Source organism: Molossus molossus, unplaced genomic scaffold, assembly GCF_014108415.1.
Source record: "Molossus molossus isolate mMolMol1 unplaced genomic scaffold, mMolMol1.p scaffold_m16_p_6, whole genome shotgun sequence".
NCBI lineage: Eukaryota > Metazoa > Chordata > Mammalia > Chiroptera > Molossidae > Molossus > Molossus molossus.
Window position 1 is genome coordinate 83164881 of NW_023425399.1, and position 72089 is coordinate 83236969.

At 38.3% G+C, this 72089-nt stretch overlaps 1 protein-coding gene across 2 annotated transcripts; it reads right to left on the bottom strand.

The window, feature by feature from the left end:
• Positions 1 to 4409: 4409 nt before the first annotated feature.
• DSC3 (desmocollin 3) lies at positions 4410 to 49904 on the bottom strand. 2 transcript variants are annotated; one of them, XM_036244977.1, is made up of 16 exons: positions 49779 to 49904; positions 39203 to 39287; positions 36710 to 36909; positions 35159 to 35278; positions 30858 to 31013; positions 29454 to 29598; positions 25407 to 25573; positions 22057 to 22191; positions 21256 to 21441; positions 17568 to 17824; positions 17313 to 17455; positions 15939 to 16163; positions 15324 to 15548; positions 12519 to 12640; positions 7382 to 7636; positions 4410 to 4712 (listed from the first exon to the last, which is right to left on the bottom strand). In XM_036244977.1, exons 1-16 carry the CDS (start codon positions 49842 to 49844, stop codon positions 4515 to 4517), a joined length of 2685 nt encoding a protein of 894 aa, XP_036100870.1. In that variant the 5' UTR covers positions 49845 to 49904; the 3' UTR covers positions 4410 to 4514. The 2 variants fall into 2 exon arrangements, with proteins under 2 accessions (XP_036100870.1, XP_036100871.1); XM_036244978.1 differs by lacking the exon at positions 4410 to 4712 and adding an exon at positions 4801 to 4843.
• Positions 49905 to 72089: the final 22185 nt, after the last annotated feature.

Below are 72089 nucleotides of genomic sequence, written 5' to 3' on the forward strand. Positions count from 1 at the left end.
TTGTAGGATTTCTTTCCAAAGTAAAAGGATGCACAAAGTTTTTTGTTTTGTTTTGTTTTGTTTTAATTTTGTTTCTTTATTGATTTTAGAGAGAGGAGGGGAGAGGGAGAGATAGAAACATTGATGAGAGAGAACATCAACTGGCTGCCTCCTGCACACCCCCCACTGGGGATTTGTCCCACAACCTGGGCATAGGATGCATGAAGTTTTTAATTTCAACAAACGAAGCCAGACACACGAGGACGCACATTGTGTGATTTCAATTATATGAAGTGTCCAGAATAGGCAATCCATAGAGACCGAAAACAGATGAGTGGTTGAGCGAATGGAGACACGGGGAGTGACTGATTAAAAGATTTTTTTTTTTGGAGATGAAAATGTTCTGGAACTAGACAATGGTGATGGTGCACAACATTCTGAATGTACTGATCACCACTGCATTATACACTTTAAAATGTTAAAATAGTGAACTTTAAGTGAATTAAAAGAAACTTTAAGTAAATGGAAAATGAAAGATCTGAGGCTCAAATCCACAGAATCAAGATGACCTACCAGAAAAGAGAGAGCTGCAAACCTAATCTGGATCTTTTTTTTTTTTAAGTCACAGCCATCTTGGTTTTCTGTCCATGCAGTCAACCCTAATTTTAACTAACACAAGAGTCATCAAGACACTGTCTAGGGCTCAGATTAATCCTTTTAAAAATTTAAATGTTGACAATGTTCATTGTAGAAAATGAATACAAACTATAAATCAACCATAATTCCACTGTCTGGAAATAATCTGTTCAGGTCTTTTTTTCCCCTATATAAGCATAAACTTTTCCTTAAAATGAGATTAGATATTGTTTTGTAGTATATTCAACTACATCATTTTATTAGCTATATACCTACCATTTCTAAACCTTTTACTATGTACAGGAAACATTCTATGTGCTTTAAATATATTAACTCATTTAATCATCCGAAAATCCCATGGAGTCGGTATTGCTATTTTGATTTTAAAGATGAAAAAACTGGAAAAGAGGGCAAGTAGCCTTTCCAAAGTCCACAGAGAGAAAGTGGCAGAGTCAGGAGGCAAATTCAAACACTCTGTCTCCAGAGTCCCTGCTGCTCACCCACGAAGACCTAATATTTGACCAAATCAATTCTGCTGGACACTTGGAATTTATCTAGTTTTACTATTACAAAAAAAAAAAAAAAAAAAAATCAACATTACTGAGGCCAAATATTTACACACAAAAATAATAAAATCGCAATAAAAGTTCCGGAAATTGAAGTTGTGGTTCAAATTATATTAGAATTTAAAGCTATTAATGCACCTGATAACTTTTTGACACGGTCAGCCTTATATTTGTCAGAAAGCATGTACGTGCACGCATACGAACACACACACACACACCTGGGGAAAGATTCACTGTGAAGCTCACAGCACTATAATCTGGTTGTAATTAAAGCTCAGAAGTTATATATCCTGTAAACGGCAGAAGCAAGGTTGGAATATTGCTGGATTTTCTTTTTAACTCCTGATGTTTCTCCTTGACTACACTGCTCCTCCAAGTAAGAACCCTGTATCGGCATTTTACTTCTGGTGCACTCTGTAATTACAATTCTAATTCTTCTTTACTCAAACAAAATCAAATGATAGATAGATAGATAGATAGATAGATAGATAGATAGATAGATAGACTGATATAGATGGATATAGATACATAATCATTTGCCCCAAATAGCAATCTCTCGCAAATAGTATAATATATATTAATAATGTTGACAATTTGATAATTACCCATTCTCTAAAATATTCTCCAGTAATACAATAAAAGCATTACTGAGAATCTCTCTTTTCATGCCAATCTTAACCACAATTTTGTAACATATTTACCATGCAATAACTTAAACTCTGAAAACAACAAAGACAAGAAATCAAATTAACAGTGTTTTATTAAATCCTGTGTCTGTAAATATTACTTTACACATCCAATGTTTGCTAGTTTAACCTATTTTAAAGTAACTTTTTTAATAGCAAACAAACCTCACTACATTTTATACAGACAGTTAACTGCTTCTTTATAAAAATAAGAAAAAACAATCTGTACATTTACATTAAAAATTCAAGAACCGGAGAAATGAAAGCTTTAAAAAGATATTTTCTTTCATACTAAAACATGGTAATTATCACCTTACACATAAAAAGAAAGAATACTACATGTTGCAGATGTTTACATTAAAAATAAGAAAACTTTGCAAGTACAATTACCCTTTCAACAGTCTAAGTCTAAAAATCTAGATTCCAGGGGCAAATAAGGAAACCAAAAATATAACATCAAGTAAAAAAAACTGTAGACCACACGTAACAAAAGACCTCTCTTAGGGCACAGAGGGCTGCGTAGGAATAAAGCATTTCCCACAAATGCCTGTTTGTTCTGCACAACTAGTCCAGGCCCATTCTGTAACTGCTTTCAGACTCATCACGCCGTCAGCTCTCTTCTCCTGGCCTCCACACTCCAAATAAGGTGAGATGCAGAGAAGGGTTAGCAGTACTCACCAAAATCAAGACAGCTGCCACTGGCCAGAGAAAAGAAGGAAAAGGAAGGGCCTGGTCTAGAAAAAACTACCAAGCAAACAATGTTGCCTTTGCTACCACTCACATCCCTTTGTTGGCCTCTGTCCTTGCCCTTGAAGGCCTGGGTTTTCATGATGCTCTTGTCTGTCCAAATGCTCCCTTAGGTTTGTCCTCTCCCAAACTTCCCAGAGTCCCCATATATATATATATACACACACACACATACATACAGTTAGTTCAAACTATATTCCTATAGAACACTGTCACTAATTGGCTAGCTCAACAAATTCTGTCCCTATAGTCAAATAAAGAATTTCTTTGGGTGGGGAAAAATAGGTCCCAAATCCGTAGCTGCAAAATTTTAAAGTTAATTTTAATTCTTTTTCTTCCAAAATTTCCTTCAGTTAGTGATACCGAATACAGGGATGGGCAAAAGTGGGTTCATAGTTGTGAGTACGCAAAATGCAAAGTTTATTCTTGTGTTATTATTTATTAATTATTCGATTGCTTATTTGTATTACAACTGCAAACCTACTTGTGCCTCTAAATTTCTAGTTTTCAAACTATCACTTCAAGCACATATACAACAATGTGATTAGATTTACCATTAATTTCAGTAATCACTACTTTAAGTTTGTAACATCATTGCCTTGAAGTATCCTGCAGGCCTCCCTGAGACTCTGTCACTGTAAACAAATTTAAGCAACATCTTAGAAGATACTAAATTACACCTAGGGGTTAAGTTTCCCTACATTCTTTTCATTCTTTACAACATTTTGTAGTATCTGCCTTAATAAGGAGTAATGCATTTTTTTTAAAAAATGGAAGTGAATGAAAATGCATGTTTATCCCTCATTGCTACTTATAACTGAGATAGGAGACTGTTTTGAGGTGGTTTTCTTTTTTCAGATTATAAGGCATAACCACAATCTGTCTAAGGATAACATATTCTAACTTCAAATGACTACTATTGAGAAGAAATAAGAGTCACACGCACTAAAGTCGAAAACAAAAATACGAAAGTACAATACTCAAGAGATAAAAGGCTACTTTTTTTCCAGCATAATTTTCATTGCTGGCAAGTTTTTGATAGCAGTTCTGAATCTCAGGGAAAAAGGTATTAAAATCTGGGATTATGTTCTCAATAAAAGATTTTTAGTATTTTTCATTAAAATAGGGGCATTAACTCTCTGTATGGTGAGTATAGTTTTGCTTCTTGAGATTAAGGAAACTTACATTCCTCTTATAAACCATAAAACACATTTTCAAAAGCATAAAAATAACAATTCTTGGTTTACATGTCCTAGGGTCGTTCAAAGTTGTGGTTACGAGAACTTTATTAGGGTGATCAAGCAGGTAAGACTGTTCTTTATTAGCCTGGTGCTAACCAGAAGGAAAACAAAGTTCTAAAAATTGTAGGAGCTACTCACTAGGTACTACTGATTTTTTTAGAGCTAAAAAAATCCAACAAAATGTGTCATCATGTTTGAAAAATCCTACTCCACTTCAATCTAAATCTCAAACAAAAACTGCATTTCAGCCCAGATAGATGTTTTGCTATATTCAATCAAATACAGTTTAGCTATTATTGGACTAATGTTTACCCAATATATTTACCGGGAAAATATCTGTAAAGGAGAACAGATCCTTTATAAACTTTAATTCCAATGCTACAGCATGAGATCTGTTAATTGTCTATTTACTCGCTTTAAAGAAGGCAAAAATCTGTCTTAAGATTTAAACTTGATAGAAAAGAAAATCAATAAATTGCTTGAAAAATGCAAATTTGTAATGAGCATAGTTCAAAATTTAGACAAATGCATATGCATTCATATTCATATGTATTCATATAGATGTATTTAGAAATTGAAATTGAAATTGAATTTTAAAGTATCCCTTTCAGAAAGCTCCAGAATGCCTGACACCATGTCTAACTGAAGCTCTGCAACAGTTATCTCACTGTGCATGTTTCTGCTAAGGCAGCAAATTTAGCTTCCAAATTATTTAAAAAGTCAAGACCCTCTTCTTCCTGTTTTTCACTGCAGCAACCTATCGAACCAACTGGAGATCCTCTTCCTTCGTAGTTATATGTAAGAACATAATCTTGAGATGAGAGGTTGTTTTCATTCTGATTATATAGGTGCAATTTCTGTAAAACAAACAAATAAAAAAAAAAGGACTGCATTATTGTTTTAAACACACAAACATATAAACATAAAATTTATTTTTTTATTTACCTTTTATGTTTAATTTTTAACCAGTGTGTCCTCTAATGGAGTCCTACATACAAAAAATGCACATGATTGGTCTATATCACAACCATACCATCAAGTCAGTATATCTTACATTTCTACCAATCCATACAAATAAAAAATTATGTATATAAATGTTATATTTAAGTACATTAAATTATAATTAAATGCTCATCTCTAAATTTTATATCTAGAAGCCAGGCTAGTCCACAGGATGGTGACAATATGCATAATGATTAGAAATTTGAGCTTAAATGGTCAACCGGTCCTGATTTTGATTCATACCTCCAGCTTCACCAACTAGCTATATGACTATGAGCAAGTTAGGAAATATTTTGTGTCCCTCTTCTGACATCTAAAAAGGGAATATAGACAGTGACTACCTCACAGGATCAGTTTTAAATGACATAGTAGTGCATGAAAATAGATGGAGAGCAGGCAGACAGCTCTGGAGGGGGGCAGGTAAGGGAGGGGGAAGGACTGAGAAAAAAACAAAACGAGAAAGGACTCATGGACATGGACAGGTGTGGTGACTGTAGAGGGGTGGAGGTAAAAGAAGGTATATGGTGGATAAATGGTGAGGGGAAAAAGTAAGTAAAATAAAGAAAAAAATATTATTCTTCTGCCCAGCACATAGTAAACAGGTAACAGACATTCATTAAAATTGTTACATGTTACGTGCAGTTAGAACCTGGGAAGTATCATCCTAAGTGAAACAAGCCAAACAGAGAAAGACAAGTATCATATGATCTCACTTATTTGTGGAATATAATGAACAAAGCAGTCTGAGGAATGGGGTAGTCCCATAGACATGGAAGTGGGGTACAGACTGACAATCCCCAGAAGAGGGGGTGGTGGGGGAGAGATAAACCACAGAACTTATATGCATGTATGCATGAACAATGGACATGGACAACAAAGCTGGGGACAGGGCGGGGGGGGGGGGAAGGGGGAATCAGTGGGGGGAAAAGGAGAAACATCTGTAACAAAAATTAATTAATAAAAAAAAAAGAAAGTAGGTAACAATTACCTCACTGGCTTCAGAAACAAGTTGAAAAGAGCTAAAACATGACTAAGTAGAGAGGCACAAAAAATTTCAATAGAATCTAAAATAACATAACTCACATGGCAAAAACCTGGCCTTTGGAATGGAGGGGCCAAGTATTCAGTCCCAACTACCCCCACTGTCTGTACCCAGCCTGCCTGCTGAGTTGTCAAACTCCTGTGCCTGTTCCTGCCCTCACCTGTGTGCATTCCTTCTCTAACCCGAGCTCATTTTGTCTTGTGTTATCAAGTGTCTTCCTTTATGACCATTTCAGCCTCACATCCCGTTACCTGATGTGCACATTGGAGAACACTCCTAAGAATGCATCATAAGCTTTGCTCCTTCCCAACCTGATATTACATGAAACTGACTGTCTAGAAACAGAAAAAGGATTAACACTTGAATTCCTTGAAAAAAATATGCTGCAGACCTATGATAAGCTACAGCCACATCACAATATTGCCCATTTGCAGTCCATCAAAGGATTAAGGGCTTCCGGTCCAGGGCTTGCACTGTAAAGGCACCGGTACCCTTTGATCAAAGAAATGAAAACTTGCCCTGGCTGGTGTGGTTCAGTTGGTTGAGCATCATCCCATGCACCAAAAGGTTGCTGGTTCAATTCCTGGTCAGGGCACCTGCCAGGGTTAAGGGCTCCATCCCTTGTTGGGGGCATGCAGAAGGCAGCCTATCTATGTATTGATCTCACATCAATGTTTCTCTCTCTCTCTCTCTCTTTCCCTCTCCTTTTAAAATTAATGAAAAAAATTTTTTTTAAAAAAAGGAAGTGAAAACTTAGTACCAAAAAGAAATGTAATCCAGTGGTTCTCTAGCTGGGCTGCTCATTTGAACCACCAGAGGAGCTTTAGCACACACACACAAAAAAAACAAAACAAAAACAGTTAAATCAGAACCTTTCAAGGTGGTGTTCAGGTATTAGTATTTTTTAAAAGCTCCCCAAGGGGTCTTGATGTACCATCAGGACTGCAAATCCCTTCTTTAATCTCTCCTTTCTTTCACATCCTAGCTTTCCTCTGAATTAAGCACATATTGCGTGGCATTTTTTGCATTAAAAACAGTTCAGCCAGATGATATTATTCAATGTTAATCCTAGGATTGTGTGCAGATGCTTTGTTTTCACAGAGAAATAGAGATTTGATGTAGGGAGTCTTGTGATGGGGAGTGATGAGGATTTTTCATATTCTTCCATATTGAAAGAGCTGCTGAGCTAAAAACACACCTGAAACTAAAATGTGACTTAAATGAAGGATATTAAAAGACTGCCATTTTCATGAGATTTCATCAATTAAAGGAATATGGCAGATGAAATAAAATCCCTTTTATATTAGATAATGTGCCACAATCAAAGAGCAAGAGGAAAAAATAACCAGAGAGTGAGAAAGAAAGAGGAAACCATGAAGAATAGGGAAAAGCAGTTTCTCAAAAAATGTGTTAATTTCAATTTCCTATTGTTCTCCATTTGGACATTATAACTGTAGAGTGAAATCATTTGGGGAAACTCACTTCACGAAGACGAGGCTGAGTGAAATTATGCCACTCTGAGTTAGTGTATCTGGAGCTGTCCACGCACACGTGTCCGGTCCTGCTGGAATCCAGGGTGTGATGATGACCCCGGCACGACTCCAAGGTATGGTGCCCTCCTCCCTTCATCATTTCAATCGTTTCCAGCCCTCCATTTTTCACTCCTGATCCCATAGTGCCATTAAAGCCTTGACTAGTGTTGTTGACGGTCTGGGTCGTAAACCCATTGGCAGAACACTGAAATACAATAAAATAAGACCATTCATATTGGGAGAAAATGGATTCCAAGGAAAGTCATGAGGAGGCAAGGGAGAAAGAACAATGATTCAACCTTTTATTCATCCATTCCTTCATCTACTCATTCATTCCACAGACATTTATTACTTTCCAAGTATGTGCTCAGTCTAGGGATGGATGCAAAGACGGACAAGGTCATTCAGTGACTCCAAGAAGTTATTATTCCAATAAGGCAGAACACAGACAGTTACTTTAAGAATGGGATTATTTGATATACAGGTGAACACAGGATGTTATAGAAGCACAGAGAAAGAACATCAAAATTCAAATCCAGAGAGGTTCACTGTAGCAGACTTGGAAAACTGAGCTAAAGGTCTCCTACTGAGAAATGGAAATAAAAATACACTACTGCAGGGGGAGTCTACGGCAAAGGATGCTTTAGGGGTTCAGCCAGTTGAGAATGGCTACCACATAGAATTCAGAGGGAGAACGGAAGCTGGGAAGGTTGTGAAAGGCCAGAGGACATAAAGACCTGCCTGCCATGCTTAAAAATGTAGACTATCCTGAGATTATGAGGACTCAAAGAAGGGTTTTCATAACAGGGGAGAAATATTTTTTAAATCATTCTAGGCAATGTGAAAGACAAATAGGAAAGAGACAAGTGTAGTGTCATGGAGATCAGAAAGGTCACTGAATTATTCTAAGTGAAAAATGATACAGACCTAAGCCAAAGTAGAAGCAATAATGATTTAAAGAAGTCAATGAACACCTTGGAGAGCTTACTCGTTGTTAGACAGATGAGACAGCAAAGGGAAAGGTCAGGAATAATTCCTATGTGTTCCGCTGTACAATTAGATTAATGATATATTCACGTTGAAATAGGGAAGAAGGAAGTGCTTGTGGGTGAGATGGGCATAGAAATTCAATTTTGGACATGGTAAACTTGTGGGACGTCCAAGATAAGTACATGAATATGGGGATCTGGAGCTCAGGTGTGAGATCGGAGCTGAAGATAGAATTCAGAGTCCTACCATCCAGGTGGTAGTTGAAGCCTCAGGAATAAATGACATCACCCAGATAAAACTATAAACTAAAAGAAAGGAGGGCTGAGATAAAACCACAAGCAAAAGCCCATTTGACCTGGAGGAGAAAGGAATTTGAGCTGTGACAATTGATCTGAAATAGCCAACGAGGGAACCAAGAGGCATGAGTCTGAAGCTATGCAAAGAGGGAGTGTGGTAAGGGGGTCAATGACCAAAGTAGAAAAAATAAAAGTCGTTTAAAAACTGGTTCAACTATGCCCAGCAGGTGTGGCTCAGTTGGTTGAGCGTGGTCCCATGCACCAAGAGGTCACAGGTCTGATTTCCAGTCAGGGCATATGCCCAGGTTTCAGGCTGGATCCCCAGTAGGGTTCATGCAGAAGGCAGTCCATCGATGTTTCTGTCATGGATGTTTCTATCTCTCCCTCTCCCTTCCTCTCTTTCTAAAGTCAATAAAATCAAATTTGAAAAAATAAACTGGTTCAAATAAAGTTAGCATCCACTGGATTCAAGTAAAAGTGACCACTGGTGATATCTGTCCAAAGAATTTCCAAGGAGTGCTGCATGAACGGAAAGTAATAACATAGTGATATCGAGTAGAAATCTTTCTTTCCAAAAGTTCAGTTTCAAAGAAAAAGAGCTATAGAGGGAAATTCAACACAGGTGAGAAGTTTAGTTATAGTGGTAACCTCGGTGTGTCAGTTCTAATCATAAACGGTTACGGCCGTGTCAATCTGGCGTTCCATCTCCTCAGCAATTTAATTTTTTAAAATTAATCTGCAGAGACTCTAACTAAACTGGAAGATTTTCAAGTTCAGGTGATTTACTGAACCTGAAGTGCATCTATAAAAGTCACACATACTATCTCACTGCCTTAGAAAAAAATATTGGGAAAGGAGAAATGAAAAGTAGCCATTTGGTGGCACTGCTATCCTATATCTTTTGCTTAGGTTGCTGCCAAATTTCTATTACAAATAAAAAATCCTGAATTTTAAATCCTGATAGTATAATTTTGTCATTGTAAATACATGTTCAGAGATCATCTCTCTAAGATAATGAGAAAAAAATGTAAAATAAACTAAAATGGAGACTCAGCCCACAGGGCCAGTTCACATCCTCTCTACTCTCCGTTCCTTCCAGCCACCTCTGAGTGCATTCCCCAGAGTCTATTCTCACAGATCAATAGTTCCTTCTATATGCCAGTGATTTCCAGATTCATTTTTCCAGTCCTGATTTTTCACCCAACGCCTAACCCCATCTGAATTCCTGTAACTTAAACTCAGACCCAAAACTAAAGCCATCACCTTTATTCATTGTACTAAAATGAGTTTATATATTCACTATGAAAGTTGGTTCCGTTTTTTAAAAAGTGGCCCTGAAATTATGTTCTGGTACAAACTGGTAATTCCAAGTCCTTTTAAGAAGTGTTCCTGACAGAGAACAGGTACCCAGGTGTGAGTATGATATGGTGAAGTACCTGATCAATACTATCAGCTCCGGCATCAAATGTAAAAGAACAAATATTAATTAAAGCTCACTCATTTCATGCTCAGATATAAAATAAGAACTTACTATTTATATGAGGACTAGCAAAAGAATGAACCACCGGGCCAGTGTGGCTCAGTGGTTGAGCATCACCCCATGCACCAAGAGGTTGTTGGCTCGATTCCCAGTCAGGGCACATGCCCAGGTTGTGGGCCAAATCCCCAGTGGGGGGCATGCAGGAGGCAGCCAATCAATGTTCTCCCTCATCGATGTTTCTATCCCTCTCTCCCTTCCTCTCTCTTTTAAATCAACAAATTTTAAAAAAAGAGAGAAAGAACCTATTTTCTGAATGGAGAGATAATTACATGGTTCCACATGTAGACATGTCAAATCTGGATGGGCCGTGCTTTTGTATGAGGGTGGGAGGATATGAAAGAGAGAAATAGTTGATGAAAAAGTGATCTTCACCTTGAGATATAAAAAATGCTTGATATGTAGTCATTGTTCCTGGCTATAGCATCTATCCTTTTGACTCCACATTTTATTTTGTTATTCAAAGGTAAACAATCTCATTATTTATACATTGAAAATATTTCTTATCCATCCCTGGTTTAATATCTCAATTACCATTATCCTAGCAATCTCACCCTTAGACTATCAAAAAATCCCAATCCCGCCCTGGCCGGTTTGGCTCAGCGGTTAGAGCATCGCCTATGGTCCAGAGAGACCCGGGTTCAGTTCCCACTAAGGGCATGTACCTCGGTTTGTTTGTCCCCGGCCCTGGTTGGGTTGTGTGAGTGGCAACCACTCGATGTGTCATGTTTCTCTCCCTCTCTCTCTCTCTCTCTCTGAACAAAATATGGAAAAATGTCCTCGAGTGAGGATAAAAAAAAAAAAAAATCCCAATCCCTTATCTTCCCCATCCCAGACACCTTCCTATTCTCAGTGCTCACCCTGCGGATTCAGCACCACACTGCTCACATTAGGCTACTTTCCTGAGGAAACCTTGACGGGCTCTACCTCACCAAAGAATAAATCTGAAACCTTCAGGGTGGGGTCTGTGAAAGTCCCGTATCCCACTCCTCTCATATCCTCTCAAAAAGCCTAACAAGTTTTAAGCCTCTATTCCAAAACATCATTTCTTCTATTTGAAATCAATTTATTCACTATTTGTTGAATAATCTCCAAACTTTGTCATCTCCTTTTGTGTTCTTTAGGCTGTCTTCCTCCTCTTTAGCTATTCCCAACATCTCTCCACTTTCAAACGCTTCTTATTCTTTAGATCCCAGAGTAATGAGTAACATGAACCTCTCTCACCAGTCTTCCTGATTGGTCCAGATGACATGAGTACATTTATGTATCATAAGTATCTTTGAATTCAGATGATGCTCTATCATACTGGGGCTAATGGTTTAATGGTATGTACCTGTTTATCTTCCTTATAAAAGTAGATTCTATTTCTCATAAATAAATTGAAATCTTTTTGAGGAAAGAATATGCCTTGTAAAATGTTTTTAATATACTTTACAAAAAACAAGCAGCATAGTGCCAAGGACTTCAAAGGTCCCAAAAATATATAAGAAAACACATGGGGCCTAGCTGGTGTGGCTCAGCGGACTGAGTATCATCCCATGGACTGAGAGGTCCTGGTTCCATTCCAGATCAGGGCACATGCCCAGGTTGTGGGCTCGATCCCCAGTAGGGGCGTGTTAGAGGCAGCCTATAGGTGTTTCTCTCTCGCATCAATATTCCTATCTCTTTCTAACAAATCAATAAAGGCATATTAAAAGAAAAAGACATTGGCAGTAATTTTCCAATCTCTTCCCACACACACACACACGCACTTTTTAAAAACATACACCTCTGATATTTTCTTCATTTATCTTCAGAACTTTTAACAAGTCATTTTTCCAAGGGGGGAATCAGTGGGGGAAAAAAAGGAGAATCAACTGTAACAAAAATTAATCAATAAAAAAAAAAAAAAAGTCATTTTTCCTATTATAAACAATCAGAGAAAAATAATATCTTGAAGTATACATTGTAGAAATATACATTGTAATGTTATAATAAATAACATTATAACAAATAGAACGTTGCTATAATAAATTTACAGCCTCAAAAAAAAATTTAAATTATAACGCTATAATATAATGGAAAAAGATAACTGAAACAATGCATCTAGTTTAAAAATTTAAATAAATGCCAGCACATAAATATTTGAATCTTGACAGATAAAAAATACTTATCCTTAAAAAAATATAAATAAACTCCTAAATTTCAAAATAACTTCATGAGAATGAGTTAAGAAAGTATGGAAGATACTCAGAGATAAATAATCATTTAAGAAAATTACTTACCACCTTATCATCTCCAGGTGCTTCTGTGTTTGATATAATTAAATTTTGCTGTGCCAAATCTTCAGGAAAACCTTTTTTTTTCCTGGCACCAACAACTCCACATACTAAAGTGAACAACACAGCTGAGTTGGAAAAAAAAAAAAAAAAGTAAATATATAAAGTTTAACATACATAGAATAAAATATCCATCTTTTGTATCTTAATTTTTAAAATTTATCTTTATTTTTGAAAATATTACAGATGTCTCCCATGGACCCCCTCACCCCATTCCCACACCCAACCCCAGGCCTTCACCACACTATTGTCTGTGTACACGGTTTATGCATATGTTCATATAAATTGTTTGGTTAATCTCTTCCTGTACCCCACTACCCCCTTCCCTGCACAGGAGGCAAATAAAGCCAAGCAAGGTGATCCTATGAATCACCTTGACCTTCTAAATGAACATACCATGATTTAGCTCAGATTTTACAATTTGGCATGACTATATGTATATTTTGATGACAGTGGTCTTTAAGAGAGAATTCTACCCATCACACTAAAGCATTTAGAATCATGAGTTAAATAGTACATTTTTAAAGTCACTGACATTTATTTTAGACAAAGACTTTAAAGAGATTTATTGATTCCCCAAAGAATGGTTTGCCTACCAGAAAGCATGAGAAAATGTTTTTCCCAGAACAGATTTATCTCCAAGTATCTTAATTAAACTTATTTTGTATTTTGTCTATTCGGAATTTTCATTCTATGTAATAACTGTGGGAGGTTGAAGTATGTGATAAATACTAATAGTAACAGCAGTTCTTTACAATGTTCTACAAGCTCTATACCACGGACTGCCAAACTACAGCTAAATCCAGCTCACCACATGTTTCTGCATGGCCTATGAGTATGCTTTTAATATTGTTAAGTGGTTTAAAACATCACAAGAATTATAGTTTATTAGACGTAAAATTTATATAAAATTCAAATGTTGGTGTCCACAAATACAGTGTATTGGAACACAGCATGCCCATTATTTAAATGTTTTCTATGGCTGCTTTCTTGCTCCAAGGGCAGATTTGATTGGTTATAACCGAGACCACATGGCCTGCAAAGTGTAAGATACATTATCTAGCCCTAGAAAAGGCGTGCCAACCCCTGCCTACTCTTGTGGCCCCTGTGACCTGTCTGCTTCCATTTCCTCACCCACTTCCCCTCACCCACTACTCTCTGGCTACAGTGGTCTCCCTGCCATTGTTGATTTCCCCTGGCATACTCTCACTGACCTTCCCCTCTGCCTGAAAGCTATTTCCCCAGGTATTCCACTGGACCGACTTCTCTTTTCCAAAAATCATCAACAACCACCTTCAGTTAGGCCTGATCTAACCATTTCCTGAAAACTGCAATCACTACCACCAATCTCTCACCCTCACCCCACATCTATTCCACCGTACTACAGATCCTAATTATTTTGCTCTATTCTTTTTCCTCCACAGCATTTAATTCATTTATTAGTTTACTATCTCAAAACAGACCGTGTGTGTGTGTGTGTGTGTGTGTGTGTGTTGTTTTTTGATGAATCTCATGCATCTAGACACAGTTTTTGGTATATCATTGGTGTTCAATATACATCTATTTTGTTGAGTTGGTAAAAATAATGTACACTTATTGGAAATATACCATGCACTGCTATAAGCTCTTCACATGCATTAATTAATCCTCAGTGCTATCCCATAAAGTAGTCTACTACAATCATCTCCCGTTACAGATGAGGAAACTGTGGCACAGTTAAGTAACTTGCCCTGGGTCACATGACTTGCAGATGACAGAGCTGGGGCACAAACCCAGATAGTCCGATTGTAGAGTCTTCTGCTTAATCACTACTCCTATCACAGAACAAAGGAACAACAGCTAATCTAAGCTGGAGGGTTGGATGGATATAAGAGAAGAGCCTGGCCGGTGTGGCTTAGTGGTTGAGTGTCAAACCATGCACCAAAGCTCGTCAGTTTGATTCCCGGTCAGTGCACTTCCCAGGTTGTGAGCCTGATCCCCAGTGGGGGGCCATGCTGAAGGTGACCAATCGATGTTTCTGTCTCTCTCTCCCTCCCTCTCCATCCCCCCCTCTAAAAATCAATCAATAAATTTAAAAAATATATTAAATAAAATAAAAAGAGAGGAAACGATATGGTGTCATAGGAAACTACACAACTGGTGACAGAAGAGGCCAATAGAATTCAAAACTGGCCAGATAACATCGAAGAAAAGATACTGCTGAACATCCATAAACCTGTGGTAAATGGTGAGAAGGCAAGAAATGAAAACAGCTTTTAGTGAACGTTCATGTAGCAGAAGTTTTAGATTGCTTTATAGCACTAAATGAGTAGTACTTTGACCAAGAAATAAAATTATACATTGACAGATTTAGCACAACCTTAGGCATTTTTGAGAGTCCTGTCCAAAAATAAAATATTTTATCTCAGAAAGGATCATGCTCCTCTCATACAAAATAATCAATCAGAACTCAGATAATAACACCAAAGAAATTTGTAAAGTGGACTCACACCTGACAGACAGTTGGACAAGATTACTATTTTTTTAACATATTTCATTGATTTTTTTTGGAGAGAGAGAAACATCAATCAGCTGTTTCCTGCACACCCCATGCCTGTGCCCTGATCAAGAATCGAACCGGGACCTCTCAGTCCATGGGACAACCCTCAATCCACTTAGCCACCCTGGCCAGGCAGGACAGGATTACTTTTTAAAGACCTTTTCCTACACTCAGATATTATATTTTAATTGTAGGTAAGCGAAAGGACTTACAACAAAGTAATGCTATTCCCAGTAGTATTGCCAGGATCGCCCACTTTCCAAGTGACACGGACACACTCCTGGAAGCCGCCAGGCACTGGCTGGGGTGCGTGCAGTCACACAGATTCACTCTCACGGTTTTCGTGGCAGATTGACCTGCTCTGTCTTTTACAGTAACCGGGATATTATATTCTTTCATTTCCGCGTTTTTCTGATAGGAAAGACGGGCAGCTGTATCTGAAATAAAAGAATTTGAAGTTAATGAAAATGCAATTCTCCCTTAGCATTTGTTTACCACACCTGTTTGTGAACAACCAGCTGCCACATTCTCTCTTCAATTGCTGGAGTTGCTTGAAAAGCAGCAAAAACAATTTAATGATAAGCTGCCTACTCTTTTCACAAAGCATTTTTGACTTTGTTGTAAAAGTAAAATGTGCCATTATAAAAATTAGGATTTCTTTCATTTTGTGTACAATGTATAACACAGGCCCCTGCGATATTTCTAAAAGTTTGTTAGGCTTTAAAAGATGTTGATGAGAATCAATTTTACAGGTTTCATGTGAGTAACCGAGTAAATCCATTCTCAGTTGTTTCGGAGCATCTAAATCATTATTTTTGATTGAATACCATTAACTTTGGAGAGGGTCCATATCTTGTTGATTTCTGAAGAAGGGTTTGCCAAGCTGAAATAAAATGGAGCGCCATGGATAGGTTCATCGGCATCAAAGGCTGAAATGTCAGTGTACCCCATCTTTGGTTTGCAGACTATTATCTGATCTTGAAGAATATGTGGTGCATTATCATTCACATCCTCGATGTTAATTGCAAGTGTTCCAGTACACGATCTACCGTCTAGGAAGAAAGGCAAAAGCTTTAGTGCAATTTGTAGAGTCTTCTAGAGTTTCTTAAAAAAAAAACAAAAAAAATCAAATAGATTATAAATATGATTGTTTGGGCTTTTTAAATAAACTCCTGGTTATTAGATAAATAAGAACATATATGGATAACTGAAACCTGCGGATTATCTAAAATGAGTACTGCTGTTGATAGTATCAGATATAATTGCCAATAAACTTTTACCTAAGTTATTACCAAACAGTGATATTAAATGTCTGAATTTTAAACCCTACTTCCTTGGGTTCCTCCTGGTGCATATGTTCATGTGCAATAATGTGACTACAGAACAATTATTCTAATCCTGGGACACACTGAAACCACCTAGGGAGAAATTTTTAAATGTATGATGTCCAGGCTCCCAAACCAGGGATTCTGATTCAGTCCATCTGAGGTAGTGTCTAGATCTTGATGTTTTTTTTAAGTGTTACAAATTATTTTAAGATAAAACCAGGGTTGAGAAGTTCTGGGTTCCTTTAAGAAAGAGAATTCAAAGAAAGAATCATTTTGCCCTAAAAGTCAGCTGAGCTATTCAAAGGCTCAATTTAAAGTGACATGAAGAGTTCTAGAAGAGTCTAGCAAGTCCACTTCATTAGCCCTAGAGGTCAGTTCCACCTTTCTCCTCTGACAGAGAGTCTATAAGCATTTAAGGTCCACCATTCTGGATCTATAAAGGTAAATAAAACCTGCCCCAGCCAGTTTGGCTCAGAGGCTAGAGCATCAGCCTGCAGACCAGAGTCCCGGGTTTGTACCTGGTGCTAAAGGCACGTGCCTCGGTTGTAGTTTGTCCCCGGCCCCAGTTGGGGTTTTGTGGGTGGCAGCCACTCGATGTGTCTTTCTCATGTCGATGTTTCTCTCTCTCTTTCTCCCTCCTGCTCTATCTGAATATAATTGCAATGTCCTCGGGTGAGGATAAAAAAAAAAAAACCTGGCTTTTCATTTCCAAGTAGTTTCACCTTGTTAGATGATTAAGAGAAGTAGGAACAGAGCCTTTAAAGGAATTTCTAAGAATTCCATGTACTTATTGCAAGAATAATTCTGCACAAGAAAAATTGCATTATTTTCCAATTCCTTTAGGAAATACCAGATTAAAACTGTTTTGTTTACCGTGATCTAATGCCAGGACTGTAACATTATACAAGTCGTTTCTGGGTGTTACGGCCTCCCTGTCCAGAATTTTGGAAGTTTGGATTGACCCCGAAATTTCATCAATGGAGATCCACCCTTTAGGATCATGCAATAATCTGTACCTGTTCATAAAAGATAAAAATAGCTTTTAATAATATAAAATGTATTAAAATAAGTTACTGTCCCAATTGTTTCAAATACATTATCAGTATGTGGTTATAGATTTCTTTGTACCTTATGCCACTGCTACTTCTAGTTTCGGGGTCATATGCCTTATAGCCATTGATCCGGGACCCCACTGCTGAATTTTCTTTAATCCGTACATATTGGGCTGCAGGGTTGCATTCAGGCCCTTCATCCTGGTCCCTCACTTGAACTGTGACCAAAGCTCTGTTCATGGTTGTCCTGAGTGCAGTGTCTCTAGTAAAAGGGGCTTCATTGCTTACTCCAATTTCCAGGACCACCTGATGGTTTTCTTCATAATTCAATGGCTTTAAAAAGAAATACATGTACTTCAGTATGAGTATAAAACACATTTGAAATTTCAAATAGCATGTGAACTTTTGTCAATATGAACAGTATTGCATGCATTCCAAGTCAATATTAACTTTTATCCTTTGCTAATAAGAGAAGTGATTATTCACTAAGCGTTTAGCCAGAGTGGTGCAAAAGTTTCAGCAGGTGGTTCATAGAGCTATGGAAAAGTAATTCTTGTCCAGCCGGTGTGGCTCAGTGGACTGAGCATCGTCCCATGGACTAAGAGGTCCCAGTTTGATCCCTCGTCAGGGCACATGCCCAGGTTGTGGGCTCGATCTCCAGTGGGGGGCGTGCAGGAGATGGCCAATCGATGTTTCTAACACTCTCTCTTTTCCTCTCTCTCTAAAAAAAATCAATAAAATCATATTTTTTTTAGAAAAGCAATTCTTTATATACTTTCATGCTTCATTCTTACTAAAAAAAAAAATTATTCTGAACCTGGAGAAATGTAAAAAAAATGACATTGGTCTAGGTCCCTGCTTTAGTGTACTAAGAGACCAGTGTACAGGTCATCTAAGAGAACAGAACTTTGTTCGACTCACTATTTACTACTGACTAAGGCCCAGATATTTTTTAGTTCTTACAAAGTTAGATGTCAACTTAAACAAAATTGAAAAGGTGCAATGATCTTATTTTCTCTCTGATAGAAAAAATGTTCTCAAGGAATATTTTAATACATGAATATCATTTCCATCAGGCTAATAACTGAGCAATCTTGTTTCAGTTTTTCCTTTCTCAGAACTCATCCAGGGTCTCAGTTCTCAGGGATCTGTTTTGTCTTTTTGCTGGTTCCTTCATCAGTTAAGCAGAACTTTTACCCATGCTGGCTACTTCTGTGGAAATTATGTTTTGACAATTTGATAATTATACTTTGGCAATGTCTGTAGTGGATCCCAAGAAACTCTGACAGTGAAAACAAAGTTGAGTAAGAGAAATATGATATGCTTAATGGTGCTGTTATTATGACCATCCCTGTTTTTCAAAGTAGAAAGCCGAGAAAAGGAGATAAACTGATTTTCCCACGGCTAAAAGATTCTCATCTGGTAGTCTGGTTTGAGTTGCTTTCCTTAATCACCACACTATAATTCCTCTGCCAATCTATGCTGCTTAACTGGTTCACTAGCCTCTTAAACTTTTTAAATCAATACTCTGATTATAACTGATTTTCAGACAGTGAATCAAGCAAAACCCATAAAACAGTATTTTACACAAAGGTGAAGCGCCTCTGTCTTTGATTCTCTTCAGGTTATCAAAGCGATCCTGGCTGACAGGCAGAGAGACAAGTACCATATGATTTCAATCATATGCGGAGTCTAAGGAACAAAATAAACTAACAAACAAAATAAAAACAGACTCACAGATACAGGGAACATAGTGACAGCTGTCAGAGGAGGGGATGGGTGGGAAGCTGGGTGAAAAAGTGAAGAGATTTAGGGAAGAAAAACTCATAGACACAGACAATAGCATGGTGGTTATCAGACGGGAAGGAGGGGCTGGGTTAATAGCATGGTGGTTATCAGACAGGAAGGAGGGGGTGGGTTAAAGAAGAATAAAGAGTGATGAAAGGAGACTTGACGTGGGGATGCTGAACACACAATACAATAGACAAATGATGCATTACAGAATTGTGCACCTGAATCCTACACAATTTTATTAACCAATGTCACCCGGATAAATTCAATAAAAAAGTAAAAACAAAAATACTGGCTGGCCCTGGCCAGTTTGGCTCAGCGGTTAAAGCGTCGGCCTGCGGTCCGGAGAGACCCGGGTTCGGTTCCCGCTAAGGGCACGTACTTCGGTTGCAGTTTGTCCCCGGCCCTGGTTGGTCGTGCGGGTGGCAGCCACTCGATGTGTCCCTTCACGTCGATGTTTCTCTCTCTCTCTCCCTTCCTCTCTCTCCCTCCCACTCTATCTGTACAAAAAATGGAAAAATATCCTCGGGTGAGGATAAAAAACAAAACAAAACAAACAAACAAAAAAAATACTGGCTGAACATGGAACAAAATAAAAAGTGATGAATACCATTTTGTTTTAAACCTTTCCCCACACCTACACAGACTGAGATAATAATATCATGAGTCCACTAAGAAGTTGAAATTTTCTGAATCTTAAAAGCCACAAAATGCATATGAAATGCATTTTGATTTGTTATGACTATCCCAGAAACTAGCGTCAAGAGGGAAAGTGAATATCTGTTTATTTGTTGCCAACGAACGCCATCTCACAAAGGACGTGTTGGTCTGATGGCTCAGACTGCCAGAGCAGCCGCTGACAGTGAGAGGGAGATGGAAATGTAGGAAACAGCTGCTGAACCAGTGGGGGTGCCGCTATTCGACCCAGAGCCACTTACTAAATTTTTTATGTGATTTTTCAGAGTTTAAACTGGGTATTATCTTAGTGGCTTAAATTCTGCAAGATTAGAAATCTGCTGAGATGAAATCAATGATAAATGAAAACACATAAATTCTCTTCCACCACTGAGTGGCTTTTTGTTTCATCAATTGAAATAAATCGTTAAAAAATAAGTTATATCTGCATTAAGAAGTTAACAACTCCCTAGAAAATGACGTGTATTGTTTGTTTTGGAACTAAGGCCCCTCTATGTGAGAATGATAACGAACAATAGCTTCCTCACTCAAGCCCATAGGTACTCCTGCTGCTGCTGCAACAGAAATAAACACTGAGATGCAAAACTTACCCAGGACTCAGCTAACAACTGTATCAACTCACGTTCTATGGTTCCAGAAAAGTTATCTTATTTTTTTTATAATGGAAGTTAACTTTTTATTTAAAATTATAATTATTTGTAGCAAGATCATGTTAATACTTTAAAAATATAATAATAATATCCTGTAGTTTATCAAATGCTTTCACTTTCATTATTATATTGAATAATTATAGGGCAGCAGAGAAAAGTATTATTTATTTTTTACTGATAATACAAAGGCTAACTTTGAATAGGTAAAGGGCACTGGGAATATTTATCCTAGAGAAGGTAAGTTTCAAATGGACATAACAGCCTTTTCAAAAGAATTATAACTCTTCTGTATAGCATTAGCAATAAATCACAGATTAAAGACATGGGATATAAGGAGAATAATTTAGGCACAGCAGAAGCAAGGTCTTCTGAGAATCAGAGCTCTCTAAATATGGAATAAGCTGACAATCGAGATATGGAGATCCTTATAATTAAGAATGTTCAAGCATAAGTTAGGTGTCTAATAAATAGCAAATATATTATAGAAGAAAGGCAGGCATTAGATGGGAACAATGGGACTAAAGAGACTATGTCCCCTTACAACTTGAAAGTATTTAGTTGATTAAACCATTAGTTTTTTACAACGTGTTAACTTGCCAAGTTGTCAAATATTCATTGTTACTGTACCTTTACAACACACAGAATGCCTTCATTAGTTTTTTTGTCTGTACTGATTTTGAAATGTCCATTTTCGTTGCCCCTTAAAATGGTAAAATTGGCTCTCCAATTGGCAGTGTTAATTAAATCTTTATCTTCTATAGGTATTCGTAAGATTTCCACATTGTATGTATTTTCCTCTACTGATGCTTCATACTGAAACAGAAAGAAGTCATTAAAAACTTACTTTATATTAAAAAAAAACTTTTACAAAGAAAATAAAACGCGTCTTCTACTCAAAAGTTCTTGTACTTTTTGCCTAGATTATTTTAAAACCATGAATCTCAACAGTATTGTATCATGAAGACATCTTTTAAATGAAAGAAGACTATCGCCCTGGCCGGTTTGGCTCAGCGGTTAGAGCGTCAGCCTGCGGTCCGGAGAGACCTGGGTTCGGTTCCCGCTAAGGGCATGTACCTTGGTTGCAGTTTGTCCCCAGCCCTGGTTGGGTCGTGTGGGTGGCAGCCACTCGATGTGTCGCTTTCACATCGATGCTTCTCTCTCTTTCTCTCCCTCTCACTCTATCTGAACAAAATATCGAAAGATGTCCTCGGGTGAGGATAAAAAAAAAAAAGAAAGAAGACTATCATTACAAATGAAGACTAATGTTACTGGCCTTTACTGTGAACAAATAAAACAGATTTGTATATCTGCTATTTAATTTATTCAAAAAATAAACATATATACTTCAAAGTATAATAAATATTTATTAATCTAGATTAAATAACAAATGACAACAGACAGAGCTAGGTTCTGGAATTACATACTTACAGCATTTTGTCTGAAAGCAGGTGCATTGTCATTTGAATCTGTTACTGTTATAAGGCAAGTTGATGTACCCACCAATCCAAAAAACTGACCATCCATGTCTTGTACTTTCATTATCAATTTGTACTTGTCTACAACCTTAAAAGAAAGCAAATATTTAATTAATTCTGTACAACTTTGGTTAGATTTATAAATGAACATTTAATTGTACACTACTATTTGTGTATATCCATGCTTTTATTTCCATATTTGCATAATCTCCAAGAATTTGTTAGATGGGAATAAAGCTCTAAAGGTAGGCAGGGGTTAAATTATAAAGAGTCATATTAAGAATTTAGACTTATACTTTAAATGGCAGATAATAAGGAGAGGTTTCCTTGAAGTCACAGGGGCAGCACAAAATAAAAGCATGTTGAGTTTCGAAAGAATATTCTTAAAGAGGATGAGCAGAATATGGAGTGAGCTGATCTGGAAGTCAAAGAAACCAGCTAAAGAGCTCCTAAAATAGTCTAACACAGGTGGTCCAAATCGGAGGCAGTAGCAATGAAGACAGAGAAGAAGGGTGACAGGGAAGTTAGGTGGGAGCCAGAATTAGAAGGGAACTTGAAAGCAGATTCTATATACAAGAGAGAAAGAAGGACTAAGATGCTCAGGTGTCTCACTTGGATAGATAGGCAGACATGGGTATCACCAACCAATACAGAAAATTCAGAAGAAGAGACAGTTCACAAGGAGGGGCAAAAACAATGAGTTTTCTTTGGCATATACTGAATTTTACATGCCTATGGGAAATCTAAGAAGAAAGGTCCAAAAGGTATATGGTCCATACTTACAGGAGAAATCATAGCCAGAGTACTGATCTGGGAATCACCAACCAGTATGTAGATAGGGGTTGAAATTATGGTAGGAATGAGATATCTAGGAGAGGTTAAAGGATGAGAAAAACTGAGGATATAAGTAACAATAGCATCTCAGCAGCTGAGGATCTAAAGAGGAAATAAGAAGACTAAGCAAAGGACACCAAAAACCAAAGATCAAAGAAGCAGGATAGCCCAGCCTGTGTGGCTCAGTGGTTGAATGTCGAGCCATGCACGTAGAGGTTACTGGTTCAAGTCCTGATGAGGGCACATGCCCAGGTTGTGGGCCCAATCCTCAGAGGGGGGCATGCAGGAGACAGCCAATCGATGTTCTCTCTCATCAATGTTTCTATCTCTCTCTCCCTCTCCCTTCCTCTCTCTCTAAAATCAATAAAGAAAAAAAAATTTGCCCTGGCCAGTTTGGCTCAGTGGTTAGAGCGTTGGCCTGCGGTCTGGAGAGACCCGGCCCTGGTTGGGTCGTGTGGGTGGCAACCACTCGATGTGTCCCTTTCACGTCGATGTTTCTCTCTCTCTCTCTCTCCCCCACCCCCCACTCTATCTGAACAAAATATCAAAAAAAAAGTCCTCGGGTGAGGATAAAAAAAATAAATTAATTTAAAAAAAGAAGAAAAAGTGTTTAAAAAAGAAGCAGGATAAAAACCGGAAATCCAAGGAACAAACACAGTTTCAGTAGTTGACAACAGACAGAGACTTAACGCAATTGGCATGTGGCGATTAGGAAATCACTGCTGGCTTCTGGGAATGGAGTTTTGCAGATGGTGTGTTGATGATGAAATGGAGTCAGTTTGTGACACAGTCACCTGTTGCCTTTCTCTTCTATCGTACTATTCTGTAGCCACTCCTCATGTTTAATTTTTCCTCTTTTCCTATTTCCCTCAATCTCACCGCGGGCTTCATTTGACTCATCTCCTTTCCACACTGGAAATGGACATCGCACCCCAAAATGCTCTACCTAGAGGCTCTAGGGTTCTGATAGCCTGTTTTTTTCTTCCTTTAAATGCACTTTCTTTATCTTTCTTGTACATTTCATTACTTCCTGTGTTATTCCCCACAAAATCCTGTTAGATATTTTTTCATAAATCAAGCAGACCTGGGTTTAATCCCTCCAAAACCGGTATTTTATAAGCTATGTATCCTTACATTATCTTTTTTAAGTCTCATTTTTCAACTGTAAAAAATGAGAAAAAATTCCTTGTTTTCACTTGATTACCACATCATCTCTACATGTTATACAGATACTAAAACATATTCATATTGTCCCCTTCAACCTTTCCCATCTATTATTATCATTATGTGCTTTATCACATAAAATGTCCTGCCTGCACAAATGCATAAAAAGAAAACACAAAATTAATAAAACATCTGTACTACATTTGATTTCTTTTTATAAGTTCTCACCAACCCTCCCTTTTTCTTTGGCATCAAATTCTATTGATGTCTTCTTTTTAATATCTCTCCCAGTCACATTGGTCCTTATATTTATGTTGTTCCAGTTATAGTAGGAAGCATTTAAGTGTTCTAATAAAGCCATTTTTACATATGAAATTGATGAATCTGTCTCAGTCAACATATATGACTCAGAGTTAAATACAGACTAACAAAATCAAATCAATCTTTCTGACTATCACATTTCTTCTTATAAATTAAACATAACACCTGTCTAGTCAAATAAGAAAATTATAAAACCAAATAAAATTATGCATAAAGAATTTGAATACAAAGTCCTATACATATGAAAATATGTTATTACTATCATCCAAATAGTGTTACAGATTTTTAATAATTCGTAAACCTTACCTCAATTAATCCTTTACACATAAAAAGCACATTATCTGTAATAACTAAATAGGGATCAGGGTATGATCTATACTAATGAAAGAAACAAAACAAACTGTCCTTTATGAAAACTGACTCCTTCACTGAGCTAGAACCAACTAGACACACACGAGAAAAAAATAATATCTAATAATAATAATTTTCATAAGAAATATCTTTTGTTCCCACACCTTCTAGATACCAATTGATCTGCATTTCTATTCCTTATGACTTCTCTTGCATAAAGAAATAAATGTGCCCTGGCCAATTTAGCTCAGCAGTAGAGCATCGGCCCGCAGACCAAGGAGTCATGGGTTCGATTCCGGTCAATGGCACGTACCTCGGTTGTGGTTCGTCCCCGGCCCTGGTCGGGGTCGTGCGGGAGGCAACCAGTCGATGTGTCTCTCTCACATCGATGTTTCTCTCTCTCGCCCTCCCACTCTCTCTGAAGATAAAATAGAAAAATACCCTCAGGTGAGGATTTTAAAAAAAGAAATAAAATATAAAAAAACAGGTAACATGGCCAGGAATTCTTATGATCTTATACTTTAATACAATAAGATTAGAACTCAAACTAAAGAAGAGCAAAGTGCAATAAGTGGGGAAGAAGAGGGGGCTCCACCCCCAGGAGAAAGGCATTCTACAGAGTGTGGAAGCTACCTCTCTGTCCAAATATTGAGAGACAATGGTGATGGCGCCCGTGACGGGATGCACGGAAAAGAGCCCAGGTGACTGTGGAATCTGCTGCAGAATGCTGTACTTCAGGCGTGTGTGCATAGTGTCTGGTTCGTCTCTGTCCGTGGCACAAACCTCTCCCACTTTAGTACCTACATGGTATTAGAAAAGAACGTGTAATTTCCAATATTGATACATATTCTTAGAAGTATCTACACTTTTCAAATTTTAACAGTGATGGTGGAAACCTAATTCAAAATGTATTTCTTACCAGAGGGATTCCATCTTTAGATAATACTGATGAAGATAACTTCAGATTTATCATATAAAACACCTTGAGCCCTGGCCAGTTTGGCTCAGCGGCTGAGCATCGGCCTGCGGACCAGAGAGTCCCAGGTTCGGTTCCCACTAGGTGCACGTACCACAAAAACAACAACAACAACAACAACAACAAAAAAAAAAAACGAAAAAAAAGCACCTTGATGCTGAGAATCAAGGCAACTTTTACTTTGCTCACAGTTCACACCAGGTTCGGTTCCCGCTAGGGGCACACACCACAAAAAAACACAAACAAAAAAAAACACCTTGATGCTGAGAATCAAGGCAACTTTTACTTTGCTCACAGTTCACAACATCTGATAATATATTACTAAAACTTATATAAAAGGCACTCCAAAATATTTTCAACACTTATTCTCACATATTGCAATAACAAACCTAGTTGGAGAGATAAACCATGGCTCCTGAGTAACTCAGATTTTTAAAATTTAAACTTTTGATTAATAATTACATCCAGAGTGATTTGGGATAGATGGCCAAGGTGACCTTTCACAACCCAGTCTCCTTTCTAAGATGTTTTTTTGTTTTTTGGTGACTTGCCTCATTCTTTTCCACCAGTTTAGTATCCACACACCACTGACCTCAGTCTCACTTAATCCTCAAGAAGGGATTTCATTAAATTTACCATTCGGAGAGAATTTGCCATCTGTATGGAATATAAAAATACTGTCCTGGTAAAGGATCTCAGGTATCAAAGAATACACACAGGTGGTGTATTCATAGTGTCAGGAGAGTGTTCCAATGCAACGCAAATAGAATGCACAGATCCACTTTGCATATTGCACTGTATGTGAGGTCAATCTGACAAACAACACATAGACACAACCACACACACATTAAAATAACTTTATTGAAATATTGTGTTTCAATGAAATAAAAGCAGGGTAAAACTTTTAACCCAAGGATATATTAGTTTTAAATAATTTTGTTACTAGCCCTTGCCGGTTTGGCTCAGCGGTCAGAGCATCAACCCATGGACCAATGAGTTGAGGGTTTGATTCTGGTCAAGAGCATGTACCTCAGTTGCAGTTCATCCCCAGCCCTGGTCAGGTCATGCTGGAGGCAACCAGTCGATGTGTCTATCTCACATCAATGTTTCTCTCTCTTTTATGTTTCTCCCTCCCACGCTATCTGAAGATAAATGGAAAAATATCCTCAGATGAGGATTAAAAAATAAATAAATAATTTTGTTACTATAAAAGATCCTTAAAGTTTATACATATATGCACATGTGTGTATATATGTGTAAATAAGTATACATATATAGTATATTTCTATATTTATACATATATTTATATTTTATATATTTATATATGCATTATATATAGTAGAGAAGGTCTAATTAATTGCATACTCATGACAAGATTTCTGCCATAAATCAATATGAAGACATGAAGTAATCATCTTTTTGCCGTAAGAAAATAAATGCTATCTATGTTTTTATGGAAAAAAGTTTATGATCTTTGTAAGACATAACATTTTCTTCCTGCAATTTGACTTATAGTTAGAAAGACAAACACTATTTTAATTCTCTAAATAGAGAACTGCTTTACTTATCACACAAAATCTTCCTAAAAATCTTGAAAATTCCTTTCCATAGGTGTTATGCTTCAATACTAATTGAGAACTCTTTATCTAAGCCACCTGTGTGTGACTTAAGGCAAACTCAAGAGCACCTGTTAGTTCAGAGTATCAGAGTCTTAAATGATCTGAACCTACTGGTGTGAGATGCTTAAAATACTCTGGGCTAATATGGGCATCAAAGTGTTTGTCCTTGATTCTTCTGTTACTACTGATGAGAACAAAATCCTCACGAAAGAGTTTGAAACCAATCATCTATCTCTCTTTGAAAAATAATGTTTCAGAGTCATAGACTTGTGAAGCTAAAAACATTACAGGTCATCTCATGTAATTAACTTATTTTACAGGTCAGAGAACTCAAGAGACTTCCATGAGTTCCCACAGTGAGTTAATAATAGACCCTGAATCAAAACCTGGGTTTCCTAACCTCCAAATCAATGATTTTTATTTTTGTAATTGTACATTGTGAGTAATAAAGAGGCGGACATCTATGACATCAAATTATCAAAGTAAAATATATGAGGGAATAGCAAGTGTAATGATGCAGTGAAGATCTAAGTAACTAGCAAAAACCTTAATAGGCAAGTTAGCAAAGTCATCCTTTGTGACTGAGTCAACTTTCTTTCAACTTTATTGTAAGTGGCTATTCTCCATATTGCAAGTCTCAGAAGACATCATGAATGCCACATTAAAAAGCCAACTAGCGCCTGGCTGGTGTGGCTCAGTGGTTGAGCGTCGACCCATACACCAAGAGGTTACCAGTTCTATTCCCAGTAAGAGCACGTGCCCAGATTGTGGGCCCAATCACCAGTGGGGCACATGCAGGAGACAGCCAATCAATGTTCACTCATCGATGTTTCTCTCTCTCTCTCTCTCTCTCCCTTTCTTTCTCTTGAAAATCAATAAAGAAAAATTATTGAAAAAAAAAACAACTAGCCCTGACCAGATTGCTCAGTTGATTGGAGCACTGTCCCATGGTTGGATTCCCAGTTGTAGGTTCAACCCCAGGTTGCCCCATGGAGGCACCTGATCAATGTTTTTCTCTCACATCAATGATTCACTTTCTCTCTCTCTCTCTCTCTCTCTCTCTCTCTCTCTCTCTTTATCTCTCTCTCTCTGCTTCCTCTCTCTCTAGGGTCGATAAACATATCCTCGGGTGAGGATTAAAAGAATAATAATAAAAATAAAAATAAACAAAAAAGCGAACTAATCTGAAACACTGGTTTTCCACATGTGAGAAGAAGTGTTTAGATTGGAGAACATGCAATATAAGTTTCTCTAAAGTTATTTCAGTATTCATTCTACAGTGGAAGTAGTAAGGTAGTAGTTGTAAGAGAAGAAATAATAAAAATAGAACTTTTTTAAAAAATTGTATCATCAGTAGATATTATTCAACATCTCCGTAAATAAAATCTAATAAAAATATCTATACTGATTTTAGTTTTAATGTACATTCCACCCTGCATGTCCTAAGCTTGGAGGTAAGAATATTGATAAACCCACATAATGATAAGATGAAATAAAGTATATAAACCAAATATGGTACAAAGCTTGAATTATTGTCATCTGCCCTTATAAGTAATTGGTATCATATTGACAACACCAAAAAAATCCCATAACATCCCCTACATTATACATTGTTTGTATTTGATGGGATTAAATATATTCTGTAAATAGATACTGGTCAAATATCACATCTGAATCATTGGCCTTGAATATAAAAAACTCAGTATCTCAAAAAATGTACACAAACATATTTAACAGGATACATTTCACTCTTAAAAGTTGTCTTACCACCAACTCTGAAGGGAAAAGGCCATTCTAAGTCTGATATAGATAGATTTAACTAAATGAAAGACCCAAACTACTCTACTGCAAAAAGGAGATTTAATAAAACTGAAAAGCAGCAACAGACTGAGAAAATATTTAACTATATTAATATCCTTAATATGTAAGAACACTTTTAATTATATTAAAAATAAGAAACAGACATACACCAGGGGGAGAGGTGGGGAATGGGCAAAGGAAATGAACGTACATTTCATAAAAGAAAAATGCAAATAGCTAAAGAAGACATGCACAAAAAAGTTTTTTAAAAAAATTGTGTCTTACCAAGTTTACTACTTTCTGGAACCTCAAAATTATAAATTTTTTCTGTGAAAATAGGGTGGTTGTCATTTTCATCCTCCACTCTGATGGGCAGTGGAAGAGGTAAGTCTGCTGAATAACCATCTGCAGTTGACGCATAGGCAATCAACTAAAAAACAGGAAAAAGCAAGTTCACTAGTCCATTGACATAAGATTATAGCAAGAGAGAATGCTATGCTTTACCTACTACCTTCCTTACAAATTTTTCAGTAATAAACCACTTAATTTTTATTTCGTGCTTTTTAAATCATCAAAATATCAAATGGAGAAACACTTTAAGTACAGTCAAGAGCATCCAGTATTTGTTAGAAATGTCTATATCTCAAATAAAGTTTCAGAGTACAGTGAAGTCATGGGCAGCTCTGTAAATTAAATGAGAAATTAAATGTGAATATAGAGACTCGGATTATAGCCGTTATTCACTCTATAATCAGAAAGTTGTGCTGGGGAAGACAATGAAACTCACTGCAATGGAAAGTAGGAAAAATCCCTACCATATCATCTAAGTAAAGCAGTGATTTCCAATCTTGAAACTCCAAAGCACTTTTACTGTTTTACCTTACATAGCACTTATTTTTAGAGTATTTCTAACAAAATCCAGTTACCAATTTCTGTGTTGCTAAGTAATTAAAGGCACTGTAATGTCAGGTAGAATGCATTTCTATTCAGCATGTGATTGCAACACTGAGTTGATAATTTTCTAACCGAAAGCTAAGAAATGTCATGTGATGGACATAAGTCACAGTTGTTTACCCAGATCTCTTCCTTCTTTTAGAAAGAGAATCCCTTTTTCCTATGGGGAATCCCTGTACTACCACCACAGAGATGACCACATGACCCCCACAGCATTTATCATATTACATTTAAAATTGGCTGAACTATTCCATGGACTGTAAGCTCATCCATATCAGAATGCTGGCTTATTAACCTTTGTTTTGGCTTAGTCTCCCACTTTTGCTTCCTTATCTAGCTCTCAACCATGATCAGTGATCATACAAGTGGAAGGAAGACAAAAGAAGTAGTTAGAATAGATGAGGGAAGACTGTGGTCATGTACTGGAGACAGGAAATTATCTGTAAATAGATACCATGAACATAGAGAGCAAGAGTATCTCATAAGCAAAAACAACTTCTAGAAACTTTCTGGAATTTACATTCAAATACCATTAAAGTTCTTTGCTTCATTTCAGGCAACAACAGAAGTTGACATGAAAAGCAGAAAGTATTCCAAAATATTGCATAGTCTATTTCATTTAATATTAAGATAGCCTCTGAGAAGAGACTGCAAGAAGACAGGAAAGAGTAGATGGAGTATCAGAAGAAACATAGTTGAATCATTTGAAGTCATGTATTTCAATAAAACTCCTACATCAAAAACATCATATTCTTCACGATCCACTGGCCGAGTACAGTACAGATTTCCAGTGTCTTTTTCTATGTAAAACAAATTTAAAGGTTCTTGGTCAACTCCACGTCCACTTATTGAATAATAGACGGTATAGTTCTGTGCTGCATCAGATTGAACCTGAAAAGAAAAATATATATGTAAAAAACTTAAAATTAAATTCTGTTAAAATGCTAGTTCTTTAAAAATGCAGCTTGTGTGTTTATATTTTTATTTTAAAGAGATGACTTTAATAAAATAATGTGTGTCGCTTTATCAACACACAAAGCAGTAATAAACATTTGGCAAAAGATTTTTAAAAACTGCTCATATTTAATGAAAACAATGTCCAACATAAACAGCAACCAAAGAGAATTTAATTACAAACAATAGGCATAATTTTATATTTAGTGATTTGGCAAAGATAGCAAAGAACAGTAATATCCATTGTTAGCAAGAGTGAGGTGAACAGAGACACTCATCTATGGTGAAGGGAATGCCACTCCTTAGGAGGGAAACGGACGAAAACTAAAAAAAATGAGCTATGTGAACAAACAGGAAAGACTCTTCTTGGAAACAGGTTGTGCCTGGAGTGTTCAAGGAACAGCAAATAGGCTGTGGGGTTGAGAGCTGGGGAAAGGAGCAGAAGATGGAAAGGAATGCAGTAATAGGGGCCACACTGGGTAAGCGATTCCAAGAATGTTGCCTTTTCCTCGGAGTCAGATGAAGAGACAGTATTATCTGATTTATATTCTAAATGATAATACTTGGTGCTTTCGTTAAAACTACACTTGGATGGATGCGTAAGGGAAGAAACAGGAAGACCGTTTAAAAAGTTAGTGCAATAATTCAGGGGAGAGTGGTAAGTTTATTAGGCTAGCACAGTAGTGCAGGGGTGGTGACAAGTGGTTACATTCTAGATATAATCTGAAGATACTGCCAACAGGATATGACCATGGGTTGGATGTGTGGTGAGAAGACGGAAGTTGAGGATGACACTATCTCAGAGGATGGTAGTATCCCTTTAATGTCTACTCAGTAGATGAGTGGGTAAAAAAAGCTGTGGTTGGCCTGGCCAGTGCGGCTCAGTTGGTTGGAGCATTGTCCTATGCACCAAAAGGTGGCAGGTTTGATTCCTGGTCAGGGCACATACCCAGGTTGCAGATTTGATCCCTGGTCACAGCACATATGGGAGGGAGGCAATCAATTGAGGTTTTTCTCTCTCATCGATGTTTCTCTCATTCCCTCTCTCTCCCTTCCTCTCTTTAAAATCAATTAATTAAAAAATTGAAAAAAAAAAAGTTTTTAAAGCTGTGGTACATTTATTTACACAATAGAATACTATTCAACCATAAGAAAAGAAGGAAATATTACCTTCTGCAATGGCATGGATGGACCTGGAGATTATTATGCTAAGTGAAATAAGCCAGTCAGAAAAAGAGAAGTACCATATGATTTCACTTATATGTGGAATCTAATGAACAAAAAAGCTAGCAAACAAAATAGAAGCAGACTTATAGATACAGAGAACAGACTGACAGCTGCCAAAGAGGAGGGAGTATGGAGGGCTGGTTGAAAAAGGTGAAGGGATTAAGCAAAAAAATGAACCATCATAGACACAGACAACAGTATGGGATCACCAGGGGGTGTGGGGAGGTAGAAGAGGGTAAAGGGGGTTAAATGGTAAGGAAAAGAGACTTGACTTTGGATGGTGAGTGCACAGTACAATATACAGATGATGTGTTATAGACCTGTACACTTAAAACCTATATAAATTTATTAACCAATGTCACCCCAATAGATTCAATAAATTTTAAAAAATGGAACACAATGAAATATACAGATGATGTATCATGCAATTGTACATTTGAAACCTATAGAATTTTATTAAACAATGTCACCCCAATAAATTTAATTAAAAAATAATATTCTTGCCCTGGCCGATTTGGCTTAGCAATTAAGAGTGTTGGCCCAAGGACCGGGGAGTCACAGGTTCGGTTCCGGTCAAGGGCACGTATCTCGGTTGCAGTTTGTCCTGGGCCCTGGTCGGGGTCATGCGGGAAGCAACCAATCAATGTGTATCTCTCACATCGATGTTTCTCTCTCTCTCTCTCTCTTCCTCCCTCCCCCCACCCCCACTCTATCTGAAGATGAATGGAAAAACATCCTTGAGGGGGTAAGGATTTAAAAAAAAATTTTCTCAAAAAAAATCTTTGTTAATATTAGAATTTGTGGTCGAACACAAAATTGCCCTCAAGAAAGACATTTCTCCGTCTCCGTTGTAACTGAGTATGGCCACATGAAAGGTCAGGTCACTGGAATGTGAACAATCATAGTATGTGCAAGCTCCAGACTGTGCTCTAGAAGGTGGAATAATCGTTCTTGCATTTGGACACAGCAATGAGCCATCTTGAACCTGCAAGGAAGGCCAAGCTAAAAAATAAAGAAGACTGGGTCCTTAGGGTTTTCTCAAATTAGACTCTCTTTACCAGATCACATATTTACATGAGGGAAACAAATCTCTGTCATGCTTAACCCATTATAATTTGAGATCTTAGGAAAATGCATGTATAGCAGTATCTTATAATAATATAGGAATTAAGTGTTTAACTGAAAACAATAGATGGATATGTTAACTTGGGGCTCAATATATATTTTGCTCCTTTACTATGTTTTCTCACAGTGTAGTTGCTAGAAAGATCGAACCAAAAACTTTCCACTTTCCAGAGTCTCTTGAAACTAGAGTTCTGGATTTAAATACGAACAACCAGGTGTGCTTGCAAGAGATCTGGAAGCCATAAGGGAGGTAGATGCCTCATTTGTGCTGTTTTTTTCTGGCATCATAGTTTATATGCTTCTCTTCTCTTTTATTTTCTTTCTTTTTCCCACGGCTGCAGAAGTTCCAGTAGTTTTTGTGGATATTGCGACAGGTAGGGATTAAACGTTTTCCTGACTGCAGTGGTTAAGATGTTGTTCTAGAGCTTCTTGACCATGGCAGTGGCATTTTGGTTCTAGAATTTGTGACTTCCCCATCAAGGAGAAAGCAGCATGTCCCTTGGTGATGGATCCTGTGGTGTAGCTTGAGGTTCATTCTTGAGGATTCAGCCTAAAATGTGTTTCTTTAGTCTTTCCAGCAATTCTGTAAACTGTTTATGCACTGTAGTAAATCCCAATCTGTTCATTTTAAAGAGACATATGCTCTCTACAACTAAAACCTTACCCAACAGACTCCAATGCTCCAACAACTGAAAGAATGGAACTGCTATTAACTGAGATGTGAAAATGTTTTTAAGAGAAAATCCAAACATTTTACTTGCATATGTTAAGTTTGAAATGTCTATTAGACTTCCACGTGGAAATATCAATTAGGCAGTTTGGGCTTGTCATACGAAGTCTTAAGTCTCCAATGTATTAGACAGTACTTCAAGCTAGGAGATTGGATGAGATCACCAAGAGAATGGGAATAAATAAACAGGAGACAAGGTTCAGGGACTGAGCCCAGGAACTCTCCAAAGTTTAGAGACTGGGCTGGTAGGGGGTGGGGTGAGTGGGAAGGAGAGCATGAAGTACAACAGACTACGTGGAAAGCTAGGTGAACGGTGTCCTAGAAGCCAACTGAAGAAAATATTTTCAAGAGGAGACAGAGGTCCTGTGTCAAATGTACATATATTTGTCAAAGAAATCAGGACTGAGAATCGGTGACTGGTGTAGCAATGCAAAGGCTAAAATGAACTATGATCAGTATAACTTGAGTAATCAGAAATCATTAACTATGCCTCATCAGTGCTTCAAGTAAAATAATCAAAAGTAAGAAACAAGGGTCTAGCACTGGGTACAATAAAAAATAAGTGTGAGAGACCCTGGAAAGATACATTAAAATGTAAACAAATAGCATATAGGTCACACATTGGTACAAAAAAAAAAAAAAAACATCAACCATGCCCAGCTGGTGTGGCTCAGTGGTTGAGTGTCGACCCATGCAGCAAGAGTTCGCCAGTTCGATTCCTACTTAGAGAAGTGTCTTTCACAGGATACAACAGGTGTTCAATAACGAACTGCTCGGTGAATGAATAAACTAATAAAGATTATGTAATGGCTACAGAGTCTTTCCCATGCTATTATTAGTCTTTTAGTGATTTTCTCATTTTACTCGCTTTTATTATACTTAATGGCTTTATGAATATCTTCAATCAAATGTTTTTTAAATGTTTAAATAGTTATTGCATTTGAATAAAACAGACTTTTGGAATTAAAATACTCCCAATCAGAAGGAATGCAAAACCTACTTGTTGAAGAAACAACGGAAAAGGGCCCAGGGAATTCTCCTGCATTGAACAGGGAATAGGCGCCCATCTCCTCTTGGCACGCCTGAGAACAGTTTCCTTAGTGTGTCTTTTCCTCAGTACCTGAATTTAGAGAAAGAAAATTAAATAAACAAAGGCACCACAACCTATTTTGTTGTAAGACAACAGACAGCCCATAAACCTAACGCCTCCCTGGAGGTTCAGTCTCAAGAAATTCCATGCAGAAGCTAACGCGAGAGAATAAGGTCTTTTTCATTAGATGAGTAAGAATTTCTCTGGTTTATAAAGGTTTCATTAACCAGAGAATTTCCTTTTGCATTCCTTTCTAACACTGACTGTACACTCTCAGGTTAGGAAACTCATCACTGTACTTTTAGTTCTTCTTGTTCTGTCCGAGAGACAAAGAACACATCCTCTTTGGAACAATCTATAAATAGCAGTTACCTGTTCTTTCTGATAAAACCTCATACTCGCAGGCAAACCAGAGCAAGAAAATGCACGTTCTTCCTTGCCTTACCACTCTCTTTGCACTGTTCAATATGGCAGCACTGGCCATATGTGACCATTTAAGTTTAAATTAATTAGAATGAAGTGAAATATAAAATTCCATCCTTCAGTTACATGCCAACTGCTCAGTAGCTATTAATATTGGGCTGCCATATGAGAGAGTGAAGATTTTCAAGCATTTCCATCATCGCAAAAAGTTCTTTTGGACTTCAGAGTGATTTTCACCTTCATTCATGGTACAGCAGAGGAGACATTTTATTTCCTGAGAATTGATTAATAAATTTTGTGAAACATTTATTGAAGTGGTGACCAGTTATTTAAATTAACTTTCTCATCAATACACTTGCCACCTATTAGTCATAATCCAGTCTCAACCTTTCGCCACTTCTGTGACTACCTTCGTAAGGCATTCATTCCTCGGACTGTGGAATCTAGAGCCGCAGTAAATAACCCCCTGAGTGATGGTCAATGCCATGCATACTCTTATTTCCACTTACACACCCTCCAGGAATTCCACCCTATTTTAACATCAGAACCACTGTGGGTACTTGGAGTCAACCTCACATTCACCGAGAACCACTGCTCTTAACATTAATTTGACAAACACCTATTTATTGACTATGAATGGGTCAGGTATTACTGAGGCTATACACAAAAAGGAGGTCACTTCATGCCCTCAACGACAGATAAATTGTTTGCACTAATAAGAAAATTCTGAATGTTGTAATAGAGGGGTAACCAAACTACCACTTGCTCACAAAAGCAATTACTTCAGCTTTAGCGTAGAAAAAAACCTTCACAGTGTCATTTAGACTCAACAAAGCAAAATTCCAGTTTTAGCCAGCACTAAGAAAGAGAGGGTGGCGGAGGAGAAAGGGAAAGTAAATACAAGGTAAGAAAAAAAAAAAAAAAGAGCAAAGCAGAGGGAAAAATCCTATTTATCCTTTGGAACTCTTTGCAGTTATTTACAAAAATATTTAAATGAAAAGAAAAGCATGCCTGAAAATATCAGTGTACTGTCAATACCTTTTTCTGATGTTCCAGGAGCACAGTGATCCCCTTCCGGGTCTGTTTCTTCGTGTCAGAAAGCCATACGGTGAATGATCTTTTCTCATCAGATAACACAACAGCCCCAGCTGTGTATACCGACCCGTCACCCAGAACTCTGAAATCAGGGTCACTGGACTGGATGAGGTCTGCAGACCGGAGGCACTGTTCCAAATTAACTACAAGTAAAAATTTCCATGATGTAAAGTAGAAACACATGCAAAAAAGAAAAAAAAAAAAAAAAAAGTGTTAAAATAATTGATAAAATCATCTTAAAAATCATGAAGCAAAATGAAATAAACCAACCACTTTGCATTTACCAAATATCTTAACCAGTCTCTTTCATGTACTTTTTTAAAGGATAATTTTCTTTCAGTTTAAAAAAAAAAATTCTTGATTGGTCCTGGCCAGTTTGGTTCAGCAATTAGAACACTGGCCTGCAGACTAAAGAGTCTCAGGTTCAATTCCAGCCAAGAGCATGTACCTCGATGTGGTTCTGTCCCAGCCCTGGTCAGGGTCATGCGGGAGGCAACCAATCCACGTGTCTGTCTCGTGTAAATGTTTCTCTCTCTCTCTTTCCCCCTCCCACTCTATCTGAAGATAAATGGAAAAACATCCTCGAGTGAGGATTTAAAAAAAATTCTTGATTGTGTATATGTTGCTTTAAAACTTCGTATGGCCCTGGCCAGTTTGGCTCAGTGATTAGAGCGTCGGCCTGCGGTCCAGAGAGACCTGGGTTCGGTTTCTGCTCAGGGCAGGTTTGTGGTTTGTCCCCGGCCCTGGTTGGTCCTGTGGGTGGCAGCCACTCCATGTGTCCCTTTCATGCAGATGTTTCTCTCTCTCTCTCTCCCTCCCACTCTATCTGAACAAAAAATGGAAAAATATCCTCAGGTAAGGATAAAAAAACAAAACACTTCATATGCTCCTAAAAGGCTTATGAAAATGATCTTCTTATAAAAGAGGTGTGTTAAATCACAACAAAGCTGAGCTACACACTCTCACATACACCTGAATAAACAAACAAAGTTTCCTTGACTATGAGTCTTTTAAGATACTGTCTTCAGCCTAAACAGAGATGCAGTGTATGAATTAGGAAAACAGTCAAGCAAGACCAATTCATCTTTAAATTCTTCCCTCTGGCACTTTTCTGATACACTCTCCCCCAATTGCCCCACCCCACCCCCCCCCTACAGCTCAGTTCTTTTCTGTATACATAGTTTTTTAAAACTCCCCACCAAAAGTTCACATGGGATTATCTCTCCCTGAGAATTTTGTAATCCTCACCCCAGGATATTTTTGTATTTATCTTCAGACAGAGTGGGAGGGAAGGAGAGAGAGAGGCATAACAACTGGCTGCCTCCCGCATGACCCCGACCAGGGCCGGGGACAAATCGCAACCGAGGTACATGCCCTTAGCCAGAATCAAACCTGAGACTCATTGGTCCATAGGCCCACGCTCTAACCGCTGAGCCAAACCAGGCAGGGCAAGAATTTTACCCTTTAATAAAAGGCAAGCAAATATAAGTATCAATTTAAGTGTTTTGATACTTATATCAGAATATCAACTCCATCCCATTCTTTAACTGCCTGCCTTAACAGAAACCAAACTAATAAATTCTCACTTAAGTAATTACCTCTCAATGAGTTCATGTCACCCGTGCAGTTTCTCCTCTAATCCTAATTAGGTGGAAACACTTCGTCAAAGAGTGAACATCTTGAACATCTTTAGGAGTGGTGACCTATTTCTCTCATCTTCACATTTTTAGCAGAATGATAACCTCTGGTCTATTTCCCTAGAGAAACACCCCTGACTTGTCTTTCCTTTCTTCCCATAGGAATAAAAGTGACATTTGTTTAAGATTAAATGAGGCACTATAACCAGAAATGGTACCTTTTGCTGAAAAACTATTTAGTATCTCTGGGTCAAGCTGGCTGTCTCTCTCTCTCTCTCTCATAAGGCTTTCTCTTCAATATTCCTTGTGATACAGGGAAAGTCGGCCTAGGCATAACTGCCCTGGTGTTGGGAAAGTTTGAGGCTCCCTAACTTCTCAGTGGACAAATGGCTAAGTTCTGTTTTGAATGGAGTGATTCACCTTGTTATGTTTCTCAGTGCAGCCGTAGCACTGATAAACACCTGCTCTGATTCTCTCAGCTCTTTATCTATAGTTTTCTAGTGCTACAATCAATCCTACAGTGACAAAGGGCTATATTCTACAAGTAATTCTTGATGTAATTTTTAAACCCTCTAAACTTGAATGACTACAAAAATAGGGCTTACAACATTAGCACTAAAGTCAACCACAGAATTCAATGGAGTTATGAAGAATGGAAACATATACTTAAATTATCTTGAATTGTATCTAATTACAAATATTCAGGCTAATTCCAAAATGCAAAGATTGGATAACCTGTTCTTTCCAGTGTAGGTAAACTAAATTTTTGTTTTAATAACACTGTTTTGAAATTCCTCACCTCTGCCGACCATTTTGTCTGTCTCTAGTTCAGAAGGTACATTAAAGATCACTTTTTTGCAGGCTTCACAAGCAAAACTGAAGACCTAGAATTTTAAATAAAAAAAAAAGGTCATATGAATACTGTACAGAATAAAGAACAAAGTTTTAGTTACGCAAGATAAATTAGTTCTAGAGATTTATACAGCATAGTGCTCATAGTTATACTTAAAGTTAAAATAATAATAAATACTGAGGACGGGAGGAAACTTGTAGAGGTAATGGCACAAACCATGGTGGTGACTTCACAAGAGATATAGTTATCTCCAAACTCATCGAGATGCACCATTAAGTATGTACAGCTTTGTGTATGCAAATTTTACCTCAATAACGTATTTCTTTTTAAACAGAATAAAGAGCAACACTACATGATCATTTCAACAGATGCAAACCAAGCAACTGACAAAATCCAACACCGATTTATGATTAAAAACCCTCAACAAACTAGGAATAAAAGGGAACTCGGTCAACATGAGCAAGGGCATCTATGAAAAACTTTCAGCTAACAGCACACTTAATAGTGGACTGTTTCCCTCTGACAGGAGGAACAAGACTATGATGTCTGCTCTCACCACTTCCACTCATTGTATGAAGCTCTTCTGGCTGGGAGATTACAGAAAAAATAGAATCAAAGGCATCTAGAGAAGTAAAATTGTCCCTATGTGTAGATGATATGACCTTGTACATAGGAAATCCTAAGAAATCCACCAAAAAATAAAATAAAAAATAAAAAATGAGTTCAGAAAGTTTGCAGAATGTAAGATCAAAATACAAAAGTCAATTGCATCCCTATACACTAGCAATAAAAATATCTGAAAACACAAGCAAACAATGCCATTCGAAATAGATATGTCATCTTCATATATCAGAAAACACAGTCCCAAAATACATCTATAGTCAATGCAATCTCCATTAAAATCCTAAATAGATTTTTTACAGCAATGGAGCATTAATCCTTGTGAATATACAAGGGATCCAAATACCAAAATAAATTTGAAAAAGAAGAACCAACTTGGAGAATTTATACTTTCCCATTTCAAAACTTACTGCAAAGCTACAACAACCAAAAAGGAGTAAGGTTCAGGCTAACAAACCTCAGAAGAAGGGTGCGGGGGGAGGGATGAGATAAATCAAAGAACATTTATATGCATGTATGAGTAACCAATGGACATAGACAACAATTGGGGGGGGTGATCGGGAGGAGGGTGTCGGGGACAGGGGGAGAAACATCTGTAACAAAAATAGATTAATAAAAATTAAAAAAAAAAACACCCTCAAAACAAAGGTCCCAGCATGCACTCTCTCTCTCTCCAGCTTTAATAAATATCCCCTAAAATTAAAAAAAAAAAAAAAAAAGCTATAACAACCAAGACAGAGTGGTACTAGTATAAGGAAATTAAACATAGAAGGACAGGAACACTGCAACTTCTGGTTAGATGAATTTTGACAACAGCCTTGAGAAAGTCCAAAAAGTCCAAAGGACTTTCTCACTGCCATTTTGCAGAAGTGGATTTGGAAAGAATCATTTTTATTTCAATGACAATATATCCTTTTTTGTTTTAAATAGCTGGAACTTTCATGTTTAATTATGTAGCAACTTTAAAACAGTGTGGCAGTTTCTTAAAAAAATAAATAAACATAAACAACATATGACCCAGAAATTTGAGACCTACCCAAGAGAAATGAAAACCTACATCCATAGAAAAACTGTGCCTGAATATTTATAGCAGCATTTTTTACAATAGACAAAAAGTGGAAGCGACTCACATGTCCATTAACTGATGAACAGGTCAACAAAATGTGATATATCCATAAAGTGGAGCATTATTCTGCTATAAAAATACCTGCTACAACATGGATAAACCTAAAAAACATTATGCTCAGAGAAAGAAACTAGTTACAAAGTAATGCATGTCGTATAATTTTACTTATATATAATGTCCAAAAAAAGGAAAATATATAAAAAAAGAGTAGATTAGTTGGCTAGGGCTGGGGGTAGGAACAGGGAATGGCTGTAAATCAGTATGAAGTTTCTTTTCAAGGTGATAGAAATGTTTTAAAAATAGTTCTTGGTGGTGATTGTACATTCTGTAAATTTGCTAAAACTTATTGAATTATATACTTAACATGGGTGAATTTTATGGGATATAAATTATACCTTAATAAAGCTATTTAAAACAAAAATGGATATACTATCCTTCTGCAAACTGGCAGTGAGAAGCTCTTTTAAATTTACAAATTCACATAAATAATGTCATCAAAATAAAATCGAATAATAACCAAAAGAAAGTTCATTTCTGATATAATCCTATATAAAACAGCTTTCTTCACTAAATTAAAAAATTTTAAGTCATGGTAACAATTGTAAATATACACATATGTATATACATATGTAAACTCAAAATTCTTATACTAATGTGTGCTCTAAATGTTACTGCATTTCTGTAAGATCTACCTTACCCTTGTTTGAATTAGTTAAGGTAAGAGAAAACAACTCAAAAAATATGGATAAATAGGGTCAACATATAATAGTATTAATTTAAATGTAAACCAGAAGTCACAATCAGATTGCTGTGACAATGAAGTAATAATTTCTTTGCCCTTAAAAAAAATTCAACCAGATTTTTAGATCTGTTTCTCAAATCCTTTACTGCAATTATTCTATCAGACATTAAAATTTTTGACAATTTTATGGCCGTTGTTTTAATTTTAATTTTCTTAATTCCTACTGACGGTTAGCATTGTTTTTGTGTTTATTTGCTATTTATCTTCTACATTATCTATTCCTCTTTTAACCATTTCTATATTATCTTTTTTAAATTACTGTATCTTTTACTTGTAGGTTTATGTGGGTTGCTTTTTTCACTCTTTTGTGGTATCTTTTGATAACCAGTGCTTACATTTTAAAGTAGTCAGATTTGTTAATTATTTCCTTTAGTATCTAGTCAATTTTATTAATCATTTCTTCTAGCTTATACTTTTGTGTATTAATAACTCCTTCTCTACCCTCTCATAAATATATTATCCAATATATGTAACTGTAAAGTTATTTCCAACTTTAAAGTCTTTTATCCACTTGGAATGTATATTTTATAAGTGATTCCCTATAACTATTTGATCTTACATAAAAATTGTAAAGTTACTTCCAATTTTTAAATCTTTTACCCATCTGGAAGGTATTTTATGTGTGATTCAGTATAACTCTCTGATCTTATCTTTTGCCATATGGATAGCTGACTGATCCATGACCTTTCTTAACTAATGATAATATCATATAAATTATATGCATCGCCCCACAAATACACTCTCTCATCATTATATGTGTTTATCTCTACATTAGTACTATATAGTTTTGATTAGTATCTTTTTTTTTTTTTTCATTGATTTTTAGAGAAAGAGAAAGGGAGAGAGAGAGAGAGATAGAAACGTCGATGAGAGAACATCAACTAGGTGCCTCCTGCTTGCCCCCCATCAGGGATCAGGTCCACAACCTTGGCATGTGCCCTGATGGGGAATCAAACTGGTAACCTCTCAGGTCATGGGTCAACGCTCAACCAGTGAGCCACACCAGCCCGGTTAGTTAATATAAAGCATAGTATTTGTTATGGTGATCCCAATCTTTGTCATCTGGTTAGTTTTTTTAGCCTTCTACTCTTCCACAATTTTTTATGAACAGCTGACCAAAAATCCCTTTATATTTTATCCAGAAAACTTGCTTACTTTTTTTATAAGAATATTTTATTTAATATTTATTTATTTAATCCTCACCTGAGGACACTTTTCCATTTTTTGTTCAGATAGATTGAGAGGGGGAGAGAGAGAGAGAGAGAGAGACAGAGAAACATCGATGTGAAAGGGACACATCAAGTGGCTGCCACCCGCATGACCCAACCAGGACCGGGGACAAACTATATGTGCCCTTAGCAGGAACTGAACCACAGGCCGACGCTCTAATAGCTGAGCCAAACCGGCCAGGGAAAGAAAACTTGCTTACTTTTATTAACTGTTGTAGTTTGTCAAGATAGTACTGGATCTCCCATGTAGCTAATCCTATAGCAAGTAAAATGGCAATTTGATTTTTATCTTACTTATGTGTTTGTGAGTACCTCCAGTAGAATGCTAAATAAAAACAGTTATAGTGACCATAGTGGGTTTGTTTCTAACTTTAAAGAGAATGTTTTTAGCATTTCACCTTTAATTCTGAGTCTTTTTTCTTTCATTCATACATTCATTTTAAGTATGCTTCATTATGTCAAGAAAATTCATTCCCTTATATATCGTTTACTCAAAATTTTCATAACAATACATATCCACTTATTTTTAAATAAACATGTTTTTCTCTCTGAATATGTTATGTGAAGATACAATATTTTCTAATGTGAAACCATCTTTCCACTTCTGCGATTAAACTTATAAGATATGATAATTTTTAAATACATTAATGGTTTCATTTACAGCTATTTATTTTAGTATTTCAAATATATACCCATAAGTGAAATCAAGCTACTACTTTTCAACTTCATACAATCCTCATAAAATGAGTTAACTTTTTTCTGTTCTTTGAAACAATTTATATAAAGTACACATTATTTGTTCCATATAATTATAGAAGAATTCACCTATCACAGGTCTGGGCCTGATGGATATGAGTGAAGGTGCTATTTGGTTTCTAATTCAATCTCTTTAATGGCTCTAAGTCTATGTAAATTTTGTATACCTCCGAGTCCATTTTGGCAATTTGCATTTTTTTTTTTTTATCCTCACCCGAGGATATTTTTCCATTTTTTTTGTACAGATAGAGTGGGAGGGAGAGAGAGGAAGGGAGAGAGAGAGAGAAAAACATCGACGTGAAGGGACACATCGAGTGGCTGCCACCCCCATGACCAACCAGGGCCGGGGACAAACTGCAACCGAAGTACGTGCCCTTAGCGGGAACCGAACCCGGGTCTCTCCGGACCGCAGGCCGACGCTCTAACCGCTGAGCCAAACTGGCCAGGGCCAATTTGCATTTTGTAGGAAATTTTCCAAGTCTGTTTTCAAATTAATTGGAATAATCTATAATATCATTATCTATTTTTTCAAACATTTGTCCTCTTATAAGGCGAAGGTGGTGGTGGGGGTGGGGAGGAAGGTGTCAACGGGGGAAAAGGAAAGACATCTGTAATAAAAAATATTAATAAATTAAATATTAAAGACAAAACACACATTTGTCCTCTTCATAAATATGCTTCCTTTTTATTCTTAATACTGTTTGATCTGTGCCTTTTCTGTTTTTTACTTGCTTAATCATAACAAGTTTTGAGGAAGAGTTTTTGGTTTTGTTCATTCTATTGCTTGTTCTTTTTTTTCAATGTTCTTTCTACAAGATAAATACAAAAGACTATATATAACATAAATAGGTATTTTAAGGTTACAAAATAAAACATCACTGTTATTTTCAAGGCCTCTCCCCAAATGTATTTCCTTCCCTCCTTCAAGAAGATATAGGTTTATTTAGTCGATTTTTGGCTTTTAAATATATGCAATCATATACGTATCATGTACATCTGGAAATCTTTGCTCAAATTCTGTTTGTGAAATTTGTCCATGCTGAGCAGTTCATTTTCATTGTTTTATAGCAGTACATCATTAGAAAGAATACACAATTGATTCATTAATATCATTTTAAAGGGATGATATTTATACACAGATTGAAGTTATGTCATGTTTCTTGAAACCAGAAATGATTTGATGCTATATTTGTGGAGATTGGATATGTTACTAAAAATAAAGTAAAAAATGCTAAGGCATCATTAAATTAGCAGTGATGAACTAATGACCTTTAAAGATATTTTAAAATAACTTCTATACAAAAGAGTGCCCAATAAAAACTGCAACATACAAAAAGAAGTTTTTAAAGATTGGTGAATTATGGATTGACTATTTGAGTTGCAAAAATCACTTTTCACGGAGAAACATTTCTAACAACTTTTTTTTTTCCTGTATTGATTTTAGAGAGAGAGGAAGGGAGAGGGAGAGAGAGATAGAAACATCGATGAGAGAGAACACTGACTGGCCACCTCCTGCATGCCCCCCACTGGGAGTTTGACCCACAATCTGGGCATGTGCCCTGACAGGAAATCAAACTGGTGACCTCTTGGTGCATGGGTCAATGCCCAACCACTGAGCCTCATCACCCCAGCCATTTGGAACAACTTTAAATATCTGAGTTATAAAACCTAAAGTTGTAAGCAACTTTAAATCAAAATATAACACATTAAAAATTTTAAAATGATAATATCAAATATTGTCTACTATAGTCTGGAAAAATAAATTGCTTTGGTTCATTTTACAATATACCCAAATTGTATTAATTGCATGATAGAAAGCTTATTATACAAATCATTAAATACTGATAGAAAAATCTAATGCCAAAAGGAAAGTGAAAACCAAAGATGTTATTTGAGATTGTTTCACTTTTGTACTGTTGTTCAATTTCATAGTGAATATACAAGGTATACTTTTTAAAGGACACCCTTTTATAACTACGGAAAAAGAAGCTTAAGTAACTGAAATTTATGGAATGTCTTAAAAATAAAGACATTGTCTTGACAGAGCATAACAGTCATGGAATTTTAAATTCATAATTTTTTCCTATGAACACTGCCTTCTGCAAAATGGAAATACTATCTTTCAAATTCTTTTTACCTCAAAGATAAATCAAAAGATTTAGCTCTCTTTATTCTCACTGCTAAGATGATTCTACTAAATTTTCGTCTAACAAACTCTTTATAAAATCCTATTATAGTTAATCGAAAAATATGAGTAACAAGTCACCTCAGTTTCCGTGTCTGGAATACCAACTGCCAAGAGAATTACAACAGGGCCAAAAAGTGTGCACAGGCTTCTCAGAATTAAGTGATTCAGAAGGTCCTTCAGGATCTAACTGTATATGCTCAATGTGAACAGCAACAATTTCCTTTTAAAAAGGTAACTGATCTGAATACATATAAAACTTTGACTTCCTTTATTAAGATCATGGGTTTAATATAAACTAGTTCTCATTTACTTCCTTTATTTGTCTTAAGCTTTTTTTCACTAACACCAAAAATAACAGAAACTATTGTAATCATTTTTATATTAAAAAGATGAATATGTCAACTGTTATCAAGAATGAAAAAGTCTTTCTGGTAAAGGACTCACCTTACATGTTATTCTCTTTAATTAATGCTATAAAATCTGAAAAGGTAGAATGCCAATTTGTCAACATAGGATTCAGATAGAATTCATATAATCCAAGGGAAAAAGCATGGTATGGTATAAGATAAACAACATTATTTTAATTCCTTTAGAACAGAGGTTCTCAACCTGTGGGTCACAACCCCTTTGGGGGTCGAATGACCCTTTCACGGGGTTTGCCTAAGACATAATAGTAGCAAAATTAGTTATGAAGTAGCAACTAAAATAATTTTATAATTGGGAGTCACCACAACATTAGGAACTGTATTAAAGGGTCGCGGCGTTAGGAAGGTTGAGAAACACAGCTTTAGAAGAAGAGCCCTTTTAGCAAAATGATAGATTAACTGTATGCAATTACATACTTTTTTTTCTTTTTTCTTTTTTTTGGTACGTGTCCCTAGCGGGAACCAAACCCAGGCCTCTCTGGTCCGCAGGCTGAGGCTCCAACCTCTGAGACAAACCGGCCAGGGCTACATACTATTTCTAAAATGCAATAGATAACATAATTTCCAAAGTAGATTTGATATGGTGGACAATATTAAGCACATATTTAAAAGAATCTCAGCCCTGACCATTTTGGCTCAGCAGTTAGAGCACTGGCCTGCGGAACAAAAAGTAGGGTTTGATTCTGGTCAAGGGCAGCATGGTACCTCTGTTGTGATTTGGTCAGTGTTGGGTGGAAGGCAATCAATCAGACACATGATGTTTCTCTCTCTCTCCCTCCCTCCCTCCCACTCTATCTGAAGATGAAGGGAAGAATATTCTCAAGTGAAGTTTTTAAAAAATAATAAAAAGAAAAGAATCTCAGCATTTGTAACTGGGCAGAAGACATCTAAGCAACTGAGCTAATGCAAATCAGTTTTCACCAACCCTAACAATTTTTGTAACATTAGGGATTTCCCTTTCTCTTTTTTTTCCTCCCTCCCCTCCCCCCCCCCTTCTGTTTGTGTGTGTGGAATGAGAGGGATCATTAGGAATTGTAGCAACATAGATTGGTAAAAGGGTGCAGATGCAGGAGAAAAGTGCAAATGGATAGACTCCCCAACCCAGGACACAGCTCAGTGGGAAGGCTAACATGTTAAAAGTTTCAGTATTGTGTTAAAGATTTGCTTTGAAGAGCTCTCACTTCAAAGGTGGGATTGTTTTTGAAAGTGCCATTAAGGTATCTATAAAATGAAAACTGTTTCTAAAGTATTATGCCATCAGTATTAGGCTGCAAAACTGGCAGTCCTATGAATCAAAAGGAAATACAGGTATGCTGTGGTCAACTGAGGTCTTAATTTATTCAACTGGACAGAAATTGAAAGTGTTTGTAAACTGGGAATTTTAAATGGAAGAAATTATATGCACTCTCCAGTATTACCGTTTAAAAACTCCAGATACACTGTTTAAACTTTACGAAATTATTTTTAAAGTAATCCTAAATGAGTGTCATATACTAAGAGCTGATGCTATCTCTAGATTTACACGCACCTTCTTGCTTTACCACACCCTAATACCCCGTCCGTGGGACAGTGCCTTGAACACCACGCCCTACCCTCCAGCGAATTCGAGAAATCTTGGGAACACAGAACCACCGCAGCTTCTTCTCCCCATTCCCCAACCCCTTTCTCAGAGAAAACACTAAATTCGTGCTTTTAAACCTAAAAGCTGAAAACACTATCAAATATATCACAAAAGCCCTGGCTGGTTTGCTCAGCGGTTAGAGCGTCAGCCTGTGGTCCAGAGAGACCGGGGTTCGGTTCCCGCTAAGGGCACGTGCCTCGGTTGCAGTTTCCCCCTAGTCCTGGATGGGTCATGTGGGTGGCAGCCACTTGATGTGTCCCTTTCACGTTGATGTCCCTCTCTCTCTCTCTCTCTCTCTCTCTCTTCCTCTCTCTCCCTCTCACTCTATCTGAACAAAAAAGGGAAAAATGTCCTCGAGTGAGGATAAATAAATATGTATATGTATATGTATATGTATATGTATATGTATATGTATATGTATAACAAAAGAACACACTTTGAGAGCAGTTTCCTTTTGTAAAGAGTCATTTCATCAGCTCAGACATTTAGTCCGAACAGTGGCCTGGCAGGTCGACCAGCCCGTTTGTACAATTCTTTGTCCGTAAATATATCTTGGACCATAACTATCAATCCAATATTCATAACTCGTTAATTCAAAGAGAACACAAAGCTTGGACCCAGTCTCCCTGCTTGGAGGCCAAGGAAAGGCAACAATCCTCCAGCCAAAGTCAACCTCCTCCCAAGCCAGGCGGGGCCTCTCGCTGCCAGACCGCAGGCCCACACTTGGATGCGTGGAAGTCTCGGATCCCAGCTCTTTTCCATACGTCCCGAGTGCATCCCTGGTCTCCACTAAAACTTCGAGCGTAAGGGCGCCGTTGGAGTTCCCGGTTCTTTGCTTATTGTCTCCCAAATTCTAGAATCGTCCCTAACTTCCTCTCCAGGTGGATCTCGTCCTGGGTCGCAGATTTCCTGAGCACAGGAGACTCCAGGTTGGGCTCTGGGCTGGCGCATTCCTTGCTGGAGCTAAAGTAGGACCCAACCTCACGACAACCTCACCCCACTCACCCTGACTCTACTCCCTCAGCTCCATCCCAACTTCCCCCTCACGCCACCGACCCCAACCCTGCCCAAATCCAACCATCTCACCACCTCGCGCCTCAGGCACACTCCGCCCCCAACCCGGTGGCTCTTGGGGGTGGATTGTACGAGTGAGCTGCTGAATAACCTTTGGGGAGACAAAACCTGCAAACTGTTTTTGCAGAGGTAACTCCACGCCTAGACCAAAAGGCATCGCTCCAACCCCTCCAAGCACTAACATCTCCATTCCAGATAACCCTGGGGTAGGGGGTAGCCCCTGGAACCCCACGGCACGTCTTTATTTTGCTCACTCGGGAATCCTGAACTTCCTCACCGAACACTCCACTCCTCCATCCAAACGCGCCACAACCTCCCTGGCCAGCCGGGGGAGCCAGGGGAGGAATGCGAACCTCAGCCCCAGCCCAGCCGCCACGGCGTCTGCCGGAGCACAGCGGAGCGGCCGTGCGACCCTGTGATTCAGTCAATCCGACACACTTTCCCAGACAAAAAGTTAAGTCCCTGTCGTATTCCAAAGCTCGTCTTCTATCCTCACCGCCTTCCAACCCAAATCTGGGCTCGTCCCTAGGCCCCAGGATTGAGTTAAACAGCGGTCATCATTGTACAGTCTGCTTCGCCCCTTACCGCTCCCGCAGCGGGTAGTGGGGCGAAACCACCCTCTTCCCCACCCCGACTCCCGGAGGCTGCCTGCGTGGTGCCCCGCCCGGGCTCCCACTCACCACGAAGGTCAGCAGCCCCCTGCAGAGGGCTCCGCGGAGGGAGCTCTGGGGTCCGGCGGCTGCCATCCCAGCGCGGGTCGGGACGCGGAGCGACGGAGAAGCGAGACCCGGGGAGGTGCCGCAGCGCAGGAGGTATGTAGGTCGCCTTAGTCTCTCTCAGGCTTTCCTGCCTGGGAGCGTCTTCGCTCCTGGGACGGGATTGGACCCAGGAGACGCCGAGCCGCCCCTCCTCGTTATTTCTAAAGTTTTATCACTGCGGGAGCCGCTGGGGAGGTGCCTGAGCCTGCCCCTCCGCTTCCCGGCGGCCGCGCCAAGCTTGCTCTCGGGAAAGCGGTCCCACGAGCGGGTCCCTGCGCGCTCTCCCACGCCCCTCGACTGCCCGCGGCGCTGCGGCCCCGCCTTCCCTCGGCGCGGTCCTAGCCGCCCAAGCCGTCTGGGCGTCCTCCCTGCCGACGCTGCTGCTCCCGTTCCCTGCGCAGAACCCAAATCCGCCTGCAGGGATCCCTGCCCCGACAAGGGCGGTTCTGGATGCCAGGAACACTGATCCTCCCTTAACTCCTGATGAAGTTCTCAGCAATGTCTCCTGGTTAATACAGAATGTAAAAAAATTTTTTCTTTATTGATTTTAGAGAGAGGGGAAGGGAGAGGAAGAGAGAGATGGAAAGATCAATAAGAGAGAACCTCGATTGGCCGCCTCCTGAATGCCCCGCACGGAGGATCAGGCCCACCAGCATGTATATATTCTTTCCAAATTTGATTAACATGATAAAGGAAGGAAAAGTATCCCTAGTGGCATGAAGAAGTCATTTGCTATACCAGAAACTAAAACCAAGTAAAAGAAACTCTGCTACAAAAGAAACTCTGCTATTTGATCATTTTTACTCACCCGAAACATGAGTGATTACACTCAGAGTTTTGTTTATTGACAATTTAGTGGCCTAACATTCTAAGAAATAACGTATTTTGCTTATATGTAAATTATTGATTTAATTACATGGTGATTGTACTAAGATGCAATGTTTCAGTTTATGGCAAAAGGAAAATCTACCACACAGAACCCTTTACTCTAAAGGAGACTTACATATAGTCATTTGTCAACAACAACAACAAAAATGTTTTAACCTGCAATAAAAAACATTTCTTTGAGCAAAAGGATTGCAACCTGAGAGAAGCAGATTCAAGTAACAACTCAAAACACTGCTCTGGAAAGAACAAAGAAAGGCAGGGTTTATAAAGCAAAAACCACAGATATAATTCTTTCATGCAGATAAAGGATAGCTGGCTAGGTTAACAGGGATTGATTAATTTCAATATGCAAAGCAAGAGGAGTGAAAACTGCAAGGAGGAGGTCAAGTCCATGTGTGACCATGGTAGTTTCAGAATGTTTGTGGCTCAGCCTGGAGCCAAGTTTAGCAACAGGTTTAGCAACTTAATGGCAGTTGAGAACTGAGGTACAAGATGTACACTGGCCCCATTTTGTTAATAGCCTCCTGATTTTCTTTTTTTTTTATCCTCACCCGAGGACATCCCTTCCATTGTTTTTGTTCAGATAGCATGGGAGGGAGAGAGAGAGAGAGAAACATCGACGTGAAAGGGACACATAGAGTGGTCGCCACCTGCACGACCCAACCAGGGCCAGGGACAAACTGCAACCAAGGCATGGACTGAACCCAGGTCTCTCTGAACCGCAGGCCAACGCTCTAACCGCTGAGCCAAAGCACCAGGGCCCTCCTGATTTTCTTAGCAACACTTATTCCATTTTACTTCCTTTCCATTATCACATTCAACAAACATGTGTCAGAACCCAAAGTTGCCCAAGCATTAAATAAGGGGCTGGAGGAAAGGAAATTTGCAAAACCCAGTTCTTGCCCCAAACAATTCCAAGTCTAAGAGGGAATAAAGACCATCATCATGGCTCAGTATGCTAAACTTTTTATTAGAGAGGTCATACACTAGGGTCATAGTCCTTTATGTCTCTCTAGATTGAATTGTGTGTCCTCTAAGCCCCACCTGTTAGGTTCAGAAGGAACCCTTTCCTAGATGCGTTGCTGCTCTTCTAAATCCATGTGCAAATTCCAAGGTCAGAACCTTCAGCTAGTCCAGATTAATCAGCGAAGGTGCGATGACCTTCATTCATCTCAACCTAGTCACCTGAATAGGCTCATTGTTTAAAGCTTCCCTGAAACTCACAGGCCTCAGCTCTCAATACTCAGACATTAAGTTCAGCTTTTCTGTCTCATCTCTGAAATATTCAAGGCATGCATCAAGAGATTCTGTTTCACTTCAGGAGGCTTCTGTATAGAAGAGCTCTTCCATTTTCAAACAAAGCTTTTTTAATTTCTCTCCATTACAACCATTTCACCTCCCATTATCCAAACCCTCACCTTCACCATAACCTCAGAGAAAGCCTCTCCAAGTTTCCTCTGGCCCTTTAGAAACACAAGTGGATTATGGCTTTCCTGTAATATAGGTGATACTATGAATATATTCTGTCCCCTCAAATTCATAAGTTGAAGCCTTAACCCCAATATAAGTGTATTTGAAGATAGGGCCTATAAGGAAGAAATTAAGGATAAATGAGGTTATAATGGTAGGGTCCTGATCTGATAGTAGTTCTTATGAGAAGAGAAACCAGAGAAAAGAAAACCAACCTTCTCTGTCTATCTCTCAATCTCCTTCCCTCTCTTCTACCCATTCCCCTCTCATGTACGGATACAAAGAGAGGGCAGCTGTCTACAAGCCAGGAAGAGAGCCCTCATGGAAAACCTAATCAGCCAATAACTTGCTTTTGGACCCTCAGCCTTTTGAACAATGAGAAATAATGATTGAGTAAGACCCAACAGAGAAAAAGGGCAAGGTAGAAGTGTATTCCAGGCAAAGGCAATATCAACGGTACCAGCAAAGCTCTGGAGAATCTTGTGAGAACTTTCCATGCCAAGGAAACAGAAAGGAGTTTTTTCAGAACCAGTGGACAGAAGAACACCTGTGACTAGGAATTAGGTTAGAATGATAGGCTCATGACAAACCAGGCTGACTAAAATTTCATCTTGGAAGAGATAAAGAATCATCCTTTAAAAGGGTTACTAACTGAAACCAGCCCAAATGAAACTCAGGTTCTTTGGCCTGCCACCATGAAGCCAATCACAGGACACAGGTGGTGATGGAAGGAAAGTGATTTATTCAGGTGCTGACTACCTGAGAAGATGGCAGGCTCATGCCTTAGCAACATCTTAATATCTCAGGGTAGGCAAAGGGCTTTTTATAGGGGGGTCCTAGAAAGAGAGGAACTATGGAATTCTGGTGACATGCAGTTTCACATTCCAACGTCTTGGGTGGTTTCAATGCTCTCTTTCCTTTGTGTCATCATCTGGCTTTTCTTTTTTTTCTCAGCAAGTTTTATTTCTGGGGACAGGATGTTGCAGACCTGGCCAGCCATCACATCTGCTACATTGCTGTGGTCAAGGCCAGCAAAGAGGCTAACTGGAACTGCTGCTGCTATAACAGACTTACATATAAAACTATGAATATTTTAGTCTATAAATTTTGTTAATATATTCTTATTTTAAATTCTTGATTAGTTAATTAAATGTGAGGCATTTTTAATACTCTGTACCCTGGTATATAACTACAGTTAGAGAATTTTGGGTGAGTTAATGAAATCAGTTTTGTTAATGAACCTGTTTTTACTTTGATACTACTTTCCCTTACTATGTAGGAATAAAATACTGTGAAATGTTTATCTTTGTTCTGAGCAGTCCTAATTTTCAGTAATTTTAACTTTATCTACTAGAGTGAATCTGACCTGATTATTAATGTCTTCTGAGTGACTAAAATTCTAAGATAGCTATCATCTGCTTGTTTCATCTGTGCTGTGTAATTGAAAAGATTATTAAGCCTGTTAACTATATGTTAAGTGTATCGACTACACCCTGAGCTTTCATTTTTAGCTTCTACAAAATAAAAAGTTATCAAAATATATTCCAGAAAGCCTGACTGGTGTGGCTCGTGGATTGAGCGTAGTCCTATGTACTGAGAGGTCCCACCCAGTTCCATTCCTGGGCAGGGCTCATGCCCGGGTTGTGGGTTTGATATATTCCAGAAATACTGTAATAAAGCATATTGGAGATATTTTTATTTGTATTACAAAATTCTAGATTCAGGATAAACACTGAATAATAACTGGATATAGTATTAGCAATTATCTTGAAATGTCTGTGTTACAGCATGTATTTGTCCATGCAAATATTAGTCTCAGTCTTAATAAAATGCAATACATTTTTATAATTTAGAGAAGAATCTTTATAGGCGGTTAAAATATGACTTGGCAATAAACTTAAATTGCTTTTATTTTTCCTGTGTAAATTATAATGTAAAATGAGTTTGTTGCAAATTTATTTTAAATATGTGCTTCAATTTGAATATATTTAAAATTGGAATTAACTTTAAATCATTATGAAACATCATAAAGCAGAAAAGTTTTCCTGAAATGTCTTTGTTTTAATACCCTAACCCCAAAAATGCAGTCATTTGAAGTCACTACTAAAAAGATTATGTTGCCCTGGCTGGTTTGGCTCAGCGGTTGGAGTGTTGGCCTGCGGACCAGAGAGTCCCGGGTTCGGTTCCCGCTAGGGACATGTACCACCCCTCAAAAAATAGATTATGTTAAAAAAATAATAATAACAAACAACTTAGGTTCCCTGTTATTTTCTTAGTTTGAAGGGTAAAAGCAGTAATAATAAAGTATCAAAAATGGGAAGTGATTTTAAGCAATAGTATAAAACTTCAGGAATCCAGGTGACTTGTAAAATTTTCAGTAGAAAACCAACTTCAGATGATTAAGAAGTTGTACCTAGGAGGAAGCTCTGGCCTGGGAAAGGATAATGACCTTAGGAGGTGAGAGTTGACTTCTGGCCCACAGAGCCCAGTTGCCTTGCGCGACGCAATGCCAACAGCTGCTGGTCTCAGCCCATTGCTCACCTCAGTGGCTCACATGCACAGTGATACGGCAAGTGTGAGTCTTCTCAGTCACACCTAAGAAATACAACCTGAGCAACTACGTGATGTTTGGAACAATTTGCGAGTAATAGAAATAAAATTTTGCTCTGGCCAGTAGCTCAGTGGTTAGAGCATCGGCTCCTGGACCAATCAGTAGCAAGTTCAAGTCCGGCCAAGGGCATGTGCCTCAGTTGTGGTTCTTCCCCGGCCCTGCAGGGTCGTACGGGGGGCAGCCTGTTGATGTGTCTCTCTCACGTTGATGTTTCTCTCTCTCTCTCTCTCCTTTAGACTCTATCTGAAGATAAATAGAAAAAAAAAAAAAATCCTCCAATGAGGATTAAAAAAAGAAAAAAAGAAAGAAAATTTTATGAAAAAAAGCTTAAAACCAAGTAAAAGATTGGTTTGAATAGACCTTCCTGTGACACAAAGTGAGTTCTACCATCAGAAGTTAACTCAGAATCACTTTTAGGCTATTATTTAGGATAAATAAGGTAATAAACAATAATCGAACAAATTACTTGGAGCAACAGTTAGGAAAACTGTACAAATATGAGATCAGATGCCAGGAGCCCTTGCATATTTTAGAAATTAGTTGCCTTTGAAGTACCCACTTGCTCTTTTAGAGAGGGCTCTCCCCTTAGGCTTGGCAGGTAGTCTCTCACCCGTACCCCTGTTTTGCTCCTCTGATGACCTCTGCTAATTCCACGCTGGCCTTCAAGAGAGGACGCTGCTCTTCCTGTACCACTTTTCCCAAAGGGTGATAGAGGCCCTCCACTAATTTCCCAGAGCACCACCGAGAACAGCCATGACTTTTTGGTCATTTGAAAACCCTACTGGAAACTTGGGGATAACAGAAAGTTGAAGTCAAGAGTAACCTATAATATTGCATTGCTGCCCAGAACAACAGCCATCCCAGAATCCCTGCCCTTCTCTTCTCCTGTCTCCCCATGCTAAGCACCCCTCCCAGGTCTACTTCCATCCCCATGGAAATAGTCCAGACAACAAAGAGAACCTCAAGTCTAGACCTAAATCATCCCTGGCCTCTCAGGGAGAAGTTTTTCCTTCCCCCTCTTCTGGGCTGGGTCCTCAATTCTCACCCTGTGATTAATTTCTGCCCAGAGTGATTGACAGTGGGACTGTCCATTCCCTTCAGGAGGAAACTCACTCCCATCCTCCAAGGTATGGCCTTTCACTGTCACCGTGGCAACAAGCAGACACTTGTACACTTCTCAAATTCAGAATTACTCCCTTGAAGTAACACCATGACAACATTCTAATCCAGATGGGGTGTGTCAGGCTCAGAAAGGTTCCCTTTCTGTCTGTCCCTGCTAATTAATGATTTAAAAACTGTTACAATGGTTTTCCTCTTCCTCCACTAAAATCTTCAGGTGCCCTTACAAATATTCTGTCTGCTGCCAAAGGGCCTTTTAAGGAGGGAGGAATGGTTTCCCTGTTACTTCTCCCAGGGCTGAAAGGAATGGTGATTTCCACATAAAACAAAGGGTTATTGTGTGAGAGAAAACTTCTTACAGTGAGACAAAAGCAGAGTAACAAAGTCCTGACACAGGGTGAATCCTCAGTCCTTCTCATCTTGGCATCATCTCACAATTCTTCACTTCGGTCTCCTTCAGAGTGAGAAACCCCTCCCACTGGGTGAGGCTATAGTTTGTCCCCCGTGCTCTCATGTCCCCAGGAGTTCATTGTGTGCATCTGTCTGTTCAAAGGGCATTGCTCAAGCATGAAGGCCACAGGTGTGAGTGGGCTGACTTCCAGATCTCAGGTGTCATCTGACCCTACCTCATTCTCTGATTCACTGCCTCATCAGCTTTCTTTCTTCCCAGAAGTTTAAGAGAGCCATAAGTCCAGTCATAACTTGCACATATCTATTTAAGATTACATCAGATACCCGTTCCACTAAACAGCCCTAATATAGGGGTCCTGCCTGAACTTTTTTTAAAAAATAAGGTGCCAATAATATTCTTAGTAGGCATGTATTTCCTACTCATGTTATTTCCTGCTCAAGACAACATTAAGTAGCAATTAGATATTATCTGGAACCCCTTCTAAATTATCTCTGATGAATTATCTGATCTCAGCTGTTGTACTGCTCCAAAGGCCTGGCAGAGACTGGAGACCACTGCCACGTCCCTCTCTTCTCATCCCAGAATGGGTGGACAAACGGAGCTGAGAATGGCCAGCGCCTTGGATATCCTGTGGCATCTTTTCTCCTTTATGGTAATCAGCCTTTCTGTAATAATCCCAGGATGATTGACACTGATATTGCCCAATCTCAACTTTTCCTTCCTCATCTGGTACACTGAAAGTTGGGTTTTCCTTCTCCAGAGAGATCCTGGAAAGTGACAAGCATACACAAGTTCTTACGACATAATGCAAGTCAAAGAACATCGTTTTCCACCACATTCTCTTATTATAACATACAAATTATTCCCCGAGAAGAGAGTGGTCTGAGCCTTTCTCACAGGCTCTCCCAGTGACAGTTTTCCAAACTCAGCTGTTCACAGAAGGAAGTACTGTATGATGGCAGTTGGCCAGGAATATGCCAAGTTTTTATCCAAGTTTGACCAAGGGCCTCTAACATGTTCCTCTCTTCAATTCCTAGTCTAGGGGGTTCTTTATTCACCTTGGAATGTAGTTATGAAGTTATGAGACCAATTTTGAAGAAATTTGGGCCTAAGAAGCAGGTTCTTAATTTTTTTTTAAGTTTTATTTTGAGTTGGAAGTAGTATCTCCATTCCCCATTCTTTAGTCGTCATTACAGCATCTGTATAATCTGTTCACTATGTTTTTAACAAGTACATTATTTCATTAGGTCCTTACATGGTGAGCATGATGAAATATACTATAGTTTCTGGCCCATTATTGCCTGCTTTTATCTAGACTCTTTTATCCTTTCAAAGTTTCTCCCTTGATTTTAGTAAATTTCAGTGGAAGTATATATCAAGGAAGTATTTCTCCCATAAACACACTCAAATCTAGATATTTCCTGTCCTTGGTGAAAGCTTCCAGTGGTTTTGGCTTTCCCATCTCAAGGACAAGAATATTTATTTTAACTCTTGGAGTTGGTGTTTTAAATGGTTTCCAGATAAGCCCATGCTGGTCAGATTTCCCTCTGTTTACAATAGACACAGTTCTCACAATTTACTTTCATGTCCACAACCACTGGGGGGAAAAAAATCAAAAAAGAGTTCCCTATTATCTTGGTACTCTTTTCCCATTTGGTTAGCTAAAGTTATCTCATAAGGCTTTTAGCATCATGGCCCAGTAAACACGAGACAAAGACAGGTGATTCTATTGCCTTCCTACAAAGTACTGCAATGCAGTATCTTATTCATCAAGAGTTTATGCCAGTGTTGAAAAAAAAGAAAACCTATTTCTCTTTGAGATAACTCTGTTCATCTATCTCTACCTGGTGGTTATGGGTCCTGTTTTTGTTTTAGTTTTTGAATCTTTCCTTTAGCTCACACTTTACTTAACGTTTCTGCCTTTCCAGCCCACACTCTCAAGTGAGACATGCAGATGTTCTCACGCCACGTGTAGTTGACAGCGGTGAAGGCATGACTCCTGGAGCCACACGTTTTCTTTCATATTCTTTTAGGAAGACCAAACAGTCCTGACCCCCAAGCTAGTTTAAATAGCCTGAGAAGTGGGTATTTTGTAGAGGCTATGTGGGACAGTTTTCCTGAGATGTGAACTTTGGTTGGAGACCTGGATGACAAAGGGGACCAACGATCCAGAGGAAAAGCTTCCCAGCCCGAGAGAACAGCAAATGTGAAAGCTCTGGAAGTCAGAACGTGCTCGGTGTGTTCAGAAGACAGAGAAGCCCAGGGACGCTGGAGCAGAGTGAGCGGCGCTAGTATGTGAAGTGGTAAAAAAAAAAAAAAAGGCAACAATTTTTTTTTTTTTTTTATCTCATAGCCTTTATTAAAGATTTTGTTTTAATTTGAATCCCATGTGTTTATAAGGAGCCATTGAAGGACTTTGAGGAAGGAGACAAGATCTGATTTATACATTTTATAAATCACTACAAGTAAAAAGATTGTAGAAGACAATACTGGCAGATGTAGATGTTCAGGCAAAGGTGATAGTGGCCTAACCTGCAAACGTAGCGATGGAACTAGCTACAAAATTTGGATTTATGATATAACTTGAAGTTAGACCTCACAGGATGGGTGGATAGACTGAAGATGGAATGTGAGAGAAAGAGAAGACCCAAGGATGCCTATCAAGGACTGTGGACTGAACATCAATGTGAACAGAGGGAATGAATGATTGAATGAATGAGAAATACTGGAAGAGGAACTTGTTTGGATTAAGATATCAAGAGTTTTTATTGGGCATGTAAAGTGTGAGATGTCTATTACATTCCAAGATTTTTTTTATTTGAAACTTTGTGACTAAAGGAGAAATTCTAGAAAATGAAGATAGATCTCTGAGGTATCTCAAGCATCAGGTGGGAGAGAGGAACCAGTTTAGGCTTTTGAAAAATCAAATAAGATTGGGGCTAAAAACTGACCATTGAATTGGATATGAAGAACTCATTGGTGATGATGACAAAGTAAGTTTTCTGGCAGTAGTGGTGACAAAATCATGATTGCTGAAAGCCAGAGAGACTAGGCTAGGTGATGAAGAAATAAAGACAGAAACAACTCTTTCTCAGATCATTTCTTCCTTGTATCTGTCACACTTTGGTTTCCCTAACAGCAGAATCTAAAACGTGGATATGAGAGAAGCTGGTCTATAGGGAGATAATCCTGGAGAGTGGAAAACATAAAAGGCAGTAAGGAGTGCATCTTTAAGATGATTAATGCACTGGGCTCAATCTTGCTGGTGACCCTCTGAGAAATGAGGTAGACTACACTTTAGAGTTGTATTCTGGAAAGACAGTGTATTACAAATTAATTCTAAGCTACCACAAACTTAGAGGCTTAAACCAACACACATTTATTATACATAGTGTTTGTGTGTTAGATGTCAGAGCATGGCTTTAGATGGTGCTCTGCTTTAGTATTACTGGACTGCAACTGCAGTGTTGGCCGGCCTGCATTTTCATCTAGAGACTGAAGTGGGGAAGGACCTACTTCCAAGGTCAGTCAGATTCTGGCATATTTCTTTCTGGCTTTATAACTGAGGTCCTGCTTTTTGTGGGCTATTGAATAGTGGCCACCTTTAAGTCCACAACCTCCTGCAGTTTCTAGAGGCCATTCTAGTTCTTTGTCACATGGACTTCCATAATATGGCTGCTGTTAGTCAGCAAGGAAAACCTCTTCTTCTGCTAAAATGGAATGCCACATCACATAATCACGGAAGTGACATCCCATCATCTTTACCACATTCTATTGATTAGAAGCAACTTATGTATAGCCCTTACTCCAGAGGATACCAATAGCAATAACATTTATACCAAAAGGTGAGAAACCATTGGAGGGTTCCCTTTGGGTGAGGGTGAACCCTGAGGCACAGCAACTGCTCTGACTTTCTGGGCTATACCTACATACAGACCGAGAGACACAGAAGCACGTCCTCCAGATGGACACGGGCAGGTGCGTGGAGCTGTCAACCTCAGCTATACTGAAATCAGCTGCAGAATGGTTGTCCCTGGGGCTCAAAGTCGTCTGCAATAGCATCATTTGGGTCTCTGTTACATAATCTTTTCTTTTCTTTCTTTTTTTAAAGTTTTATTGAATTTATTGGGGTGACATTGGTTAATAAAATTATATAGGTTTCAGGTGTATAATTATAATACATCTTCTGTATATTATACTGTGTCAAGTCAAGTCTCCTTCTGTCACCATTTCTCCCTGTTTACTCTCTTCTACCTCCTCTCACCATCCCCCTTTCCTTCTGAACAGCAATCACCATACCGTTGTCTGTGTCTATGACTTTTTTCTTATTTTGCTTAATCTCTTAATCTCTTCACTTTTGTCACCCAGCCCCCTGACCCCTTCTCCTCTAATAGCTGTTAGTCAGTTTTCTGTATCTATGAGTCTGTTTCTATTGTGTTTGTTTGTTTATTTTGTTCATTACATTCCACATATAAGTGAAATCATAAGGTATTTGTTTTTGTCTGACTAGCTTATTCACTTAGCATAATACTCTCCAGGTCCATCAATGCTGTAGCAAAAGGTAAGATGTCCTTCTTTTGTATGACCAGGTAGTATCCCATTGTGTAAACATGCCAAAGCGTTTTTATCCATTCATCTACTGATGGACACTTGGGCTGCTTCCAAATCTTGGCTATTGTAAATAACCCTGCAATAAACATAGGGGTGCATAGATCCTTTCCAATCAGTGTTTCGAGCTTCTTCAGATATATTGTCAGAGGTGAAATTCCTGGGTCATAAGGCAGTTGCATTTTAAATTTTTTGAGGAAACCTGATTGTTTTCCACAGTGACTACATATACCAATTTGCATTCCCACCAACAGTGCATGAGGGTTCCCTTTTTTCTGCATCCTCACTGTCACTGGTTGTTTTATTGATGGTTGCCATTCAGACAGGTGTGAGGTGATATCTCATTGTGTTTTTTAATTTGCATTTCTCTGATGATTAGTGACATTGAGCACCTTTTCATATGTCTATTGGCCATCTATATGTCCTCTTTGGAGAAGTGTCTATTCAGATCCTTTGCCCATTTTTTTTTTTTTTTTTATCCTCACCCGAGGATATTTTTCCATTTTTTGCACAGATAGAGTGGGAGGGAGAGAGAGGAAGGGAGAGAGAGAGAGAAACATCGACTGTGAAAGGGAACACATCAAGTGGCTGCCACCTGCACGACCAACCAGGGCCGGGGACAAACTGCAACGGAGGTACATGCCCTTAGCGGGAACCGAACCTGGGTCTCTCCGGACCGCAGGCGGACGCTCTAACCGCTGAGCCAAACCAGCCAGGGCTATTCAGATCCTTTGCCCATTTTTTAATTGGATTGTTTATTTGTTTGGTGTTCTTTATAAGTTTTGGATATTAACTCTTTATCATCTGTATCAATGATGAATATGTTCTCCCATTTGGTGGGTTGTCTTTTCATTTTGTTGATGATTTCCTTTGCTGTGTGAAAGCTTTTTAGTTTGATGTAATCACATTTGTTTATTTTTTCTTTTGTTTCCCTTTCCCAAAGAGACATATCAGAAAAAAAAATATTGCTATGAGACATATCTAAGATTGTACTGACTATGTTTTCTTCTAAGATTATTATGGTTTTGGGTCTAAGTCTTTAATCCATTTTAAGTTTATTATTTTGTATAGTATAAGAAGGTGATCTGATTTTATTTCTTGCATATATCTGTCCAATTTTTCCAACATCATTTATTAAACAGACAATTTTTACCTTAGTGTATGTTCTTGCCTCCTTTGTTATATATTAATTAACCATAATGACTTTGTGTCTGGGCTGTCAATCTCTTCCGCTGATCTATACACCTGTTTTTATCCTAGTATCATGCTGTTTTGATTACTATGGCCTTGTAGTATAGTTTGATATCAGGTAGTATAGTTCCTCCAATGTTGTTCTTCTTTTTCAGGATTGTTGTTGCTATCCAGGGTCTCCCGTGGTTCCACATAAATTTTTGGATATTTGTTTCTAGTTTTGTGAAATATGCCATTGGTATCTTGATAGGAATTACATTGAATTTATAGATTGCTGTGGGTAGTATGAACATTTTTATGATAATTCTCCCTATCCATGAACATGGTATATACTTCCACTTATTTGGATCCTCTTCAATTTTTTTCATCAGTGTCTTATAATTTTCTGAGTACAGATCTTTTACATTCTTGGTTAAATTTATTACAAGGTATTTTTTTTTAATGCAATTGTAAATGGGATTGTTTTCTTAGTTTCTCTTTCTGATAGTTCATTATTGGTGTATAAAAATACAAATGATTTCTGTATATTTATTTTGTATCCTGCTAATTTATTGGTTCTAGTCTTTTTTTTGTAAAATATTTAGTGTTCTCTATATAAAGTATCATGTCATCTGCTAGGTTTTTCAATTTTAAAAAAAAGACAGAGAAAATGAGGCAATAGTTGAAGGACAACTTGAGGTCAACAAGTTTTATTTACATGAAAGAAGCAAATTGCAGAGTTGGTTATGTTACATGAGCAGAGCATAGGCCGGGCACTGAAACTCACCAGGACAGAAAGCTCAGGATGTCTACCAGAGGGCAAAACTGGGAAAACAAGAACTTTGCCCTTGGGTAACCTTTCCTCACTAATATATCTGTGGACCCCCTGACCTTTTCCTCCCTAAAGATAACATCTAGGCCTCAGTTGTATTTCAGCTCTAGGCTGAGAAAAGTAGTAAAACCAGACAAGTGACACTGTGGCTGCCTGCTACACTGACTAATGACCCCTGAAGAAGCACACCTGGAAAGCTGATAGATATTCTATTAAGATTCGCCCTGAGACCTCCCCTAAGATTCCCACTTGTACCTGAGAGATAAACAAAGGACCCAGGGGCCCTTTCTCCCAGGGGAGCATGGCCTGTGCAATTCCCTTCCCCCTTTTTTCCCTCTAAGGGACTCCAAGAGAATTACTACCAGGGGACAAATGGGCAGCAGTGGCTCTTCTTGGGCTAACCCCTTGACCCTGTCTCTGAGGCCCACTTTTCTCTGACTTCTCAGTGAGCCAACGCAGCCCAGCTTAGGCTCTCCTGTTGCTGCTTCTATGACCTTCCTTGTTTCACTGTCCTAAGCGTGTTTTTGCTGTGGCCAATAAATTTTGCTTGCTTTGCTGTACTTTGTCTCTTGATTGTGAAATCTTTTCTTCAAGAAGACAAGGACAAAGATCTCGTAGTCTCGCTGATAACAGTTAAGACCGTAAATTCTGGTGTCAGATTGCCTATTCAAATACTGATCCTATCATATCTTAGTACTGATACCTTAGCTAGTTATTTAACATTCTGTGCCTTGGTTTCCTCATCTATAAAATGGGAATGATAGTTTCTCATTTGAATGGGGATAAAAAGAATAAACATGTTTTTATAACAGTTTTTAAAACAAGATATGGCACATGATAACTACTATATACATGTTAACTGTTACCTCTATTAAACAATCCTGTTTATTGGGAATGATCTAAGCAAGAGTGAATAATTAATGATATAAACAGAAGTTCAATTTTATGGACAAAGATCTTGAGAAAGCAAAAGGTGATGGGGACCAGTGCATTGATACAGAGGTTGCCTTAAATAGAAGCAGAGAAAGTGCACCCATCATAAAAGATAGAGCCAAAGTATATGGTATAGCTGTTCATAGCCTGTTGTAGTGGACAGTGGAAAGATAAAAAAGTTTTCTTCAGTTTCTATTTGTCATTGAAATCAGAAGCAAGATTATCTGTTAAGTGAGGAAGGTGAATTAGAGATTTGAGCAGAGAGCCGGTGTAAAAGTTAAAAGTGACTATATCAGTATTTTGAATTGTTGACTCAAATTTACAATAAGAAATATTTTAAATGTGAACTGGTAAACAATTTGTGCACATAATTTAGAACAAAAGTTTCATGAACAATACTTACTATTCCTATGTGTAATATACACTGTTTCTGTTCATTAACAATGCAGATTGACACCCCTCATATTAATTGGTTGTGTCTCAGCCAATTGGCTGTGTCTCACTGTTTGAAAAATCCTTAACTTAAGTAAAAGGGTAGAATTGTGTGTCAGGACTGAAAGTCAGCATGGTTAAATGTTTTTCTCTTGAACCATGTTCCAGAGCTCAAATAAAAGTTATAAAACATGTGGTATATGAGGTATATCCAGTGACAGGGTTTTGCCAAGTGATTACAAAGGACAAGGGAAAAGAAGTTGAAGACTATGGTGAAATAGGTTTAAGCAATAAATAAATAAATTTAAGCCAAGAAAGGAAGGAAATGATGAGATCAATGAGACTGAAAAAAGTGATAGGTTTGTAGAAGAAACTAAAAATTGCCAAAAATATGGGAAGCTTTCCTAAAGGAACTCGGGCAAAAAAAAAGCAAAAGTTTGGCTTGTGTGACTTACATAATACTCTCCAGGTTACTTCATTCGTCTTAAAGGATAAGAGATCTTTCTTTCTTACAGCTGCATAGTACTCCATTGTGTATATGTACCACAGCTTTTTTATCCACTTGTTTACTGATGGGCACTTGGCCTGTTTCCAGATCTTAGCTATTGTAAATAGTGTTGCAATGAACATGAGGGTACATGTATTCTTTCTGATTGGTGTTTCAGGCTTCTAAGGGTATATTCCTAGAAGTGGGATCACTGGGTCAAAAGGCAATTCAATTTTTAATTTTTTGAAGTAACACCATATTTTTTTCCACAGTGGCTGCACCAGTCTGCATTCCCACCAGCAGTGTACTAGAGTCCCCTTTTCTCCACACCCTCGCCAACACTTGTTTGATGATTTGTTGATGGTGGCTATTCTGACAGGTGTGAGGTGATACCTCATTGTTGTTTTAATTTGCATCTCTCTAATGATTAGTGATGTTGAGCATTTCTTCATATGTCTCTAGGCCATTTGTATGTCCTGTTTGGAGAGGTGTCTATTTAGCTCCTCTGCCCATTTTTTAATTGGCTTCTTTGTCTTCCTTTTGTTGAGTTGTATGAGCACTCTATATATATTGAAAATTAACTCATTATCTGATGTATCATTGGCAATTATGCTCTCCCATAGAGTGGGTTGCCTTTCCATGTTGGTGGTTGTTTCTTTTGCTATGCAGAAGCTTTTGAGTTTGATGTAGTCCCATGTGTTAATTTTTTCCCTTGTTTCTGTTGCCTTAGGTGATGTATCAGTAAAAATTCTGCAATGTATGATGTCTGAAATTTTGTTGCCTGCGTTTTCTTCTAGGATTTTTATGGAATCACAAGTCACATTTAAGTCTTTTATCCATTTTGAGTTTATTCTTGTGTATGGTGTAAGTTGGTTGTCTAGCTTCATTTTTCTGCATGTAGCTGTCCAATTTTCCCAACAACATTTATTAAAGAGGCTGTCTTGACTCTACTGTATGCTCTTGCCACCTTTGTCAAATATTAATAGAGCATATTGTCTTGGGTTTATTTCTAGGTTCTCTGTTTTGTTTCATTGACCTATATGCCTGTTCTTGTGCCAGTACCAGGCTGTTTTGATTATAGTGGCTTTATAGTATTACCTGATGTCTGGTAATGTGATCTCTCCTACTTTGTTCTTCTTTTTCAAGATTGCTGTGGCTATTCAGGGCCTTTTTTGGTTCCATATAAACTTTTGGATTATTCATTTTTGTTCTGTGAAGTATATCATTGGTGTTTTGATGGGGATTGCCTTGAATCTATGTATAGCTTTGGGTAGTATGGACATTTTAATGATGTTAATTCTTCCAATCCACGAACAAGGTATGTGCTTCCACTTTTTTATATCTTCCTCTATTTCTTTTTCCAATGACCTGTATTTTTCTGTGAAGAGGTCTTTTACTTCTTTGGTTAAGTTTATTCCTAGGTATCTTAATTTTTTTTTTGCCGCAATGGTAAATGGGATTGTTTTCTTGGTTTCTCTTTCTGTGAGTTCATTGTTGGGGTATAAGAATGCCATCAATTTTTTGATGTTAATTTGCACCCTGCTACTTTGCCAAATTCATTTATTAAGCCTAGTAGATTTTTGATGGAGTCTTTATGGTTTTCTATGTACAATATCATGTCATCTGCAAATAGTGACAGTTTCATTTCCTCCTTTCCAGTTTGGATCTCCTTTATATTTTCTTCTTGTCTAGTTGCTGTGGCTAAGACTTCCAATACTACGTTAAGTAAGAGTGGTAAAAGTGGACATCCCTGTCTTATACCTGTTCTTAAGGGAAATTTTTTTAGTTTTTGCCCATTGAGTATGATATTGGCTGTAGGTTTTTCATATATGGCCTTCATTATGTCGAGATATGATCCCTCTATTCCCAGAATACTGAGTGTTTTTTATCAGAAATGGGTGCTAAATTTTGTTGAATGCTTTTTCTGCATCTATTGATATGATTATATGGTTTTTATTCTTCATTTTGTTTATGTGATGTATCACATTTATTGATTTGCGAATATTGTACCAGCTTTGCATCACTGGGATGAATCCCACTTGGTCATTGTGAATAAGTTATTTTATGTATTGCTGGATCTGATTTGCTAATATTTTGTTAAGCATTTTGACATCTGTATTCTTCAGGAATATTGGCCTGTAGTTTTCTTTCTTTGTAGTGTCTCTTTCTGGTTTTGGAATTAGGATTATGCTGGCCTCATAAAATGAGATTGGAAGTTTTCCGTCTTCTTGGATTTTCTGAAATAGTTTGAAAAGAATGGGTATTAGATCTTCTTTGATGTTCGAGAAAACTCTCTTGTGAAGCCATCTAGGCCTGGGTTTTTGTTTGCTAGGAGTTTCTTAATTACACCTTCATTTTCCTTTGTTGTTATTGGTTTGTTCAAGTTTTCTATCTCTTCCTGGTTCAGTTTTGGGAGACTGTGTGCTTCTAGAAATTTGTCCATTTCACCTAGATTGTCCAATTTGTTGGCAAATAATTGTTCATGTTTCAATGATCCTTTGTATTTCTGTGGTGTCAGTTGTTAATTCTCTTTTGTTTCTGATTTTGTTTATTTGGGTTCTCTCTTCTTGTTTCTTGGTAAGCCTGGCTAAAAGTCCATCAATCTTGTTTATCTTTTTTAAAGAACCAGCTCTTTGTTTCATTGATTTTTTCTCTTCTTTTATTTCTGCTCTGACCTTTACTATTTCTTTCCTTCTACTTGCTCTGGTTTTTTCTATTTGTTTTCTTTCTAGTCCCTCTCAGGACTGCTTTTACTGTATCCCATAGATTTTGTGTTGTTGTGTGTTCATTTTCACTGGTTTTCAGGAAATTTTTAATTTCTTCCTTGATCTGATTGGTAACCCATTTGTTGTTTAATAACATGTTATTTAGCCTCCAAGTGTTTGAATTTTTGTGTGTTTTTGTTATAGTTGAGTTCTAGTTTCATGCCATTGTGATCTGAGAAGATGCTTGATATGATTTCAATCTTCTTGAATTTGTAGAGACTTGCTTTGTATCCTAACATGTGGTCTATCTTTGAGAATGTCCCATGTGCACTTGAGAAGAATGCGTATTCTGCAGCTTTGGGGTGAAATGTTCTGTAAATATCAATTAAGTCCAACTGATCTAGGCCATCATTTAAGGACTCTATGTCCTTGTTAAATTTTTGTCTAGAAGATCTATTCAGTAGTGTAAGTAAGGTGTTAAAAACACCCACTAAGATTGTATTGCTATTGATCTCTCCCTCGTAATCCTCCAGAAGTTTTTAAATATATTTTGGAGCTGCCATATTTGGTGTGTATAAGTTTACCAGTGTTATATCTTCTTGTTGGATTGATCCTTTTAATATTATGTAGTGACTTTCTTTGTCTCTTATTATGGCCCTCGTTTTGAAGTCTACCTTGTCGGATATGAGTATTGCTACACCAGCTTTTTTTTCATTTCCATTTGCTTGGTAAATTTTTTTTCATCCTTTAACTTTCATCCTGTGTGAGTCTTTTGTTGTGAGGTGAGTTTCTTGTAGACAGCATATATATGGGTCATGCTTTCTTATCCAATCAGCTACGTCTATGTCTTTTGATTGGAACATTTAAGCCATTTACATTTAAGGTAATTATTGATAGATAGTTATTAGTTGTCATTTTAATTTTATGCCTGCCCCTCCCCGCCCCCCCCCCCAATTTCTTCTGCTTCTTCCAGCAGTCTCTTCAGCATTTCTTGCAGTGCTGGTATGGTGGTGGTAAATTCCTTTAGCTTTTTTAATTTTTTATTTTTTTATCTGTAAAGCTCTTTATTTCTCCTACAATTTTGAATGGTAGCCTTTCTGGATAAGAGTAGTCTTGAATTCAGAGCCTTGCTTAGCATTACTTTGTACACTTCATGCCACTCCCTTCTTGCCTGCATCATTTCTATTGAGAAATCAGCTGACAGTCTAATGGGAGCTCCCTTGTAGGTAACTTTCTGTCTCTCTCTTGCTTCTTTTAAGATTCTTTCTTTGTCTTTAATGTTTCCCAGTTTTTTTATGATGTGTCTAGCTGTGGGTCTTCTGGGGTTCATCTTACTTGAGACTCTCTGTGTTTCCTGGACTTGTGTGACATTTTTGTTCACCAATTTAGGAAAGTTTTCTGTCATTATTTCTTCAAACAGATTCTCTATTCCTTTCTCTGATTCTTTTCCTTCCGGTACCCCTATAACGTGAATGTTGTTACATTTTGTATTATTCCACATCTCCCTTAAACTCTCATCCTGCTTTTAAAACATTTTTTCCATTTGCTGCTCTTTTTGGGTGTTTTTCTCTACCTTATCTTCCAAGTCGCTGATTCGGTCTTCAGCTTCTTCTAATCTACTATTGAACACTTCTAAGGTATTTTTTATATCAGCTATGTCATTCTTTATTTTCTCTTGATTTTTATGTATACCTTCTACTTCTTTATGCATTGCTTCTACCTCTTTTTTTAAAGCTGAAGTAGTTCCCAGTGAGCTTTTCATAAATCTTATTAAGTTTCTTGTAGTTCTTACCAAATTGTTTGAGCACCCTTATAATCATTGCTTTGAATTCTTTGTCTGACAAGTTGCTTTGTCTGACAAGTTCTTGTAGTTCCATTTCTGGTGGTTTTTCTTTTCTTTTCTTTTTTTTTTTTTTTCATTTGGGTGTTGTTTCTTTGTCTCACCATTTTAGCAATCTGATAGTTCTAAGCCTGGTGAGGGATGTTAGAATGTGTAGGCAGGTCAGTGTGTATCAATTAAGGCTGCTGTGCCTCTCAGCCTGTTTTGGAGTATGGCCCCTCTTGTCTGCTGTGGGTCCTGGAGGGTTGACACCTGGTGGCTGGAATTGGTCTTTCTGCAGGTCTTGGCTCCCTGAGATTCACTGCTGCTTGGGCTGAGGCACTGCTCTTGAGTGGCTTCTGCTGATGCTGCTGGAGATGAGTCTTAGCTGCTGATATGTGCTGCTGCTGCCGGGGGTGCACAGGTTTGTCTGGTGCCCTACTGAGGTGTGGGGGACCTGCCCTGCTATTATGTTGCTGGGGTGTGTGGGGGTTCCACTAATACACTGTTGGGGTGCATGGGTTCCACTGGCATGCTTCTGGGGTTCTTGGGTCCCTCTGGTATGCTGCTGGGACATGTGGGTCCAGCTGGTGTCCTGCTGGGTTTCATGGGGTTTTTTGGTACACTGCTGGGGTTCATGGGTTTCACTGGTGCACTTCTGGGGTTCGTGTGTCCCTCTGGTATGCTTTTGGGATGCATGAGTCTTGCTGGTGTACTCTTGGGGAACCCTGCTGCATGGTGGGGCTTAGCTCCTGATCAGTAGCTGCTGCGGGTGAGTGTCAGCTCCCGGTTTGCACGGCTACTGCTGCTGCTGCTGCTGCTGCTGCTGCTGCTGCTGCTGCTGCCAGGGGGTGCTCTCAAGTCCCAATCCTTTACTGATGTTGGGTGCTGAGGATGCTCCACACCTGGGATTTTGATGCTGCTGGGGGGAAGGGCTCCACTCCAGCTCCACTACTACAGTGGTCAGGGACAGGTCTCAGCTCTCCTAGTCCTACTGCTTGGTCTGGGGCACTGCTCTTGAGCAGTCTTTGCTGATGCACTGCTGTAGGCTTGGAGCTGGGGCCTGGGCTGGCCCGCTCGTCACTGTGGGCCTGGGGCCTGGGCTGGGTGTGCGCTGCCTTGGGCCTGGAATCAGGGGCCTGCAGCTGCAGCGGGCCTGGAGTCTGCCGGCTGCAGTGCTGCCACCACCTCCACAGGCCTAGGTGAGCTGCTGCTGCTTTTGGGGGTAGGGCTCCAGCTCCCAGATGGTTTCAACTATTGCTGCAGGCACCTACTGTGTGCTAACTGTGTCAACACAGCTGAGTTCACTGGACAAATGGTGCAGGTTGCTCTAGTGGACTCAGGTTGCTGGGCCCCAGCCGCTTCCCTTTCCCTTCTCCCAGAGAAGACCTGGGATCTTCCAAAATTGTGGGGCCTCCTGGCTGCGCTGGGGAAAGTTCACTGGCTTCCCGCTTACCACATAGACTTCTACTTTCCGTCCACAGCACAGGAACCTTCTGCCCGTGTCCATGCACTGCTCAAGATTGGTCTTCCACACTCACATTCACTCACACTCTCTCTCATACTCTCTCACCCTTTCACACACTCACCCATGCTCTGGTCTGCCCATCACCATCTTCCTGAGCCAAATTCTTTTATTTTCCAAAAACTTATTTTCTGAAGCCTTGTGAAGACTTGGTGAACTATATAGAGAGTTTTGTAAATACTTTTATTATGTAGAAGTTTTTACAATGGTGTTTATTCTCATAATATTTCTGAGCTATTCACAAAAGAGGAATTTATTTATTTTTTATTTTTTATTAATTTATTTTGGTTACAGATGTTTCTCCTTTTTCCCCCATTGACACCCTCCTCCTGACCCCTCCCAGGACCCTGTCCCCAGTGCTGTTGTCTATGTCCATGATTATGCATATATATGCATATATATATGCATATAAGTTCTGTGGTTTGTTTCTTCCCTCCCCTCAACTCCCTCTTCTGAAGTTTATAATCTGTACCCTACTTCTGTCTCTGGGTCTATTTTGTTCATCCGCTCGTTTTGTTCATTATATTACACAAATAAGTGAAATCATGTGATATTTGTCTTTCTCTGATTGGCTTGTTTTCCTTAGGATAATACTCTTCAGGTCCCTTCATGTCGTTTCAAAGGATAAGAGATCTTTCTTTCTTACAGCTGCATAGTATATGTACCACAGCTTATTTTTATCCATTCATCTTTGATGGACACTTGGGCTGTTTCCAGACCTTAGCAATTATAAATGGTGCTGCTATTAAATAGGGATACATATATTCTTTCAGGCTTCTTAGGGTATATTCCTAGAAGTGGGATCACTGGGTCAAATGGCAGTTCAATTTTTAACTTTCTGAGGTAACACCATATTGTTTTTCATAGTGGCTGTACCAGTCTGCATTCCCACCAGCAGTGTACTAGAGTCCCCTTTTCTCCATACCCTCACCAATATTTGTTATTTGATAATTTGTTGATGGCAACCATTCTGACAGGTGTGAGGTGATACCTGATTACTGTTTTAATTTGCATCTCTCTGATGGTTAGTGATGTTAAGCATTTTTTCATATGTCTTTTGGCCATCTGTATGTCCTGTTTGGAGAGGTGTCTATTTAGCTCCTCTGCCCATTTTTTAATTGGGTTCTTTGTCTTTGTCTTCTTTTTTGTTGAGTTGTATGAGTACTTTATATATTTTGGAAATTAACTCCTTATCTGATGCATTGCTGGCAATTATGATCTC

Excerpts from the sequence above, each read along its gene's own strand:
- DSC3 (XM_036244977.1), bottom strand. The coding sequence starts at position 49,844 with ATGGCAGCCGCCGGACCCCAGAGCTCCCTCCGCGGAGCCCTCTGCAGG. Across the intron at positions 36,910-39,202 it reads AGACAAAATGGTCGGCAGAG|TTAATTTGGAACAGTGCCTC; the intron begins GTGAGGAATTTC and ends TTTTACTTGTAG. Across the intron at positions 35,279-36,709 it reads TCCTGGAACATCAGAAAAAG|GTACTGAGGAAAAGACACAC; the intron begins GTATTGACAGTA and ends CTCTAAATTCAG.